The sequence below is a fragment of the Pogona vitticeps genome, chromosome 6, assembly GCF_051106095.1.
Source record: "Pogona vitticeps strain Pit_001003342236 chromosome 6, PviZW2.1, whole genome shotgun sequence".
In the NCBI taxonomy this organism is placed as follows: Eukaryota; Metazoa; Chordata; class Lepidosauria; order Squamata; family Agamidae; genus Pogona; species Pogona vitticeps.
In genome coordinates this window covers 103,883,055-103,955,143 of record NC_135788.1, presented here as the reverse complement: position 1 = coordinate 103,955,143, position 72,089 = coordinate 103,883,055, and the positions used below count along the sequence as shown (strand labels likewise).

The following is a 72,089-nucleotide window of genomic DNA, read 5'->3' as shown; positions in this document are numbered from 1 at the left end:
GTCACTATGTCTTATCCACAAACTTGGCTCCTCACTCCCCAGAGTTCCAGAGCCTATGGAGCTGGGCAGTGCCTCTTTCTCTGTGGGGTTCTGAAGTGCCAGGTTTGCCTTCATTCTCTGTATGGGACAGAACAAGCATACATCTTGTGGACATTCCATAAATATGAATGCTTTGGACATAGTGAGATGGCTCCTGTGGGAAGTCTACCACACCTACTGCTTCACATGAGAGGAAATGTGTTTATATTTTGTGGGGAGGTCAATTCAAGGGAGGGACGTGGTGGCGCTGTGGGCTAAACCGCAGAAGCCTGTGCTGCAGGGTCAGAAGACCAAGCAGTCGTAAGATCGAATCCATGCGACGGAGTGAGCTCCTGTTGCTTTGTCCCAGCTCCCGCCAACCTAGCGGTTCAAAAGCATGCAAATGCAAGTACATAAATAGGGACCACCTCAGTGGGAAGGTAACGGCGTTCCGTGTCTTAAGTCGCACTGGCCATGTGACTGCGGGAGATTGTCTTCGGACAAAACGCTGGCTCTATGGCTTGGAAATGGGGATGAGCACCGCCCCCTAGAGTCAAACACGACTGGACAAAAATTGTCAAGGGGAACCTTTACCTTTACCTTTACCAATTCAAGGGTGATCTGAGGCTTTCAGGGGCATCCATGTTGAGAATTTTGATTCTAGCGTGTATTCTCATAACATCAGCAGAGTAAGGAGATACTGGTTAGCAGAGATACTCATGCCATTATGACACTGAGAGAGTAAAACCAACAATGTAGTCTATTTACACATATATATAGAGAATAGACATTCCTCGAGCAGCATAACATGACATAAAGCAACACACAGCATAGGAAAAAGTGATCAGACTTACAGCATATAAAGATGTTTATTTTACACATGACTTATGTACAGTTCTGTAACCAAACAGAAAATACATTACTTCGTTTTCTGTTACATAAAGTTTCATCATGTACACAACTGTACAACATTAAGTCTTAATCTTTGATACCCACACCTGAATACAATCAGTACAGTGACTCAGGTAAAATCAGCCATTTTACATTTAACTATACAACATTAATATTTAATACATTTTCGTACCAATAACTCAACATCCCAGACTGATAGCTTTGTTTACATCCTGGAAAATCACAAGAATAATAATACATTCTGGGCTTCTTACAATATTTTGCGGGCAAAATCCCATTAGTTACATCTGCCAACTTAACATCTCAGCTGTACATCATCATAACAAATTACTACCACGTTACCCGAAAATAAGACAGGGTCTTATATTAATTTTTGCTCCAAAAATGCATTAGGGCTTATTTTAAGGGGATGTCTTATTTTTTTCCATGTACAACAATATACATTTATTCAAAAACAATCATGCCACCTTCTTCTGGTTGCTGCACAATGCTGCACAATGATGGAGGGCGGGGTTTCTAGTTGTTTAGTAGTTAAGTCATGTCCAACTCTTCATGACCCCATGGACCAGAGCATGCCAGGCCCTCCTGTCTTCCACTGCCTCCCAGAGTTTGGTCAAATTCATGTTGGTTGCTTCGATGACACCGTCCAACCATCTCATCCTCTGTCGTCCCCTTCTCCTCTTGCCCTCACACTTTCCCAACATCAGGTCTTTTCCAGGGAGTCTTCTCATGAGATGGCCAAAATATCAGAACCTCAGCTTCAGGATCTGTCCTTTCAGTGAGCACTGGAAGGACAAAAGTTACACTTAACTGGGGCTTATTTTTGGGGTAGGGCTTATATTAGGAGCATCCTGAAAAATCATACTAGGGCTTATTTTCAGGTTGGGTCTTATTTTTGGAGAAACAGGGTATAAGTTAAGAAGTCAGTGCAGGCATTTGTTGTTATATGCTAAGTTGTGCAACCTATACCAACATAAGCACTCAGTAGAAATGAGTATCCCCCAATACATGAAAGGGATAAATATAAAAATCTGAGTTTTTATTAATAAATTTTAAATAAACATTTATTGTCCTGTCTCTTTATACCATCTTACATTGACAACATATTGTTTTTAGACACCTAAGAAGTCCAACGTACATTTTATTTAAGAAAACTAGTTGAGAGGAAATCAAGAGAAACTATCCTCTACATCTTTATTTAACATTCAAAATACGAAGAATCTGAATTTATTGTATAAATTTTACAGTTTCAAACATTATCCTCAACAGAGGTGCAGGTAACTGACTTCAGTTCTTCTCCATGTATCTATCAATCTATGTATCCATCAATATATTAATGATTCTAGGGAGACAGTATGCATCATTCAAACATGAACTGTTGACCAATTAACCAGTCTTGATAGTATTGAACATATCCAATATAAATTTGACTGTGAAATCTAAGTGTTATAGTTTATGTTTGTCTGAATGTTGTAACTCAAAACATCATCAACATATATCTCACATATGCAAAAATGTACACTTTAGGACAAAATATGCTTACAAAATGAAATTGTGTGTGTGTGTGTGTGTGTTTAATATACATGCAGATATTGGTCTGAAAATTCTGATTAATGCAGTAAAAGCCAGCAAAAAACACTAATGTTTCAGACATGGAAGTTTGCTGTGCCATTTACTTGGGTACCAAATTGCTCCTGGTATTTTCAGTATAAGCCCACTTTACAAATATTTTGGACAAAGCTGTCTTGATTTCTTTGTTTTTCAAACTGTATATAATGGGGTTTAACATAGGTGTTAAGATGCCATACTGAATAGAGACCAGTTTATCCAAATCAGGGAGTGATTCTGAACTGGGTTTCATATACCGGAAGAAAGCTGAAACATAAAACAAGCCAACCACAATGAAGTGGGAACTACAGGTAGAGAAGGCTTTATGCCTGCCTTCTACAGAACGAATCTTCAGGATGGTGGCAGTTATGTGAATGTAAGAGATGAGGGTGAGGAGAAATGAACCAAAGCCAAATATCAATACAGAGATAAGAAGAACAATATAATTATTGAAGGTCTGGGTACAGGACAAGACCAAGAGTGAAGGCAGCTCACAGCTGTAGTGGTTAAGTGTATTGTTCCTGCAGTATTGCAGATTTAATAATGGCAGTACATTCATGACAGCATACAAAGAACCCATTGTCCAAGCTCCACCTACCATTTGTCTGCAAAGCTCTGCATTCATAATTGTGATATAATGTAATGGATCACAGATAGCAACATAGCGGTCATAAGCCATTGCTGACAGGATGAACACCTCAGTACATGCAATCTGGAAAAAGAAGAAGATCTGCACAATACATCCTCCACGGGAAATAGTGTTCTGCTGCATTATGAGGTTTTCCAGCATCTTGGGAACAGTAACAGAGGAATAGCAGATGTCAACAAAAGCCAGGTGACCAAGAAAAAAGAACATGGGGGAGTGAAGGCTAGCGTCCATCTTGGTCACAAGCATGATAGCTGTGTTTCCTAAGATGGTGACTAAAAAAATTACTAGAAAGATAGGGAATAAAAACAATTGCAAATGTGGATCTCTGGAGAGTCCCAAGAGTAGAAACTCTGTTAGTTCAGTTTGGTTTTCCATCTCCCATTGGTCAACATCTCATTTTTCTAGAAATAGAAAACATAGAATTAGTTAAAGAATAATAAGCATTGACTTCAAAGTTTCAATGCTTACATATAAAGCCCTAGACAGTTTAGGGCCTCGATACTTGGCAGAACTCCTGCTCCCATCAAAATTTACCCATATCACCCAATCTAGTCAGGAGGTAAGGCTGAGGAGCCTGACGCCAAAGGAGGTCCGGAAGGAAAAAACAAGAAACCAGGCCTTCTCGGCGGTTGCTCCTCGCCTCTGGAAAAATCTTCATCCTGGGATCTCTGCTGCCCCCTCGCTGGGCATTTAAAAAGCCAATTGAAAAACTGGTTGTTTAGGCAGGCCTTCCCTCCAGTTACTATTTGATTTATTTCTTCTTATTCTTTCCATCTTGAATAATTTGATTATTGATGTTTTAACATCGTTATTTTTATTATACATGTTGGAAGCTGCCCAGAGTAATCAATCAACTAAATGGGTGGGGTATAAATGCAATAAGCAAACAAATAAACAAATACGAGGGATGTTTAACGTGCATTACAGTGGGGTCTTGACTTGAGAACTTAATCCGTATTGGAAGGCGGTTCTCAAGTCAAAAAGTCTGTAAGTCAAGTCTCCATTGACCTACAGTGCATTGAAAACCGATTAATCCCGTAACAGGCCATTTTTGTTCCATTTTGTTTTTTTTCTGGTCTGTAAGTCAAATCTCAGTCTGCAAGTCAAACCTAAATTTTGTGGCCAGAGAAGTCTGTAACTCAAAAAGTCTGTAAGTCAAGCCGTCTGTAAGTCAAGGGTCCACTGTATTTAAGGATGCTTACTTATTTATTTCCTGCCTTTCTTCCTATACTGGAACTGAAGGCAACTCACAAAACCTACAGTGGACAGCAAGTACAACACTTAAATATTAGACAATATCTATTTATCATGCTCAATTCTAAAACACCAATTGAATTTATGGCACTTGTAGCATCAATATTAATGCAAATCCCATTGATTAAAAAGATCATCTTTAGTTGTGCCTTACAATTACATTTAGCCTACAATGTTCAACACTATTAGAATTATATTAAAATAAAACTGATTCTAAAAGCATTGAAAAGAACATTGATTAAAAATTTTGTCTGCCAAAAGAAGGATGACAAGGAAGAGAGACCAGGCTCCTCTCATGTACGAGGCTGGCCTCATCTATAGCTTTGGAACAGTCATCCAAAAGGCCCTGACATAAGTCCCCAATAATAATGCCTTGAGGGTGGACAAAATCTTAAACAGTAGCTTCCCCAAGTTTTCAGTACAGGAAGGCTCATAGCCTAGACTACAGTTCCTCTGATCGCTGGGCCCCATAGGGCCGCATAGTCTTCTCTATTATGCATACATCTTTTATCTTTTGAAATGCTTTCCTAAGACACAGAAAATGGTTTGTGAGTGAGGGATATTTGAACTTACTTATTATTATTATTATTATTATTATTATTATTATTATTATTATTATTATTATTATTATTATTATTATTATTATTATTATTATTATTATTATTGTATTTATACCCCACCTATCTAGTCATTTCGACCACTCTAGGCAGCTTACAACATAAAACATAACAAGTTCAAGAAAAAATTATAACAATTATTTAATTAAATGATTTTGCAATGGGAAAAATACAAAATAAATCAAATAAAGAGAAAAAAAGGAAAGAGGACAGGAATTAACTGGAAGGGAAGGCCTGCCTATACATCCACGTTTTTAGTTGGTTCTTAAAAGTACCCAGTGATGGTGCAGCGCGAATCTCCGGAGGTAAGTTATTCCATACTCAGAAAAAACATTTTTGTCAGAGTGTGATGGTTATCACCAAATGAGCCTTAATGTGATGGGAGTCAGCTAACACAGAGAACATATCACTTCTGCCACAGTATGAGTGCACTGGCAAAATACTTTGGAGAATAATCTTGATGCAGTTCTATGTAGTCTTTTAAAAATAGCTGTTTTTATGCATTTTGTCGGTAGGCAGAATTAAAGCACACTCTATATGCACACAATTATGTATGAATGTGATAAAGAAAGAATCTTACAGCTGCAGAGCTGGAAATAACCCTATGGATCATTGAGTCAAGTCAAGGAGGCACAAATGGAAATAGAACTCTCAATTACATACCTAAATAACTAAACTATCCAGCAGTTCAACTGAAAATGTGTGACATTTGAGTTCCACATCAGATTTAAGCCCAGAACTCAACATTTTAGAGAGAAGGATGGAGGGGGAAAAACTATGATATTTAATGGTCTAGCCTCTGTGCATGAAAGGAAGAGATACAATAACCACGACCTTTTGTTAGCATATGCATACAATAGCAGGGAAAGATCATCCTACAGTATTTTATTTTTTCCTGCCAAACAATTATAATAGGCACATCAACCCATCCCATAAAAAGGAAGCATTTCTGACATCTTTTCAACTTCCATGTAGATTCACATGAATCAAGCTCTATAAATCTGTCTCATCCATGTTCAGAAGAAGGAGCAGAAATTTTTGAGATATACTGTTGATCATATTTCCCGTCCTTTTCAGCCAAAAAAAAAAGGATATCAAGGGCAACTGAAATGTGCTCCGTTACTTTAACATCCTGCCTCTATGTACATGGCATTGAATGCAAGAAGAAAATACAGCTTATCAGTCACTAGGAAAGGAAAGCTCTATGTTCTCTGTTGTTTAATGACAATTTGAGACAACCTGGAAATGAAAACACTATCCCTGAAGTTATCATGAAAGACAGAAGGAAGAAGGGGAGGATCAATACTTACTTGCACCATACACTTGCACCTAATCCATTTGAGTGTGCTTGAAATGGCTGTCAATTATGAAGTAATTCTGGAAATTAAATCTGTGGAACAAAATTAATGCTAATATGGAAAAAGGAGCAGGGGGTGGCATGAAACCCTTGTGTAATCATCTGGCCCAGTTACACCTGGTGAAAAAAAAATACAGTAGCTATCAGTTATTTTGCTTTATTCTGTTTCCTTAATAAATACTGGAGAGTTGTTACTTGTTAAGAGGGAGATATGTGGTGATGTCATCTTTTCTTCTCCAGTTCTTCCAGCAAAAGTTTATCTTCTGCTTAACTTGCTTCCTTCAGGGACCTATTTGTAATTATTTCTATCACACAAGACAACTCATGGGTAAAATAACATATACAGTACATGATTATGACTTGGCCTTGAATCTTTCTAGATTCTAAGTTGTCTGAAGATGTTTCTGTTTACAACGGAAAACACTATGTGGAACTCCCTGCAGGCCCTAAGGGAAAATGAATATCCCAGGCTTGGCCTCTACATTTTGGACTTCAACTAGCAGAAGATTCAGCTATCATGAAGTTTATTATGGAATGGGGTTGTCCAAAGCCAGGGAGCTCCAAATTTCCCATGCTGCAATTCACAGGAAAAAATATTGATCTTTCTCCTTCACTTCCACTCTTAATTTCTCCCTATTCCACTACTTCTTCAACCTTTTCTTCATCTTCTTCTCCTCCCCATTTTTCTGTCAGGGTCTGAAGAAAGAAGTACAAAATTGGGAGGGGGGGGAGAGAGAGTGCCTTTGAGAAAAATGAATTATAAGAACCTTCCGCCAGAGTTCTCTCTTCCAGTTAGGAAAGGTCTGACATTCCATGGCTCAGCTTCTCCAAAGCATTGCTAACTGAAAAACACATCCACACACAAAGAAGAGAGACTTGCCATTTATGTCTGTATCTTAATTAAAGAAACCATATTCATAAACCTGTACTCTATTTACTGTTGGTGTGCTGTTCAAAGTGTTTCACCAGGAACCATACTCCAGCATTGGAAATGCTCAATCAAAGCTTCTCCTAACAGAGGGAAGAGTAGAAAATCCAATTTTGTTCCATATTCATAAACGTTGTTGACAAAATCACATGGTAGTTAAGCATCCATTTTATAACCCACAAAAAGTTTAAAAATAGGGATGTTCAGTGATTTCAGACAAATAGGTGACTGTCCTGATATATATATTTCTTATGTATGTATGTATGTATGTATGTATGTATGTATGTATGTATGTATGTATGTATGTATGTATGTATGTATGTATGTATGTATGTATGTATGTATGTATATGTATACTGTATGTATGCTGTGTGTGTGTGTATATATACACACACAGTATACATACAGTATACATATATATATATAGATATACATATGCATATACATATACATACTGTATATATATATATAAATGAATATTATACCTTATGCATGTGTATCACCATATTGTTGAATGTACATGGGGTTTTAAGTTTCAACTTGTAAACTGCAAAGAGTAGTGCTTGCACTAATGGGGTGGTATGTTAAAACCAACCAACCAACCAACCAACCAACCAACCAACCAACCAATCAACCAACCAACCAACCAACCAACCAACCAACCAACCAACCAACCAACCAACCAACCAACCAACCAACCAACCAACCAACCAACCAACCAACCAACCAACCACCCACCCAACCACCCAACCACCCAACCAAGCAACCAACCAACCAACCAACCAACCAACCAACCAACCAACCAACCAACCAACCAACCAACCAACCATCTGTAGACTTCTGCAATGAGGACACATATGTACAAAATTCTATCTAAGTAGGCTCCCATAGGAACTGAAAATCTTCAGTGTTGGGTTTAAAACTTGGGCTACAACTTTACTGACTATGTAAGGGGACCTTCCGTAGTGTGATATTCTTCCATGTGTGGATAATCCTAGATCTCCGGACATTTCCTATAGCAGGGCGAGCTCCTATTTCTGAATCGTGCTGTCTGCTGTACAGATAACCTTCAGGTGCTCTATGAACCCAACCCACTCCACCCACCAAGCCTCGTGACTCTAAGCGGGCAGTTGGCTGGGAGATCATACCATGTAAAACCACCTCTCATCTGATAGCCTATTGTCACAACCTGACAGAGAGATGGCCAATTTTTTTGGTACCATGTGTCAATCCAGAACTCACCCAAGCTTTTTTATCACATTACCCAAAGCTGTGACCGAAAGGAATTTTAACCAACCATTACATCCATGGCATTTATAGCCACACCCTGTAGATGAGAATGGGATGGGTTAAAACACACCCACAACCAACTGCCAATTAGGATGCAAGCCAAAAATTCCCATCCGGCTCCAAAGGCAATCAGATAATCTCACTCTTAATCCTAGGGTGGGTCCAAGGGATTGCAAAATAGTCAGCAAAAAGGCTGCTGTAGAGGGACCTAGCCTTCTTAAAGATGCCTCCTCCCATCAGAAGACTGGACAGGCAGGCAAAGCCTCCCTGCAATGGCGACCCAGTGTCATTTCAGAGAAATCATTCTAGGGTTACAGACTCAATGGCAATCTCGAAGTACAGAAATCTATGTACATCCAAGCTTCATTCAATAGGAATGGTGAAATATATGCTGCTTTAGACTTATAAACAAAGATATTGAAACTAGAGATGGGAACAAAGCCAAAAGCGAACCATGAAATTCATCAAAAACCACCAATTCATTGATTTGGATCAGCTTAGATTCATCAAAACTGAAGAACTCAAGCTTTCCTGAACCATTTCCTGCCACTGCCTCCTCTTCCTCCACTGTGGCTGCCATTGTGAGAGCACATGCACAGATGGCTCCTGCCTGGCTGACAGACCAGATGATTGTTGTTGTTGTTGTTGTTGTTGTTGTTGTTGTTGTTGTTGTTGTTGTTGTTGTTGTTGTTACTTCTTTTTAGTTAGCCGGCTTGTAAGCTAAGAGGCGGCGATATGTGCAGATGGCCCCTAGCCAGCTGACAGGCCAGCTAACTGAAAAACAAGTTGTTTGTTTTTTTATTTGCTTGCTTGCTTGCTTGCCTGTCAGCCAGCCAGGGACCATCAGCATATGTCCCTGCCTACCAGCCATTTTGGTGGTTATGCCTATCTCTAACTGGAACCAATAACTGGCATAATTCAAGGAATTCTGGTCATTGATTTTTAAATTTCTTCCCACAAAATATGCAACAGTATCAGCAAAGCTCTGTTGTTGTGTTTTTTTTTGGGGGGGGGTTCTTCTTGATCTTTCGTAATCCCTGGATACATTTGTTGTGTTGTTCTTGTATGTGTAGGCATGGATCTACACCTTTAGTTTTAAATATTTTCCCAACAACTGGCATATGTTTTCTGATGGAGGTTTTTTTCTCTACTTTTATTTTGATTGTTTTTGAAGTTATAGCTGTGTTAGTCTGTGCAAATATTTTAACAAGAAATACAGAATAAAACCAAAGAAGAAGGAGAAGAAGGAGAAGGAGAAGGAGAAGGAGAAGGAGAAGGAGAAGAAGAAGAAGGAGAAGAAGAAGAAGAAGAAGAAGAAGAAGAAGAAGAAGAAGAAGAAGAAGAAGAAGAAGAAGAAGAAGAAGAAGAAGAAGAAGAAGAAGAAGAAGAAGAAGAAGAAGAAGAAGAAGAAGAAGAAGAAGACGACATTGTGGGTCCTTAAAGACAGCTTGTTATATTTTAATGTGAGCTTTCATGGAAAATGTAGACTCTATTAGTCAGAACACAGAGACTACATGGTAAAACTTTCATGCGAAGACTTTAAGATAAAGTGACAGTGGTGTTTGGTTGCATTCCACACTTAGTAATGATTTAAGACTCTTTTTTGGTTTTCAGTTTCTTTTGAAACTTGCTTCTGTAAACAACAACAGTGATCAAAGGAACAACAGCAAAAATGACATGTGGAGAATGACTGTACCTTTGAGCTTTTTTTCTGTACAAGTGGGTCTGTTTAGTTGGAAAGGGAAATAACAATAGATAAAATAATTACCACATTTCGCAATGACTTAGGAAACCTTGGGTAATTGTCAGTATATATTACAGTATGTATATATACATATATAAATACATGCAAGCCAACACCCATCTCGACCTGTATAGTTGGGAAGGAAAATAACAATACATATACATATACAACAGACACACATACAAAAACAACAATGTGTGGTCCCAAAGATTACACAAATGCAAGAGTAAGTGATACCTTTTATTGGATCATTAACAAATGAAACAACTAGCAAGATCAAAACCACTTCTTCATGCTCTCTGTGCAGCCTTTTTGTTGAAGGTGCAGAAAAAGTGTCCAGCAATTGATGCTATATATCTGGGAGAGATGATCAGTTCTTCCTGTGAGGCTGGGCCTCTTCCAAGGTTTGGAATTTTTCTATGCTGGTTTGAGACCAAAATACTGCAAATTGTCATCACCTCTCTCACACCCTCTCTCACATTCCTTGTTTGAATGTGAGAGTGAGAAAAACAGATTCTTTAAGCTGTGGGGATGGGGGAAAGCAACACAAAGACCCAGAGTTTTTAGCACAATTTCGGTTTTATATTTGGTCCATTCACCAGGACGCTGCCAGCTATGCCAAATTAGAAGTCAGATTGTTTTTTTTTAAATCTGGTGTGCATAATTTCATACAGTATTCTGGTCATTTTTGCTTGATGTGAAGGATTCTCATGGCTGCTGTTGAGATTCCACAATGCCTTGTAAGTGGTACTGTGTCTAGCCATCAATGGTACAATTCAGAAAAAACAGAAAACCAGTGGTGGTCCAGAAGATGACACAAATGCAAGAGTAGGTGATACCTTATATTAGACTACAACCCCCCCCCAAATAACAAATACCGTATTTTTCGCTCCATAAGACGCACCTTTCCATAAGACGCACCAATTTTTTTAGAAGAAAACAGGAAAATATAATCTGTTTTCTTCACTCCATAAGACGCACAGACTTTCCACCCCTCTGTTTTGTGGGGGGAAAGTGCATCTTATGGTGCAAAAAATCTGGTAACCTTTTGTGCATCAGATCCACTTCCTCGGGCTCTAAGTACAACTCCTTCATGGATGGTGCAGAAAAACTGTCCAGAAATTGACATTATGCAACAAACCTTGCTAAAGAGACAGTAGACACTGAACTTCAAAGAAAAACTGATCATGAAGGAAGTGAGCTTATACCCTGAGGAAATGGATTTAAACCATGAAAGCTTGCTATTTGTTTAAATTTTTGTGGTCCAATTAAAGTTATCAGCTAATCTTATATTAGCTGATACAATTACAATTTCAGAACTGTGAGAATTCAAATCCCATGAAAAGTGGGTTGAAACTAAACCTAATTAAATTAAGAATATACGTGCTGACATTAACAGGACTGTTTTTATCTCAGTCCCATTGGTTCATACATTTTGAGTCAACTGCCCATATTTTACCACACCCGTTGCATGGTTACTTATCAAAGTGCACCACAATGCATTTCTCTGCCAGCTCTCAAACATTTTCATTTGCATGATTGCTTGCATGATTTATATGGATAAGCCAAGCAGATTTGCAATTTAACATTGTTTCCCAAACTTTTTCAAAAGAAGACTTTTCAAATCTTGGTTTTTTAAACTATATATGATAGGGTTTAGCAAAGGACTTAAAACTAAATATTGGATAGAGCTCACTTTGTTGAGGTCTGTGAACGACTTAGAATACGGCTGCAAGTATGTGGAGAAAACTGATAGATAAAAGAGGCAAACCACAATGAGATGAGAGCTACAGGTAGAGAAGGCTTTACTCCTGCCTTTTGTGGACTGAATCTTGAGGATGGAGGAAATGATATAAAAGTAAGAGATGAAAGTGGGGATGAAGGAGGTGAAACCGAAGAGAAAACAAGAGGCAATTATCAGCCTATAATTGATGGAGGTTTCGGTACAAGACAATCTCAAAAGTGCAGAGAGCTCACAAGTGTAATGACTCAGTAAATTGTGTCTACAAAACTTCAGATCTATTAAAGGCAACCCGTTGAGCATCACATCAATAAAGCCAGTGACCCAGGCTCCACCCACCAGTTTCCAGCACATTGGCTTTGTCATTAATATTGAATAACGGAGTGGGTCACAGATAGCAACATATCTGTCATATGCCATGGCTGAAAGCAGAAAAATATCAGCACAACCAAAATACATAAAGGATAAAATCTGTGTAATGCATCCCGCCAGGGAAATGGATTTCCTCTTGGCTACAAGGGTTTCCAGCATCTTTGGGACAGTGACGGAGGAATAGCAAATGTCAACGAAGGCGAGATGACTGAGAAAGAAGAACATGGGGGTGTGAAGTCTCATCTCAGTCTTGACTACGAAAATGATGACAGAGTTTCCAATGAATGTTGTGACATATATTATTAAGAACAGAAAGAAGAGAAGAACCTGCACTTGTGGATCACTTGAAAGTCCCAAAAGCATAAATTCTGTGATCGTGGTTTGATTTTCTATGGGCAGGTAACGAACATCTGTAAGAGCTGTATGAATGGACAGAGAACTAGATTAAAATACATTAATAGTAAAACGCAGTCACGCTACTTATATTAGTGAAATAGCAATATTAGCTAATAGTAAGTAAAGAGTTATGTAATCTAGAAATATTATTAGCTCTTATTTATTTGGAAACAACTAGAAATATACCCTAGCATATGCACATTTTGTTATATGTCAATATAGCTTCTTCTAACATTTCACTGGATGAAAATGCTAAATTGAAGAACTATTGATATTCATGGTCGGATATGTGTGCTGTCCTTAGACATATATGCAAAAATAAACTGAACCAGGGACATTTATACATTTCTGAGGTTACTAGAGGGAAGAACAAAGAGCCTAGAGTCATGGACTCACAGATATATTGAGTTGAAGCAAGCATTCACATATCAGGATTAGAAGAAGGGAAAGAGAAAAATGCTAAGGAAGATGTAGAACAGTATCCTTTTAGCCTTAGAAGCAGCCCTTCTTTTCCTTTCCATCTACAAATCATCAAATTTTTGTGGTCTGGGAACATGAGGTGGCAGAAGGTTTCAGGAAGTAGTAAAAACCTTGAGATGTTGACTGGATTCATGCAAGGATTACATGTATTTAAATTACTGTGCATATGATACACAGTGCGTTTTGCATAGAAATAGATCTTTTGGTGATGCTATGTCCATTGTTCTCCATACTGCATTGAGTCACTTAGAACAACAGGGAACTTATGTGAGGCTGTTGTTTGTGGATTATAGCTCTGCTTTTAATACCATTCTACCCAATAGGTTTTTTTTTTTTTAAATGATGAACCTGGGATTACCTCAGAAGATTGCCTTTCTGACAGATAGGCTACAATCAGTAAGGATAGGATCTCACCATTCTTCTACCTTGGTACTAGGTGCTCCCCAGGGCTGTGTGTTAAGTCCCTTCCTCTATTCCCTCTACACACATGATTGCACCCCACTGTATAACACCAACACAATTATTAAATTTGTGGACCATACGACAGTGGTGGAGTTCATAAATAAGAGCAATGAGTCTGCTTATAGAAAGGAAGTACAAGGGTTGATACTGTGGTGTAAAGAAAATAATATTTCACTTAACATCAAAAAACTAAAGAAGTTATAATTGATTTTAGAAGGAAGAGAAATGTACATTTATCACTGTGCATGAATGGCGAGGAAGTGGAGAGGGTTGGTGGTTTTAAATTTCTGGACTATAAATGCCAACATGCTAGTGAAGAAGGCACAGAAGAGGCTGTATTTCCCGAGAATGCTCGGCAAGTTAAATTTATCTCAGCATTTACTTCTGTCCTAATGCCGTAGCAACATTGAGAGTGTCCTAACCTATAGCATTCTTGTATGGTTTGAGAGCAGCTCTGTAGTGGACAAAAAAGCTCTACAAAGAACCATTAAAATTGCCCAGAATATAATCGGGCTCCAGCTATCAGCCCTGGATGATATCTCCATATCCCACTATCTGAGGAAGTCACACAACATCCTTAGAGACTTTTCCCATCCTGCTCACAACTTTTTTGAACTGTTGCCATCTGGCAGAAGATACAGAACAATTAAGACTCAGACCACACATTTTCTGAACAGTTTCTATCCCAGAGCTATAATTGCACTTAATAATGAACTTAAGGACCACCAGCAGTGAACAGTTAGACAGTGTTACTTAGCCTGTGGTGCAAATTTTTGTGTTCTTAGTGGGGGATTTTTAGTGGGTGGGGAGTGTTTGGGGATTTTTTATGTGTGTGCATGTGGGTCTGGCCTCTGGGTGTCTGTGTGAATTTCATTGTATGTGTTTACTTGGTATATACAATGACAATAAATTTATTTGAATAAATACAATTGATGCACCTTCCATACAACAGTTGTAGTTTATATTTCCACCCTCCTGGGGAAATATAAAACATTGATATAAATCCCACACTGTCACAGAAGTACCAGGGTTCCCTTTGTTTCGTATTTGTGAGAGCTAGTAGTACTGTGGGGGGGCTGAGTTCTGTCTTTTACATGCAGTGCCTAGTAAGAATATATACATAGAAACAGAATATATTCAAACTGCATGATAAACTGGAATTATTATGGATGAGTCTGCATGCTGGAGCACAATGGCAAACCACACCCAGATAAGAAGCATGTTTATAATCCTCCTGCTCCTCTTCACCATCTTCTTAGAACTGCAGAAGTTCTAAGGGATGGTACCCTATGGATCATCGAATCCAGCTCTTCTCACATATGCAGACCAATTGTGGCATTCCAGATATTCTTGTACTGCAACCTCCAGTATATGTATCCACCATAGCCAAGAGTGAGGAATGCTGGAAGTTGCAATCCCACATCATTTGAAAGCTCACCTTTTGCCTACTCCTAGCATATTGTAAAATCTTAATCCCACACTCAGATTTGTCCTCTCCAATAGAGCAAGAACAAAAGAAATGACCCATGATTGATTTTTAGCAGTTGGCCCAACATCTAGACAATTTTTTTAATGTTTGTAAAGCAATATCTGAAGTGGAGAGCCTCTAAAGAGGAATGTTGTCTGTCCACATGTGTTTGGATATTGCTTTTCAACTGTTTGAAGAATGCCCAAGGATCATGGAGGCGCTCCTCTTCTGATTCATTTCTTTTCACACATAGCAGAGCAACAGAACTGGAAAGTGGGGGAGCATGTAAAACTCCCCATGACCTTTGGTATATTTTCTCCCCTTGACTGTGATTGCATAAGGCTAGAGAGGTGCTCTTTATCTGATTTTATGTTCTTAGGTGTCATAACAATGCCATCTTATGCATTTCTACTGTGTGTTAAGTCTCATTACTTTTTGTGAAGTTTGTGCCTATTTTCTGTGAACATGTAGCCTAAACAGCTCTCTCACACACTGGGTATAATAGGCATGCCTCTAGAGTTCAAATCCAGCTGTTTGGTGGTAAAAAAAAAGTGGGGCTGATGATACCCAAACCTATTTCACACCCAAATATCTAGGAAATAATAAAAAATTAGGAAAACTGCTCAGATGTGTAAAGCCATTTTTACATGGATGGAACTGGTGCATGGGTAACTGAAAAGTCATGTAATCCTGGTGCAAAAATGTAAACAAATAGATGGGTGCAAAACAAATTCCTGGTCGTACATTAATTTCTATAAATCAGGGGTGTAAAAAAATTCAGACAATGTTAACCCTCCTGCTCTGTGACTAGCAAGAAAACTACTAGCCGCCTAGAGTAGTCCACCACGACTAGATAGGCGGGATATAAATTAAATAAATAATAATAATAATAATAAAACTAATCCAGGTTAAATTTATTGATCATCCACATACACAATATTTGCATAATTCTATTTTCTCAACATGCACACATGTATCATGAAGAAGGAGAAGAGAAGGAGAAAAAAATAGATTTTTAAATGAATGTTCTAGTTTGCTGAAAAATTAACTTCTTGAAACAATCCTTGCTACATCATCAAAAATGCTGTACTCACCTGTCTTCTCCATCTTGACTTCAGCAGACTTACTCTAAAGAAATATTGTCATTCGCTTTCTCCAGTGTTGACCCTCTTCCAGCAGAGTGGAATAACTGCCTTGAACTCTATTACATAGTCATCTTTCAATAGCTCAGCTATAAGACAGAAGAAACTGTTCAACATCTATATGAGGCCGCTGGGTGGGGTCATCAGGGGGTGTGGAGCTTTGTGTCATCAGTATGCGGATGACACTCAGCTCTACATCTCCTTTTTGCCAACCACAGGAGATGCTGTTCTGTCCCTTCAGCGCTGCCTGGGGACTGTACTGCAATGGATACAGGAGAACGGGCTGAGGCTGAACCCGGACAAGACGGAGGTTCTGAGGGTGGGTGCCCCCACAGTTGGGGATTTGGGAAACTCCCTCTCTTTTGGGGGGGGTGACTTTGCCCGCCAAGGATGGGGTCCGCAGCTTGGGGATCCATCTGGAGCCGGCGCTCACTTTGGAATCTCAGGTGGCGTTGGTGGTCCGCACCGCCTTTTTTCATCTCAGGCAGATAGCCCAGCTGCGGCCCTACCTTGATGTGGGGGCACTCACTACCTTGGTGCATGCGCTCGTAATCTCAAGATTAGACCACTGTAATGCGCTCTACGTGGGGCTACCTTTGAAGCTGCTGTGGAAACTACAGGTGGTGCAGAATGTGGCGGCCAGTCTCCTCACCGTAGTGAGAAAATACCAACATATCTCACCCACTCTGGCCGCATTGCATTGGCTGCCCATCCGATTCCGCATCAACTTCAAAGTGTTGATGCTTACGTACAAAGCCCTAAATGGTTTAGGGCCTTGACACTTGGTGGAACGCCTACTCCCACCAAGATCTACCCGTGTCACTCACGCGAGCCAGGAGGTGAGGCGGAGGAGCCTAACGCCGAGGGAGGCCCGGAAGGAAAAGACAAGAAATCGGGCCTTCTCGGCGGTGGCTCCTCGCCTCTGGAACAATCTACCTCCTGAGATTCGCGGGGCTCCCTCGCTGGGTATCTTTAAGAATCGTTTTGACAGGATGTTTCGGCAGGCCTTCCCATCAGAGAATTCCTGACACCCTTTTTCTTTCCTTTTTTATTGTTTCTTTTACCTTGTCTAAGGCTTTTACTATTTAAATTGTCTATATGTATTTTTACTGTATCATTTTTATGATTGTTAGCCACCTAGAGTGGTCCTGACCCGACCAGATAGGCGGGATATAAATTAAATAAATAAATAAATAAACACTCTTCAAGCAAACCCATTATATTGCAAATAAAAATTCATTATCTGTTATAGCCCCTCTCATGAAAACTATCTCAGTTCCCAAGAGATTTCATCTGTCATTTTAAAAAAATAACATTCTCTATTTATGTCAACACAAAGAAAGTGAGAAATGAGGTCCATTTTCAGTGCATTAGGATCTCTGAGGTAGAAATGCTAAGACCTGTAGCAAGAAGGTTCCATGGGTCCCAAGCATACAAGGATTCAGAGTTGCAATACCAGGGAATGATATATGCACAGATAGGTTTCCTGCTAATGAGGTTCATACAAAGGACAGATAGCAGGGCCTTTGGGAGTCATAGCCATTAGGCCCACATCCAGATGAATCATTATACATTCATTTTGGACTCTCATCATGTACAGATTAGACTGGGAAGAAATTAGAATGAGAGTGATACAAGAAACAAGAAATATCAGTAATTAAATGAGCATCTCCATATCTGGAACAACCCATTCATATGTGTCCTAGTACGAACAGGTACACAAGAGAATTGACTCAAAAACACTGGTAACCTTCCCTATTAGCTTTCATCAACGATTTGTGCTAGGAAAAATGTAAGAGCCTTCATACAGTTCCATGGCCTCAATCCCCATTATTTTCCTAAACTAAATGTAAGGACAATCTTTGTTGTGTCTGGTTCTGCCCTTAAGTTGAAAAAATACCAGAGTCCTCCAGACCACAGACCAAATGTCCATCTTGTACACTAACCTGGTGGTAAGAAATGCCACTCATAAGATTTCTTTAAAATCAAAACACACACACACACACAGAAGTTATTGAGATGTTTCAGATGAGCCTGAACCATACAGAAACTGCTTCACAGAAAAAGATGCAGAGTATACATTAGGACTCCCTTATCCATGAGTGATCATTTCCAAGCTGCCTCTGCCATAGATGCTGAAAATCACGCATTATAGCAAACATTATACTTAGCATAGACTCTAGCTCCCTCTACAGGCCAGTTCTGAGGTAATGACATTGTAGAAATATATTTCTCTAGGGCAGTGGTCCTCAACCTTGGGCCTCCAGATGTTCTTGGACTATAACTCCCAGAAGCCTTCACCACCACCTCTGCTGGCCAGGATTTCTGGGAGTTGAAGTCCAAGAACATCTGGAGGCCCAAGGTTGGGGACCACTGCTCTAGGGCACTGGTTATTAACCTTGGGTTACTCAGGAGTTTTGGACTGCAACTCCCAGAAGCCTTCACCACCAGCTGTCCTGAGTGGGGTTTCTGGGAGTTGCAGTTCAAAAGCATCCGAGTAACAAAGGTTAAGAACCACTGCTCTAGGGAATGCTATACATAGCATGGTTTCTGGCACCATCTAGTGATGAGTTCTGGTAACTTCATCTTAAAATATATATTTCAAGGATTTATCTTTTATGATTTTAAATATTTTCAGACTTTGCATAAGAGAATCAGAAGATACTGATCTTTCAGATATGGAGATCTTATTCTTATACTCACATGCTACTAGCAATCATGTCCTGTCCATTATTAAAGTTAGCTGGTGTTCAAAGACTTGTACAACCTCACTTGGGAGCAGCACGGCTCCTCTGCTTCTTCCACTGTGTGACTTCCCTTAATGGGTGCAAATTTCAAGCAGAAGCTAGTATCCTATTGTCTAAGTATGGAGCATAAGAGAAATTCTGTAGCTGTCTGTCCTATTCAGGTGGCTTCCCCATTGTGTGATCAGGTGTACCCCCCATCTAGCCAACTTGTACTGCAGCTAAAACTGTGCTCACGACCTGGGGTTCAAATCCCAGGTAGCCGGCTCAAGGTTGACTCAGCCTTCCATCCTTCCGAGGTCGGTAAAATGAGTACCCAGCTTGCTGGGGGCGCAATGTGTAGCCTGTATAATTAAAAATTGTAAACCGCCCGGAGAGTGCTTGTAGCACTATGGGGCGGTATATAAGTCCAATCAATCAATCAATCAATCAATCAATCAATCAATCAATCAATCAATCAATCAATCAATCAATCAATCAATCAATAGCAGGGACCCAGGTGAAACTGAAGGGGGCAATGTTTATGCAATGCTCTTTTTGCTTCTCATTGAGTCAACAAGAAACTTGCCAACATCTCATCTTGTAAAAATTGTTTCTTACATGAAGCTGGCATTACATGAAGTTGAAGATGCTGTTGCATTCATGATCTGTGAACTCCTTGTTAGAAGTCCCTGTGAGGCTGTCTGCTTTGTTATAACAAGACTATAATCATCAACTGGGTAGGTCTTTGGCCTGATGTAGCATATTTGTTCTCATCCATATAGAAAGTCAATTTAACTTTGGCTCGGAAGGTGGTGAGGCCTCTAATACAGAAGAGAAGATGTATAGCCTGCTTGAGGAATGTGGGAAGTTTTTAGTGGGAAGTTTTGGTCTAGGGTTCCATCTTGTGGCTATTAAGGGATACACGAGTGGTGCTTAGCATAATCAAGCATTGTTCTATGATTTTCTCTCTGCACATGTGTGGAATGTGTAGACAAGATAAGCTTCTCGACGCCTCTTTGGCTAAAATCTTATCTTTATGCTAAAAAATGCTAATGATGGTACTTAATAAAAAGACATGTCTGGGGGAAGAAGAGGGCAGACATCTTCTTCACCGGTGATATGCTTCATAACTAAAGACTATAGTCTGTCTTTCTTTATCAGAGATCTGTCCCTGGTTTTAATGCAACTGCTGCTGGACTGGCCCCACTGGCGGTTCCCTGGGGATTTCCCCACAGAGGAAGGAGCTTATTTCTGGTCTATAAATTAATCCATAATCATACATTTACACAACCCTTAATCACCAGGGGTCTTTTGTCACATCAACATCTATCACAAAAGACATTGTACAGTTGTATTTTAAATAATATGAAGAATGGCATCAGGGGACCATCTCCCCATTTGAATGAAATCATGGAAGCTATAGCGTAACCATCATCCAGAATTAAGACAATGACTCTTTCATTGCTCAAATGTAAGAGTGGGTGATACCTTTTATTGGACCACTAAACAGTCTAACAAATTGCAAGCTTTAATGGAGAAAATTCCACTTCTTCAGGCTTAGCTTAACTCCTCCATGGAAGATGCAGAAAAATTGTAGAATCTAAAAATTGATGGTACACCACTGTGAGAGTTGGTGAGACTGCAGTCTAGAGCAACATGGTTTGGACTTTTTACACCCCTCTCTTAAGACCAAAAGTCTGCCATTTATTCTGTGATTGCCCCTCTCACACACCCTCACATTGCCTGCCTCAAAGCTAGTATCCTCTTGGCTTTGGGGTTGGAGAAAAACAACACAAAGATGAAAATACCTGTATCACAATTTAGAGGTTTTAAAAGGTTATAAAAAACATGTTTAATTTTGTGTGATTTTGGGAAACCATACAGCCTTTGCCTTGTTCTTTTCTTCCTGTTCCTGTTATGAAATCCTGAGCTTCCCAAGATATGTCAACCTTGGCATAAATGTTGTATCTCAGAACAAAATTAAAACACAATATTTTTTGTGCACAAGACCAAGCACACATGCACGCACGCACGCACGCACGCACGCACGCACACACACACACACACACACACACACAGAGAGAGAGAGAGAGAGAGAGAGAGAGCTATGAAGACCTCAGGCCAAGAGTGACACAACTTCTGCAGGCAATGAGAATGTTTTGCATTAAGGTCTTCATACAACATTATAGTGAGGTAGCCTGTAGAGAAACACAGAGGCAGTCCATGTTGAAAACACTCCTTCTTGGTTATCAAACTTGAATAATAATCAAATAAGATTCATGGCCACCTCTGAGGAAAAAAAATCTCCTTTTTCTCATTCACAAGAGGGACACTTTAAATGGACTGTGTGAGTATGTGTGGATACATGTGTTCATTTGTAACCATGGCAAGGGTTAATGTATTTCACCTCATACTAGCTTCTCAAGCCAGCTTCTCAACATCATGGGAGTCCAAGACCATTTGTGATGATGCTTCTGTATCTGGACCTATGACTATATCTCCCAAAGGCTCTGTTGTCCATGCTTTTGTATAAACATCAGATGTAGGGAAGCCTACCTACACAGACTTCTCTACTGATATGATATGATTCTTTTATACAGTGGTGCCCCGCAAGGCAATGTTAATTCATTCCACTGAAATCGCTGTCTTGTGAAAACATCATCTTGTGAAATGTGGTTCCCCATTGGAATACATTGAAATCCGTTTAATGCATTCCAATAGGGAAAAATTGTTGTTTTGTGAAAATCGGCCATTGGAAAACCATTTTGCAAAGGGCCAATCAGCTGTAAAAATCGGTGTCTTGTGAAAAACGGTCCCGGAAACACCCGTTCTGCGAAGCGCCGATCAGCTGTCAAAATTGTCGTCTTGTGAAAAATGTTCCCCCCCCAAAAAGCCCATCTTGCGAAGCACGATCCGAAACATCATCCAGTGAAAATCAGCCATAGGAAACACCGTTTTGTGAAGTGCTATAGCAATCGCAAAAACTCATCGTCTAGCAAATAAACTGTTTTGTGGGGTAATCATCTAGTGGGGCACCACTGTACTAAATCTCTCTCTCTCTCAATTTTTCCAGATTCATGGAATCTTCTTGCTATATGTCTTGGCTGCCTTGCCTCAGAGATCCCAATGCACTGACATTGAGTCAAGAAGGAAGGCACATCAATGGCAAAGGGCCAGAGACAATGCCCAGACTCCTCTTTAGACTTATATATCCATTCACATGAAGAAACATATAATAGAACATATAACATATAACAGTCATCAACAGAAGGCAATAAAACTGTCTCTCAAACCTCTTTGTTTTCTTTCCACATTTCCCTATGTGCCAAAGAAGAAGGAGAATGCTAATTGTTTTGATCACAGTTGAAATCTCTTGAGAACTGAGGTTCCGGAGACAGTTTTCATGGGAGAGTTTTATTTATTTATTTTGAGAAGTATTTATTCAGTTAACTTACCAGGCAGCTAAAGGATGACTCTGTATTAGAGATCAAGGCACATATACTATTCTACAGAAAGCTGATTAACTACGAGGAAAGGAGACAACAATTTTAAAGACAGTTCAAGTATTGTAGGCAATCTGAAGGATATCGGTGAGTGTGGATCCTATTATGGCTATCACGAAGTTTATATCATAAACTTCACCAAGCTTATTTTTAAACCCAGTTGCTTTGGTGAAAGGAAGTGAAAAAGGTCAAAATCAACAGATTTTGGTTGGTAATCACTCTTGTGTGTGTCTGTGTCTGTGTGTGTCTGTGTGTCTGTGCATATGAACATGTTTCAAAAAAGAAGGTCATGAAAATCATTGTCTGTGTGAATGATGAATATTTCCAATCAATATTAATCTTCTTGCATGTTACAGAGGAACAGAGTCACTGTCAAGCCAGCTGTCTGAATTTTTGGCACTCCTGGCTTTGAGACTTCATCTGGAACCAGGAACTGGTTTTTTATGTTTGAACCAAGATTTTTACCTGCTTTCTTCTAGCCGATTGCAGAATAGTTTGCAAAATCATTCAGTTTCACCAATATGAAAAAAATGATATCCATCTGAATACTCTTAGTATTTATCATTTGTTTGGGTTTCATCATCTCCATTCTTTCTTCCTCACCAAACAGCTGGGTTAGAACTCTAGATACATGTCTAATGCACACAGTGTGTAGAGTTGCTCAGGCTACATATTCATGTAGCACAAACATCACACAAAGTAATGGGACTTATCACACAGTAGGCATGCATAGATTGAATTGGTTGTTGTGGGTTTTTCGGGCTCTTTGGCTGTGTTCTGAAGGTTGTTCTTCCTAACATTTCACCAGTCTCTGTGGCCATCATTTTCAAAAGGACAGCACTCTGTGCTCTGGTGTAGTTGGCTAGGGAGTGCAGTATTTATGGCTGTGAGATAGGCTTTTGTCCTTTTTTGTCTTTTTCTGTAGATGGGTGATTAGTGTGTCTTGTTGTGGGTTTATTGTTGTGCTAAGGAGAAGAGATTATCTGTCACTGTAGTTGGACACCCATCAACCACAGTGACAAATAATCTCTTCTCTTTAGCACAACAATACACCCACAACAAGACACACTAATCACCCATCTACAGAAAAAGACAAAAAAGAGAGACAAAAGCCTATCTCACAGCCATAAATACTGTACTCCCAAACAAACTACACCAGAGCACAGAGTGCTGTCCTCTGAAGATGCCGGCTGTCAGCACGCCCATGTTCCCTCTAGGAGAGGTGAGAACCCCTGAACTTGATTGCGGGACTATGGGTTTGACACCGGCCACAGAAACTGGCGAAACGTTAGGAAGAACAACCTTCAGAACACAGCCAAAGAGCCCGAAAAACCCACAACAACCATTAGATCCCGGCTGTGAAAGCCTTCATGAATACATAGATTGAATTGTTAGAAAATGCAAATGAGATAAGTAGCATCTGTCTAGCCTTATCTAAACACAGCCAAGTCAAGTATATTTACCACAGGTTGCAGGAAGTTCTACCTGTTATTCCTACCTTCTCAGTTCTGTGGCTCTCATATGTGTGAAAAAAAATGAGTCTGAAGAGGAGAGCCTCTACTCTCCTTGGGCATTCTTCATATGAGTTGGAAATCAATGTCCAAACTCATGTGAAGCTCCTATTCAAACATCGTTTTCCATACATTAGAAAACTTGTGTAACTGTTGGACAAACTCCTGTAAACCAGCTGTGGGTTATTTCGTTTGCTCTTTTCATTGGAGAGGGCAATCTCTGGATCATGAGTTAGCAGCTGGCAAAATGTGACCTCACAAAAGTTGTGAGATTGCAACTCCAAGCATTTATTATTATTATGTTGTTTATGGCTGTTGGGAGGTGCAATACAAGAATATCTGGAAGCCCACAGCTGACCCACATCTGTGAGAGGGGCTGGACTCAATGATCCATAGGATCTCTTCCAGTCCTGCAGTCTTAAAATGATGGTGATAAATGACCTTTCTATCTGAGTGTGATTTGGCAGTGTGCCCAGCATGCAGATTCATTCATGATAATCTTATCATGAAGTCAGAATATAGTACTCAGTTTCTAAGTACATATTACTGTTAGGAAGTGTGTGACCAATGGAACAATAATGAAACACACTCAATTATACCAACTCTGACTTATTTTTTCAGTTGAAATAGAAGGGAGACACAGTGGACTTGTGATGGTTTATAATTTATATCAATGATTTTTTCAACTGATATCTCACTTTAAAAATAAATGGATTTTGAAATAAAAGGACAAGACCAATAAACCTTCAGGAAGAGAAAAGGAAATGGGAGCTACATTTTCAATATGGAAATTGCATCCATTGAAGTGTAATGATAAAACCACACTGAGAATGCATCACCTGGACATTGTTTTAAATGCAGATGAATAAAATTGACATAGGTTGTAGTGAGTATGCCCATAGTAGGGTGTATTTCTAACTAAACATTTCTAAATAAATAGGAACTGATAATAATTTTTATAGATTATTAGCCAAAATCCTGTTGCATATGAATGTATATGTAACTCAATGTTGTGCCCAAATCTAGTTCTAGTTGTGCTAGCATCAAGGTGGAAGGGCAAATACAAAAAACACTTGTGTTGGCATGTTCCACAATTCATCATGCTGGAGAATCATGCTAAATAGTTCAATTGCATAGAGTAACTCTTGCTAACAAACACAATGCCTGTAACATTTACACTGGTGTAAGCTTGCATTAAAATAGCATGAACAGGATATTGCCCACTATTGCCTCATATCACCATTTACTTAATGTTCGTAGTACGACAACATAACATTTTTGTATATTTTAACCTATCTCTCTTTCCATTCATACAGATTGTAGAGACTTTTGTTACCTCCCCATGGAAAATCACACGAGGCTCACAGAATTTATGCTTTTGGGACTTTCAAGTGATCCACAAGCACAGGTCTTACTCTTCTTTGTCTTCTTAATAATATATGCCACAACATTCACTGGAAACTCTGCCATCATTTTCATAGTCAAGACTGAAACAAGCCTTCACACCCCCATGTTCTTTTTTCTCAGTCATCTGGCCCTCGTTGATATTTGCTACTCCTCCGTCACTGTCCCAAAGATGCTGGAAACTCTTCTAGCCACAAAGAAATCCATTTCCCTGGTCGGATGCATCACACAGATTTTCTTCTTTAATCATTTTGTTTGTGCTGATGTTTTTCTGCTTTCAGCCATGGCCTATGACAGATATGTTGCAATATGTGACCCGCTCCATTATTCAACAGTAATGACAAAGACCATGTGCTGGCAAATGGTGGGAGGAGCCTGGTTCATGGGCTTATTTGATGCAATGCTCAATGGATTGCCATTTATGCATTTGAACTTCTGTAGACACAATCTACTCAACCACTATACCTGTGAAATTTCTGCAGTTCTGAGCTTGTCTTGTAGTGGGACTTCCCTCAATTATAAGCTCTTATTTGCCTCTTGTTTTCTCTTTGGTTTCAGTTCCTTCCTCCTCATCCTCGTCTCTTACATTTATATTATTTCTACCATCCTCAAGATTCAGGCTGGAAAACGCAGGAGTAAAGCCTTTTCTACCTGCAGCTCTCACCTCATTGTGGTTTGTCTCTTTTATCTATCAGTTTTCTCCAGATATTTGCAGCCACATTCAGAGTCCTTCACAGATTTTGACAAAGTGAGCTCTATCCAGTACTTAGTTTTAAGTCCTCTGCTAAACCCCATCATATATAGTCTGAAAAACAAAGAACTGAAAACTATAATGTGGAAAATGTGTGAGAAACATGGGTAAAATTGGAAAGAAGCTTTGCTGTATCAGCTATAGTCCTATATCCAACATATCTTTCATGAGATTTGGAAGTGCTCATCATTCCTAAATGTTGTCTCTCTGTGTGTGTACAACCTGTTTGAAGAGATAGGACCAAGTTTTTTGTCTAAGTCATCACACATTTGGGCAGAACAGGTTTTTTTTCAGCAAACTGGGGAAATGGGACCTACTACGTGTATTTGTATCTGTTTAGACAGTAATATTTTTAAACCTAATCCCAGGAGTAGAGATGGGTAGAAATTGAACCACAAAGCAAAATGATGCTGTGAATTGGACCATTTTGTGGTTTGTTTCAGGGTGCTTTGGGGAAAGACTCCTTAGAATAAAATGAAACACTGAACTATTATTGTCTTTGACAATTTATTTGTGGGTTATAACTTGGACAATCCAAACCCAGTCTTTACCAAACATGGAAGGGGTGGGGAGGAGAGCAATCTGAAGACTTGCTGCAGGTTTGGCATCTTTAACTCACATGGGGGGCTGTTCTACTGCTCCTCGAAATATTGAATCATATATACCACAAAATAATTTGTTCCACTGGGAAGACTGTGAAGGTTTTTGGTTCGTAGTTTGCGAACAGCAATGAGCCATGTATCATCACAAACTTCTATACTCCAGCTTTGTGCCCATCTCTACAGATTAGATTAATACACCTCTTGTCTTACCCAGAGGGAGCGTCGGTCAATGATGCCATACCTCAGGAACTTTGTACCATGCATTACACCTCCTTTGACGAGGCAGTTCACATGGTGAGAAAGTGTAGTGTAAGGGCGGAGATGGCGAAATGTGATATAAAATCAGCTTTCTGGGTTTTACTAGTTCACCCTCAGGATTTTGACCTGTTAGGATTTCATTTTCATGGATTCTTTTACTTTGACAGAGCTTTGCTGATGGGCTGCTTGGTTTCATATGCTGCATTTGAATGATTCAGCTCATTTATCGAGTGGAAGCTCAGGAGCAGGATGGGCTGTAAATCCACAGCCCATTATTTAGATTTAATTGAAATAATATTAGCTATGGATCTGATGGCAATTTTAATTGTATTTTAATTGTATTGTAATTATTTTATCTTTTACTATATTGAATTTTAATTATTGTAAGCCGCCCAGAGACCTCTGGGTAGTGTGGGCGGCATATAAATAAATAAATAAATAAATAAATAAATAAATAAATAAATAAATAAATAAATAAATAAATACCTTTTTTGTGGGGAAAGGAATTCAGAAAAGTGTAGATTTATTTTAAACACTTTTCAATGAATGGCAGAGGAGCTAGGTTTACCCTTGGAGGAGGAAAAAATGGAGGGACCAGCTATGTCTCTTACTTTTTGAGGCATTGAGCTAGATACGGGTCAACAGACATTGAAGCTGCCTGAAAACAAATTGGCTGACCTTAAGACAAGGATGCCACACCGTTGCAAAAAAGAAAGGTGTCTCTGCAAGAGCTTCAGGAGATTGTGGGACACTTGAACTTTGCTTGCAGAGTTGTGGCACCTGGGCACGCATTTTTGTGCCGGCTTTGCAATGCCATGAAGGGTATTCGATGCCCACAGCATAGGACTAGGGTTACAGGCGGTATGAAGGAAGACCGACAGGGCTGGAGTCAGTTTTTAGCAGGGTTCAATGGGTTATCTTTCTGGAGAGGTGTAATAGGGCTGAAGGCGGACTTTCAGATCCACTCAGAAGTGGCAGGATCTTTGGGGTTTGGCATCTATTTTAGAGGTAGATGGTGTGCTAGCACATGGCCCAAAGAGTAGCATTGGACTGGCATTACCAGGGATTTAACATTCTTAGAATTTTTCCCAGTAGCTGGTGTGCTGTGGCTGTGGGCTGAGCAGTGGACTCAGTGGTGCGATTTTGGTGCAACAATCAGGTGGTTGTTTATATCATAAACAACTCTATGTCACATTCAGAATGGGTCATGTCTTTAGTCAGAGCATTCACCTTACGGGCCCTGCAGTTTAACATACAGTCATGCCCCGCTTAACGATTGCCCTGCATTACGACGAATCCGCTTTACGATGATTTTTTGCAATCGCAATTGCGATGGTCTAAATGGGGGAATTTCGCTTAGCGATGATCGGTTCCCTGATTCCGGAACCAATTTTCACTTTACAGCGATCAAAAACAGCTGATCATCGGGTTTTCAAAATCACTGGATGCTTAAAATGGCTCCCGGCTGTGTTTAGGGATGGATTCCTCACTATACAGGCAATGAAAATGGCCGCCGTATGGAGGATCTTTGCTGGATGGTGAATGCGTTTCAATGGGGTTTTTAATTTCGGTTTACGATGTTTTCGGTTAATGGCGATTTTCCTGGAATGGATTATTGTCGTTAAGCAAGGCACCACTGTATTAGTGCAGACCCAACATGTACCAGGTATAGAAAATAGATTAGCTATTGTTTGCACTAACAGATTGAGCTGTTCAGGGAGCTAGACCAAAGAGTTCCTGGAAATTCTTCCCCCAGAAGTCTGGCAAATTGGCGCGAAGATGCGGAAAGAGCAATAGGCTTGTCTCTGACACTGAGGACATGGAAGGGGTACTTGGCTGTGAGTATAGAATTCCAGGAATTTAGGAAGCTGGTCAACCTGGAGTTGGTTTGGCTGGTGCCGGTGTATCTGAATAGAAAGGGATTAGCACTTGGTACCATACAGGGTAGTTTATCAGCACTTGCATTCTCTGCTAGGCTTAATGGCTATCAGGATTATTCATCAGATTACCACATCAGGAAAATGATTGAAGGTTGGTCCAAGGAAAGGGGTAGAGTTCAGGACACTAGGTCTCCCATATCACCTGCGCTGTTAGAAGGATTTTGTAAGCAGTGAGAATTTTTGTGTAGGGACCAATACGAAATTGTTTTATTTAAGTCGGCATCCTTGTTGATGTTTTCTGGGGCCCTCAGGATTAGCGAGCTAGTTGCTGCCAGGAAGAATGACAAGGCCAGGGTAGCTCCGCAATGGCAGGATGTTTGAGTTGTGGACGGGAAGGTTCAAATGCATATTTGACAATCCAAAGCCGATCAACTAGGCAGGGATGCCCAACTCACTTTAGTGCATTGCCATATGGAAAGTATTTGTCCCATGAGAGCCACAATTACGTACCTAATGGTTAGGGGGCAAGACCAAGGCTATTTCTTTAAACACAAAGATAATTCAACGCCAACAAATTATCAGTTTTGGAAGTTGACGGGTGTAGTTTTGGATAGGGTTGGTGTGCAGGGATTGAAAGTTGGCACACATTTATTTAGAATTGATGCAGCATCCACCATGGCAGCCTTGGGATATAACACAGATGAAATTAACCGTTTAGGTCAGTAGTCTTCATCCAGCTATCGTAGATACATCAGAACACTTCCTAATGTCTAGGCAGGTGCCTTGTTTTGTTATATCTTTACAGGTCTTGTGGTGATGGTGAAGCGGAGGCATGTTGTGATTTTGGGCCACAGCTATGTTTATTGAGCAACACATTATGCGGCTGCATCCCCATGGGGGAGCAACTTGGGCCCTGGAGCCAGAGCTCACATCATTTGGAGAGGCCTGCGTGGAATGCTGTGAAGTCAGCTATGCAGGGCAGTGGCCTTTGGCCAAGTTCCACCAGATTTGTTGGTAATATTTCTGGATGGCAATGATCTGGCCAGGCATCAAGGTAAGGGATTGATACTGGACATTTTGCATGACCTGAAATGACTGAAGGCCATGTATCCAGCAATGCATTTTGTGTGGTCAACAATTGTCCCTCGGTTGGCATGGAGAGATGCCAGGAATTTATTCTCCATTAACACAGCACGCAGGAGTATTAACCAGGAGGTCTGCAGAGCAGTCTGCGGCGGCCTTGGATCGGTGATTAGTCACCAGAAGATCCACTTGGATAGGTATTTTTTGGAATGATGGCTTATATCTGTCCGATTTGGGTTTGGATGTCTTCACCGAAGACATCAAGGGGGGCCTGCTTGTTGAGCTTGATCGGTTTGATGGTGGGTATGGGACTTAGCTTGGCTAGTCCCTATGCTGTGGCAGGTAGTGCGGATATAACAGGTTTTCTGGTGAGTCCCATTGCAATCTCCATTGTAAGCTATAGCCCATCTGACTTCCCAGTGCTGCGGATCATGCTATTACAGTGCTTGGGAGGAAAGATGTGCTGGGGCCACAACCGGACCAACAGCCATCAAGGAAAAGGTGGCCTGTAGAAAGACCAAGAGAGACAAAGAGAGATACAATTCAAAATAACAATAATGGTTATAAAGCCTGCATTACAAAAAAAATGTCCCCTCAGCCTGTCTGTATCTGGTCCTAATGACTATGTCTCTCAAAAGCTCTGCTATCCACGCTTTTGTATGAACCTCAAAGGGGGGAGAACTACCTGTGAAGACCTCTCCACTGATATGATTCACTTACTGTATATGGTAACTCTGACTCCTTAGACTTGATGAAACTGTGCATCTTTCTTGCTATAGGTCTTGATTTCCTTACCTCAGAGATCTTACTGCAAAAACATTAGGCCTGGAGGGTTTGCACACTGGTGAAGCACAGCAAGAGACAAAGCTGAGCATCCTCTTCATAATCACATAATGAGGCAAACCACCTTGGCCCTATCGACCGATCGATAGAGCAATAGATACCTCTGCATATATGTGAAAGTATCATAAAGGGGTTCACTGGAAGAAACCAATAAAATAATTTCTCTATATAGAAAGCCTTTTTCTTTTCTTTCTTCCTCTTTTTCTGCCAAAGAAAACGTTAAATGTTAATTGTTTTGATCACAGTTGAAATCTCTTGAGATCTGAAATTGCAGAGACAATTTTCATGGGAAAGCCTACAAGAGAGAATTGAGTTCTATTGGAAATATAATGTGTTTGTTTGATAAGTGTTTCTTTAGTCATCTCACCAAGCAATTAAAAGATGACTCTGTAGCAGAGCTGGAGGTATGTATATCATTCTACCGAAAGCAGGTTATCTATAAAGAATTGAGATAACTAATTTTATAAAGAATAACTGTACTTTGGGCAGCCAGAAGAATATTGGTGAGTGTGGTTCATGTTGCAATGTAACAGGAGGAATTATTTAACCAAACCCAGTTGCTCAGGTAAAAGCAACCAAAGAAGTCAGAAGCTGCAAAAGTTTTTGTTTAAATGATTATGTTTGTTATGCCTCTCTTCTAAGTTTGTGTGAATGTGCATGTGAATTTTCAATAAGTGAAACCAGTATTTATTGTCCTCCAAGTTACAGAGAGACAGAGTTACTGCTGAGCCAGCTGTCTAAATTATTTGTACCTCTCGGGCTTGAAGAGCATAATCCAGAACCAGGAACAAGTAAGTGGAAGCTATTACCATATGTGGTGGTCATGTAGAGTAGTGAAGCAGTATTGGAAAAGAGTACATGCTGTGCTGCAACAAATATTGCTTTATAAGGTTCCACTAACCCCAGAACTGTTTTTATTGAGTATGATACCTGATAACATAGATAAGGCAAAGAAGTATATAGTTATATACATAGTCACTGCAGCTAGAATTCTTTATGCTAAAAACTGGAAAAGTCTGATGGTACCGAAACAAGAAGATCTTATAGAGAAGATATGGGAAACAGCGGAAATGGACATTTTATCAGAAATGATGAAGGACTGTCCTCTACAAGAGGCAACTGAAAGATGGGACTTAGTCTACAAATGGTTTGAGTCATTAGACAACATTTGAAAAACATGCATTAGAATGAGAACTTAAATCTGGAAGGCAGAAAATAGTTAAAGAGCAACTTGGAATTTTGATATGGCAATGTGTATAAAATGGATATTAGTATGTTATTGTTTCTCCTCTTCCCCTTAACCTCAATCCCTTTTTCCTTCCTGTTACCCTTTGTTAAAAATAAAATATTAAAACAATTTTTTTTCAATAAGTGAAACCAGTATTTATTGTCCTCCAAGTTACAGAGAGGCAGAGTTACTGCTGAGCCAGTTGTCTAAATTCTTTGTACCTCTCTGGCTTGAAGAGCATAATCCAGAATCAGGAACAAGTTTTATACATTTATATCAAGATTTCTACCTGTTTGCTTCTATCTGGTTGCTGAAAAGGGTGCATAAATCATATGACTTAACAGTTACCCATGAGCCAGCATTAATCATTTTTAAAAAGGGCTATGTGCATCTGAATAATCTTCATAGGTTTTCTCAGTTAATTTGCTGGGAGATAGCTTTTTGTTTTCATTATCTTTACCCTTTCTTTCCTGTCAAACAGCTAGTTAGAACTCTAGCTTCACTTCCTAGGCTACCTGTCTAGGTCTAGGTGCTAAGAATACACTGCTTTCATCACCAGCCATGTGTTCTAGAGACACGACTAAATGCATCCATACAACTGTTATAGCTACCTACTCATGTGGCACATATTTCATAGAAAGTAATGGGACCTATCACCCAGTAGACATGTATATGATCACATTGTTACTGTACCTAAGAAATGGAAATCAGATAAAAGGCATTCCTCTAGCCCTCTCCAATTATGGCCAAGTGAAGGATAATTTCCATAGTTTGTGGGGAGTTTTAATTGCAGCCTCCTCCCTTTACAGTTCTGTTGCTCAACCATGTGTGAAGAGAGACAAGTCTGAATAGTAGAATATCTACTATCCCTGAGCATGTTCCAAATGAGTTGAGACTTAATTGTCCTAACTCATGTTAAGAGAGTCCTTTCTCTTCAGAGGCTTTCTTCTTCAGATATTGCTTTCCACATTTTAGAAAACCTCCTCGAGATTTTAGATAAACCCCCAAGAACAGATCAGGTTGCTTCTCCTGCTCTTACCATCAGAGAAGAGAAACGAGAGTGCAAAGTTCCAATCTTACAATAAGCTGAGAATAGGCAAAATGTGACAGTTTTCTTCCATTCCCCACTATTCCCTGTGGTGGATACAGCTGTTTGGAGTTGTAGTACAAGAATATATGGAAGACCACAGTCTGCCTGTGAGAAACAAACTGCTTAACTGAATGTGATATGGCAGTAAGCATGCAGATTTATTAAGTCAACTAGTCATTTAATTACACCAATTGTACATGATATAAAGAATATCTTAAATACTGATATAAACAATAGGTATTGTTGCTTCTCACTCAGTATTTTTAAATAAATAGGAGGGAAAATAATTCCAGATATAGGAACTTTTATCTACTGGCCAGAACCATCTTGGACAACTATGCATGTACATCTCTAAGTGGTCATTGTGATAGTCATGCAAGCATCAAGATGGAAGTGTAATTGCAAAAGCCCTTCTACTTACTTAATAGAATATTAATATTAGTAGTGTGACAATGTTGTATTTACATTTACATTGTAATCTCTATCTCTTTGCATTCATAGGGCTCATACAGATATTCATTACCTCCCCATGGAAAATCGGACCATGATCACAGAATTTATGCTTTTGGGACTTTCAAGTGATCCACAAGCACAGGTTCTTCTCTTCTTTGTGTTCTTAATAATATATGCCACAACGTTCATTGGAAACTCTGTCATCATTTCTGTAGTCAAGAATGAACCAAGCCTACAAGCACCCATGTTCTTCTTTCTCAGTCATCTGGCCCTTGTTGACATCTGCTACTCCTCCGTCACTGTCCCAAAGATGCTGGAAACACTTGTAAGTAAGAAGAAATCCATTTCCCTGGTGGGTTGCATTACACAGATTTTTTTCTTTATCCATTTCGCTTGTACTGATATTTTTCTGCTCTCAGCCATGGCCTATGACAGATATGTTGCTATCTGTGACCCACTCCATTATTCAATAGTCATGACCAAACCAGTGTGCTGGAAACTGGTGGGCGGTGCCTGGGTTACTGGCTTCGTTGATGCAACGCTCAATGCAATGCCTTTCGTAGGTCTGAACTTCTGTGGGAATGATCTAATCAGTCACTACACCTGTGAAATTTCTGCAGTTCTGAGTTTATCTTGCAGGGAAACTTCCATCAATTATAGGCTGGCATTTGCTACTTGTTTTCTCTTTGGTTTCAGTTCCTTCCTCCTCATCCTGATCTCTTACATTTATATTATTCCAACCATCATCAAGATTCAGTCCACAAAAGGCAGGAGCAAAGCCTTCTCCACCTGCACTTCCCATCTTATCGTGGTCTGCATGTTTTATCTTTCAGCTTTTTCCAGATACTTGCAGCCACATTCTGAGTCCTTCACAGACCTTGACAAAGTCATCTCTATCCAATACTTAATTTTAACTCCTATGTTCAATCCAATCATATACAGTCTGAAAAACAAAGAATTGAAAAATCTTCTATGGAAAATGTTTGGGAAACATGAGTAAAATTGCAAAGCTACTTAGTATTTGGAAATGTTTGCAATCATAATTTGGGTGCTTTAAACAGTGGGCAGTTTACTGAAAGTGTACAAAGCAGATAGAGCTTATGAGCAAAACAGTCCTATTAATGTCCACTAATCTGTTCTCAACATAAACAGGACTAGATCCATTCCACTTTTATGAAATTTGAAAAAGCCTCCTGTTCTGAAATTGTGTGTGTTTGTGTGTGTGTGTTTGTACATCTGTTTGAAATTGGAAGGCCACTTTACAATTCTGGGCCAGTTGGAGTTCTTGTCAGCAAACTACCCCAAAGAAGCGAGACTTGCTAGGTAAATATCTTTGTGTCCATTTTGACCGTAACTTTCTGAAACTGTCCTTCGGGAAGATTGCAAAGCTGGCCCACCATATCAATTTTGAATTTGAGGAAAATATGCATCTATCTAGGACCTATTAGCCTCTCTTGAGTGAGATACACAGCTGGACTATATGAATAAACATATATCTCCACATAAGCTTTACTCTCTAGGGAGCCAAGGTCTCCAGAACAGGCTTTCATCTCTGTCGCCCAAGTCTCACAACTACGTTTGGTGAAGACAAGAGAGCCTTATCAGTGGCTATTCCCAGATAATGTAATTCCCTTCCAAGGGAAGCTAGCCTGGATCTCACCCTCACTGTCCTTTTGCTGGAAGATGGAACCTTTTCAGACAAATCATCTGCTGCTTAAGACCTTTCAAAGGCAGCTGCCTCTCTTTTGTTATTTCATTTTTGTTTATACATGCTTGAAATCAATTTTCTATGGCTTTAGGCTTTATAAATCATGTATTTGTTTTTGCCCGATAACTTACTTAGTGATGTTTTACTAATGAAATTTATTGTGGTGTTTTCGCCTGGTTGTTTTTAAATATAGATATGTTAAGCTGCCTTGAGCCTTGCAAGTGGGTAAGGCAGAACAGATATGTCTAATTAATTATTTCTCTGACAAACATTTGCATTAGATTAATATATTTATACACACCTGCATGGAGTATGGAAAAATGTTTTGGCATGTCCATTGATAAAATTCTTTTTTTCCTACCTCAAGGTCTGCCAAACAATGTGTGTTAACCTTGCAGTCTTCTCAGGTTTTCTCCTGAGAAGAGCTTATATAGAGAAATTGCAATCATGTTATTATCTTGCTTTAGAACTACACTGTTTTCCCCTTTCTGAACAAAAGACATTGGGAAAATACATGATCAACCTATCACATAAGGAAAGCTGTAGACTAATGAGGAAGAAATGAGTGTGAAAGATACAATCACCTATAGCTAGTGAACACACAACAAAAGTATTTCTGAGAAACTCTAAAAATAAGCCTAAATCACCTATGAAAAGCACTTGCCTGGGACTTGGTGAAGTGAAGTTGCAAGTTCATTTCCCCTAAAATCTTCCAGCTATGATGTATATTATCTTTTCAATCAGCTCAGATTGCAAACACAGCCAGAGCTTATATAGAGACATGACCTTGCTTTGGAAATATATTCTGCTCACCTCTTGCACACAAAAATTATTGGGAGACTAGAGGGATAAATTTGTGATATAAAAAGAGGAGATGTGAACTGACAACAAAGATGTGAAAGTAAATGGTATAATAACCTATCAACATATGACATGCACAGTCCAGATTCTAGAGTATGTGAATGGGCATACAGGAGCCTATCTCTCTAGAGAGCCAAGATCTTCAGAAGAGTCCTTCATTTCTGTCCTCCTGTTCTCACGGCCATGTTTGTTGAGGACAGGAGAGATGGCCTTCTCTGTGAGTGTTTGTAGGTAGTGGAATCCCCTTCCAAGGGAGGCTAGCCTGGAATGCCCCACCATCTTTCCACTAGTGGACACAACCCATTTAATCAAATAAGCCTTTGCATACTGCTGTAATGTTATGTAACTGTTTTGCTTTTGTTGCTGGGTTGTGTTTCTTACATGGTTTAAACTGATTTTGAATGGCTTTAAGTTTTCTTCAGTGTGCATTTGTTTTAGCCTGATGACCTATTCAATGCTGTTTTATTTTTTGTCATTTATCGTGTTTTAGCTCTATTGTTTTTAAGCAGCCACAAGCAAGCAAGCAAACAAATAAATAGGCAAATAGTTTCCCTGACACACATTTTTGTGTAAGATTAATATCTTTATACACAGTAGTATCAAGTATGTGAAAAATGTTTTGGCCATGTCCATAGATAAAATGCAATCCCCCCCCCAAAGGGCTGCCAAACCTGATGTGTGTCAACTATACATGGGAGCTTTATATTCATATCTTGGGGAATACAAATACAAAGTTCAGCACCACAGATCCAGGCTCCTTGCAGTGCGCTTGTCTGTCGGCAGCAAGATTGCACCAATCATGCATGTGGTCCTGCCAGTGATTCCCCACCTCCCTGCACAGCCAACCACTCTGGTGAGGAGGCAAGAAGATGAGTCTCCATGCTGAGCTGCAGAGCAGTTGGCTGGGAGGGGAAGGTGGGGAGCACACAACAGAACTACGTGCGCGATTAGCACAATGTTACTGCCAACAGACACACTTGCTGTGAGGAGCCCGGTGAATGGGCTAGGCTGGATGAAACTCCCATATCTAGTGTCAACCTTGCAGACAGCTCAAACCTACCATTCTAAACACAAGAGGGTTTAGAGATCCAAATCACTTTTTATGGGGTTTGAATATGGTCACTGTTCTGAAATTGCTTCTTCATTTGTGTGTGTGTGTGTGTGTGTGTTTTTTTTTTTTTGTACATCTGATTGAAACAGTACGGGCAAATCTTTACAATTTTAGGGTAGATGTGGTTCTTTTCAGCATACTACACTGAGAATGTGAGACTTACTAGGAAGATACCTTTGTATCTGTTCAGACGGTATCTTTCTTTGAATGAATTTAATCCAAGGAGTAAAGCATTGAGACACAGATGTCACCACCTCCTTCTGGATGCTCTGCACACTCTTGGTAGTTCTGCTAGCTATTGATTCTGATTTATAAAATTATCCTTTGGGAAGAGTGCAAAGCTGGTCCACCCTGTCACCACCCTTTCTGATTCTCAGAAAAGTAAACCTCTGTCTTGGCCTTTCTGTCCTCTCCTCAATGAAATATATGCCTGGATGATATGAATGAGCGTATCTCTCTGTGTGAGCCATTTCTCTACAGAGCCAAGATCTACAGAAGAAGTTTTCATCTCTGTTCTACTATGAGAACCATCTCGTATCACCTTGACCCAATGTTAATTGTGAAAGAGGACCTGGCACTGCTTCAAATATTGTTGCTCAATGTTACATTGATATGGTCTCATTGGCTAGAGATCAGTGAATTGTTTGTGTGGGGCAGTGAACCCTGGGAGAGGAAACTAGGCATGGCAGAAGGTGTCCCAAATGGCAGGTTGCATTATCAAGCAGTGTGGTGGCTTGTGGATTCATTGTCCATATATTTGTGGATCTGCAGGGATGATAGTGGTGCCACTTTCAGACTCTAGTCTCTCTTGAGGTTGGGATATTAGACCAGGCCTCTTAGAGTGGTTGCAGCAGGAATAGTTTGGTGGAAGGCAAGTGGGGTAACATATACATAGCAGCTATTTGATTCATAGGAGCAGATCATTGGTGAGGGAAATGAATGGTTGGCACTATCCCAAATATGGGAACTGGGTGAACAACTGGTGTGGACATGCCCAGCTCACAGTTCCCCACAGTTCTAGACAAAGGTCACTTCCCACTTCAGTGGATTTGTTCATGAGGGGATTCATACCCATTTTGGTTACTAATTCCTATGGGTACCCAGCAATTGGATGGCAGATGTGTCATCCAAGGCATGGATCTGCTCTCAATGCTGGGCCAATAAAATTTTGCTGCAGCCAGTCCAGACAGTGGCCCTTTTATATCGAATATCAATTTCCCCCTTCATACTATTTTGAATGTTAATAATGTATATATTTTATTCTAGGGATGGGAAGGTACCTAGGTATATCTCACTAGGGGCCACAAATGAATCCTATTCAATGTCTAGATATGGAAGAAAAAGATGCCGATAAGGTATTTGTCGCGCACCCCCAGTGTCCCCTGTTTGTTTTCCCACTCACACAGGTTCACCTTCGGACGTGACTTATTCTTTTCACCCTTTTTCGCTGCCACCAGAGGATATTACCCTCACTGTACCAATTATGAATCTCAGACTATTCCTGCCAAATATAACAAGGCTTATTTATGGTTTGGTAGGTAAATCACAGTAGTAAAATCATGGATGTTATTTTATTATTCATTCAATAAATGTGGATTTGATTACATGTAAGCTTGCTTGTATTCATTCACTTTAATCAAGGTCTCCATATATTCTAACAGTCTATGTATTTCCTTTTCCTTTTTACTCTTTTATATTCTCTAACACACCAACTTCCCAATCTCTTGTCTAAACACTTCCCAATCCTAACTCACTCTCTGTCTCTCCCAGTTCTGTTGACTCCGCCCCTCCCGCCCTGTCATAGGCTCCGGTGCTAGAGCTCTAAAATGACTGACAAGAGTGACGTGTGGGCTGTCCACCACAGTTGCATACCCACCCCATTATTATAGGCAGTATGCCTCCTCAGTATGCATGGAGATACAAGTGGGAGTATCATGGAGTCCACATGTTCTCTCTGGGACCATCTGTAGGTGTCTAGTTAGTCACAGAAGAAAAAGGATCAAGGCTCTTTCTATGGAACCCAAATTTAATCAGCATTACTAATTAAGTTACTCCAAACGTACCATACACTGTGAATATGCCCCCTGCTTTCAGAAGCTCCTTGTTTTCAAAGCCTGGCCTTGTATGATTAGTTTTTGAAAGAAAGCTGCAGGGGGTTGTTGAAAGAAAGCAAAAAAAAAAATCTTTCCTTTAAATAAAACAGGTACTTAAGCCATTTTCTTTTCTTTCTTCCTGAAAAGAGAATATCCATTGTTTTGATCACACTTGAAATCTCTTGAGAACTGAGATGGTTGAGACAATTTTCATGAGAGGGATCACAAGAGAGAATTGATTTCTACTGTGAATATAATTTGTTTGTTTGAGAAGCATTTCTTTAGTCACCTCACCAGGTGATTAAAGAATGACTTTGCAATAGAGTGCAAGGCACATATTCCATTCAACAGAAAGCTGGTCAGCTGTGAGGGCATTTCAGGCAACCTGAAGAATATTGGTGAGTGCAGCCCCTATTATGATGTTACAGGAAGGGGTATTTGAGTTAATTTTAAAACCCAGTTGCTCGGGGAAAAACAACCTAAGAACGTGGAAGCTCCAACATTTTGTTTAAATCGGTAAGCTGGTTCAATCATTCTTCTAAATGCATATTTATATGTGTGTGTATATATGTGAATGTTGAGTAAAAGAAATGAAACCTATATTTATCGTCTTCCATGTTACAGAGGGGCAGAGTTATTGCCAAGCCAGTTGTCTGAATTTTTGTACCCCTACCTTGTACAGGATCATTCAGAACTAGGAACAGGTTTTATACATTTGGAGAAAGATTTCTACTTGTTAACTTCTACCTTGTTGCTGAACAGGGTGCATAGATCATATGACTCGACACCAGTTACTTATGAGCCAGTATAACCCAAGTAAAAAGAGCTTTTTTCATCTTAATGCAGCTCCTGTTTTGTATCAGTTACTTGGGTGGGAGAAACTCTCTTTCCTTTATCTCTGCTCTTTCTTCTAAATAAATTCTACAAAAGAAGATTCATTTTTAGAACTTTTAAATCCAAATTTCAACAGGATTTCCAGGGGAAAGAATTGGATCAATGCAAGAAAGGGTGCAAAGTCTTCAGAGACTACAAATAAATTCATTGCCAGTTGTGTGTAAAACACAAGTCTATAAGTCTCCCATAGGATATATGGTATAAGGCAGAAGCCCTGTGAAGGCATTCAGATATTACTCCGTGGAATCTGAAAAATATACTTCCCAATTTTTATTATTTATTTGAGTGGTAGATATGGTCTCTTTTCATTACCCTTATACTTTCTTCCTACAACTAGATTAGAACTCTAGCTTTTCTTCCTAGGGTACCTGTGTCCATGTCTAGATGCTTCCCATGCATTCATTTTATCACTCATTATGTATCCTAGAGACATGACTAAATTCACCCACACTTTGGCTACGTATTCGCATGGCACCCACTTTACAGAATATGATCAAGTGTATTGCAGGTAAACATGTATAAGATTGCATTTTTAGGAAAACTAAGAAAATAAAACAAAACATAAAACATCCCTCTCACTCTAAGGAATCACTACCAGGTGAAGTATACTTACCACAGGCCATGGGATTTCTACCTGCTGTCCCTCCTTTCTAGTTATGTACTCTCCCATGTGTAGAGAGAAACTAGTCAGAAGATCAGAATATCCACTATCCCTGAGCATTTTCCATGTGAATTACAGAAACGTTACTTGTCCCATTGCACAACCCGTTCCACCAGAGAGTCATGATGGATTGTGCAACTGCATCGAACAATTCCTTGTTAGCAGTCATAAAGCTGGGGACATTTATGCTCGTGTAACTTTATGTTACATAGATTTGAACAGGGCTTTTACCTAATATCACTATTTATTTAATATTAATAATATGACAATCTTACATTTATATTTATGCCTATTTCATTTTCCACTCATAGAGATCTTAGAGACGTTCATTGTCTCCCCATGGAAAATCAGACCATTGGCATGGAATTTATTCTTCTGGTACTTTCAAGTGATCCACAAGTACAGGTTCTTCTCTTCTCGGTATTCTTAATAATATATGCCACAACACTCATTGGAAACTCTGTCATCATTTTTGTTGTCAAGACTGAACTGAGCCTTCAAACTCCCATGTTCTTCTTTCTCGGCCATCTTGCACTCGTTGACATTTGCTACTCTTCTGTCACTGTCCCAAAGATGCTGGAAACTCTCGTAGCCAAGAAGAAATCAATTTCTCTGATGGGATGCATGGCACAGATATTCTTCTTTAATCATTTTGGTTGTGCTGATGTTTTTCTGCTTTCAGCCATGGCATATGACAGATATGTTGCGATATGTGACCCACTCCATTATTCAATTGTAATGAAAAAGACCACATGCTTGCAAATGGTGGGTGGAGCCTGGGTCTTTGGCTTCTTTGATGCAACAATCAACGGACTGCCTTTAATAGGTTTGAACTTCTGTGGACAGCATCTAATCAACCACTACACCTGTGATCTTCCTGCTGTTCTGAGCTTGTCTTGTAGTGATACTTCCATCAATTACAAGCTTTTACTTCTCTGTTGTTTTCTCTTTGGTTTCACCTCCTTCTTCCTCATCCTGGTTTCTTACATCTATATTATTTCAACAATTCTAAAGATCCAGTCAACAAAAGGCAGGAGCAAAGCCTTCTCTACCTGTAGTTCTCACCTCATTGTGGTCTGCATCTTTTATCTTTCTGCCTTTTCCAGATATTTGCAGCCACATTCTGAGTCCTTCACAGATCTCGATAAAGTGAGCTCTATCCAGTACTTAATTTTAAGTCCTCTGCTAAACCCAATCATATACAGTTTAAAAAACAATGAATTGAATACTATTCTTTGGAAAACATTTAGAAAGCAGGGGTAAAATTTCAAAATTGCTTAGCTATATCCAGAGATAGCATGCAAGATAGGTAGGCAGATCATGAAGCCCATGGAAATCTTTGAGAACTCTAAGGGAAATGCATTATACGGTAAGTAACCATATAATGTATATAGTAAAAGGTGGCCAGTTTACTGAAAGTGTATGAATGAAATTGAACTGATGAGAACTACAGTCCTGTTACTGTCTGTAAGTCTGTTTTCAATGCAAATTGTTCTAGATCAAATCCGCCTTTCATGGGCTTTGAAAATGTTCACTGTTCAGAAACTGTGTATATGTGCCTCTGTGCTTTACTTAAAATAGAGTAGAGCAGGGATTTTTTAATTAATTGATTTATTGATTACATACATACATACATACATACATACATACATACATACATACATACATACATACATACATACATACATACATACATACATACATACATACATACATACATACATACATATGTGTAGACACACATATCCCTCTTCTATTCCATTTCATTCTGTTCCATTCCAGCTTTTACCTAGCCCCATTTTTATTTGGTTCACCATTTTTTACAATTGGTTTTAATGTTTTGAACACTACTAGATCAGGAACGTGCTCCTGAGAACCATCAGAAATCTGGAGACTTCGAGAAGAGTCATGCATGCTTTGAGTACGTGCTTTAAAGGATACATGTGGCAAAGGAGTCTTCTATATGAGAACTGGTATCTCTTCAAGAGTCTCCTGAAGCACTGAGCCTTTGGTCTCCTCCACTTTGCTTGTTTCCATTTCAAATTCTTTCCATTGATATTTAGAAGAATAAAAGGAATTTTTGACAGTTTTGGGAAGTTCTTAACAAATGAAGAGAATCAAATTGTCCTTTTTTCTTCGAAAAGCATATAAGTTCAAGCTACTTTAAAGAAGATCTGATGCTAACAGCTGAGAAAATACTTTAGCAAAAATTATTGGAACAATCTGCATCACAATTTTAAGACCAATGTGTTAATTACTATAATGCAAAAAATATACAGTATGTACTACTACAACAAAGCTGAGTGAGAATTTCCCTGCCTTCACAAACAGATTTCTATGCCACTTCTATTGAACAATTATTTCTATTTTCTGCTCTCTGTCCCCAAAGTCTGGAATTTCACTGAAGCTAACATGTCTAAACTCTTGATAGATGCCTAAACATCAGTTTCTCAGTTGAAACAGCTCATATTTGCTGGAAATAAAAAACATGAAGAAGTGTTGGCATTCTCCTTACTTCTTTATTCATTTATTTATTTAATTCTGTGAAAAGAGACAAAGCTTGACTTCTCAAATATCCTTTTTCTGTGTGTGTGTGTGTGTGTGTGTGTGTGTGTTTGTTTGTTTGTTTGTTTATATGTGCATGTGTATATGTGTATGTATATATGTATATTTTATGGGTGATGTATGTGTGTGTGTGTATATATATATGTATATATATATGTATATGTGTATATATGTATATATATATATATATCTATATGTATGTATATGTATATATTTTTATCGCCCATCTGGCAGCCAAGGCCACTCTGGATGGTTTACAATAACTAAAGAGAAACAATACAATAACATAATAAGACAACATTGATAAATTTAAAAGTGCAAATCAAAATACCATAAAATACAGTGGAAGACATAGTGAAATACAGTACAATACATTACATTACATCATTTTTAAATTTAAAATGATGTAAAAAAGTGGGATGGGATGGACAAACATCCAAACAATACTGAAGACCTCAGGCCCAATTAATACTGCTCTTTTATTAACCTTTTAATACCTAAACCTCCCACTGGAATTTTTACAGAATTAATTTTCTGCTCAGAATTGGGTACTGGAATGTGGATGCCAAGGATGTTTTGCAGTTGGTGCGTTGGCCTCCTTAGAAATCACCATTCTGGGCTTTCTCACAATATTGATTTTCTACCCAGAATGGGTAGTGGAATGTGGCTGGTTTCATAAGTCCTTTCTCATTGAATGGGCCTGGTGAATTTGGGTAGCCTGTCCTACTTCGAAGTCTCTGTTCCAGGCTGTTCTTTGCTTTTTCTGGCTATTGTGTTCTGTTTAACAGATTTTGGGGTAATAAAGGGTTAATGAAAGAGCAATAGGTTTGAGGTATAAAATATTGTTTGAATGTTTGTCCATCCCACCCCACTTTTTTGCATCAATTGTTGTTAAGAAGTCCCTATTCCATGCTGTTCCATTCTGGCTTTTGCCTAATCTCAATAAAAATAAAAACAAAAAATAACACACACATCAGTTATTTGAGAATATTTGGAGAATATCAATAAAGGTCTACATCTATGTCTATGCATACAAACACGGACACAACATATGTATCCAGGGATTACTAAGATCAAGCAGGATTTATTTTTAAAACAACTTTATCTAATATTGAGACACATTTTGTGGAAAGACCACAAAGAAATGGACAACCAGAATACTTTTATTATGTCAGTTACTGTATTTTTCGCTCTATAAGATGCATTTTCCTCCCCCCAAAAAGTGGGGGGGAAAGTCTGTGCATCTTATGAGAAAAGGTGGCGAATTCACCCCCACTGGCCCCATGGGGGGAGCCTCCAAAGGATTCGAGTGAGCCTTCCAGGACCCTTGTGATGCTCCCCCACCCCCCACGGGGCCAGCATGGGTGAAATCGCCACCTTCTGGAACTTTTTGAGGCTTGGGAAGCTTCAGAAGAGTCCCAGAAGGTGGCGATTTCGCCCCCTCTGACCTCCAGGGGGGCAGGGTGAGTCTCTGGAATACACCCTAGGACCCTTTGGAGGCTCACCCTGTCCCCCCCCGCCGGGCCAGAGGGGGCGAAATCACCACCTTCTGGGACGCCTTTGAGGCTTGGGAAGCTTGAGAAGAGTGCCTGAAGTTGGATATTTCCCCCCCTCTGGCCCCCGGGGGGGCTGGGTGAGCCTCCAAAGGGTCCTGGAACACACCCTAGGACCCTTTGGAGGCTCACCCTGCCCCCCACAGGGCCAGAGGGGGCAAAATCGCCACCTTCTGGGACTCTTTTGAGGCTTGGGAAGCTTCAGAAGAGTTCGTGAAGGTGGCGATTTTGCCCCCTCTGGCCTCGGGGGGGGGAGTCTGGGTGAGCCTCCAAAGGGCCCTAGGGTGTATTCCATAAGATGGACCTCTCCATAAAAATAAAGATTATTTTTTTCCTGTTTTCTTCTCCTAAAAATTTGGTGCGTCTTATGGAGAGGTGCGTCTTATGGAGCAAAAAATACAATAATTAACATAGCCATGGAGATTCATATGGGGTCTATGACAATACAATTTTTTTTTTCATTTTCTTTAGAAGCCTCTACCCATAGAGTTTTGTATATATATATGCTTCATCAACACAGATGTCCTGTGGTTAATCACAGAACATAGGAAGGCTAATGATGTGGGTGATCATGGAACAAAAGAAGGTTAATTGCCTTAGAGAAAGTACAAAGGAGAGTCGACAACAGATGTCTGGTTACGATTAGGTAACTAGTATCCTATCTGAATTCACACAACATACTATGTAACTCATGCTAAGTCAATAAAGGGAGCTCTCATGGTATTGCCTTTAGGCTCTGCTGGCTCAGACATCTGTTGTCGACTCTCAGCCACACACTTGGTGAGCAGCTGCTTGAGCAAGGAGGACACTAATATGATTTCTTTCCTGCTCCATAGTTAGGCAACAGGATAAAAACCTCAGTCTGAAATTTACTCATATTAATGGGGTTCACTTATTGGAAGAGACGGAGGAGTCATGCTGCCGTTGTCTCTCCCAATTTACACAGCTCCCCCTAACATGACACAGCTGGGAGCTGTATAGCATTGGGGGACATGTCAACAGCATGGCTTCTCTACTTCGTCCATTGTGTGAACCTCCTAAAAACTACAATATTATCAGCATCCAACATTAAGATGATGGCTTTTCTGTTACTTTAGCAGTCATGAAGCCCTGACCGTCCCAGGAAAGGGCAGACTTGGCATGAATGTTGATTCTGAGAAGAAATATAAAGCACAAAATCGCACACAAATACACTCATGCATCCTTAAATACCTCAAATAAAATCTGACAAAATATATGTAGTCAGTGCAAATATTTTACATTGAGGGTTTATACACACATAAAGCTTAGACAATGAACCTGGAAAGAGGCAAAGAGATATACAGTCCAAGCTGACAACACTACTTCCTGGTAATGAAGCCTGTAAAGTTATAAGACACATGGTACCCTCTGGGTACAATTTCCTCTTTACATTGCACATGAGGTGGACACCGTAAATGTATTGTGTGAGTGGGGGTGGTTGCATATGCTCTTTTGTAACAAGGGCAAATATTAATGCATTATTGCTACAATCTACTTTCAAGCCTATTTCTCTACAACATGTGTATGAGTGATAGTGCATCTCATTTATTTTTGTCATGTAGTGCATAGCAATTTGTGGGGGATATACATAGAAAAACAGTGATACAATTTTATTTAATTACTAAATCCCCTTTATGAAACCTTCTCTAACTTGCAGGGATATGAGAGCATAAAGAGGTTGTTGAGTCTTATCTCTTGCCTTGCTCCACCAGTATGTACTCTCTCAGGGCACAATGTCTTTACATTGGGGTATCTGAGGTAAGGAAGCTGAATCTGGTGCTAATAGCTGTATTTCCCAAGGGCTCTAGCATTCATGCTTTTGTATGAACCTCAAAGGCAGGCAAGTCTACCTGTGCAAAGCTCTCCATGAATATAGCTCTGACTGTTTAGACTTTACATGGATCCTTCTTGCTATAGGTCTGTTTCCCTCTCTCAGAGAACCCAGTTAGAAGACTTTGGAACTGGAAAGAGCACACACTGGTGGAGCCAGGCAAGAGACAAGGATCAGCAACCTCTGCATGCTCACCCACCCCAGCACACTAGTGAATGCATCATCAAGGGGATGTTTATGTTGAAAAAAATAGGTACTCAAGCCCTTTTCTTTCTTCACCTGTTTGTGAGGAGAGAGAGAGAGAATGTTAATTGGTGTGATCATAACTATTAACTCAAATCTCTTGAGAAGTGAGGTAGTTTAGACAATTTTCAAGGGGGGGTTTGCAACAGTGAACTATTTCTATTGGAAATATAATTTGTTTGTTTGAGAAGTACTTCAGTTATTTCAGCAGGTGAATAAAGGATGACTGTGTAATAGAGCTTAAGGCAGGTATATCATTGTATGGAGAGCTGGTTTACTATGAGGAAGAGACAACTTATTTTATAGAGAATTTGTGTATTACAGACAAGCTGAAGAATATTGGTGAGTGTGGCTTCTATTATGATGTAACAAGAAAGGTTTCACCAAGCTAATTTTCAAACTCAGTAGCTCAGGTAAAAGCAACCAAAGAAGTGGAAGTGACATTTTGTTGAAGTAACTCTGTTCTTTAAGTCTCTCTCTCTCCCTCCCTCTCTCTCTCTCTCTGGGTGTGGGTATGAATGTACAAATGTGAATAAAACCTGCATTTATTGTTTTACAAATTACAGAGGGGCAGAGTTACTACTGAGCCAGCTTTCTGAATTTTTTGCACCCTTGGCTTGTAGAGTATCATCAGGAGCTGGTTTTATACATTTGCATCCAGACTTTTACCTGCTTTCTTATATCTGGTTACTGAGAAAACTGCATAAATCATATGACTTATTGGTTGCCCATGAACCAGTCTTGTTCATGTGTAAAAAGGGTTTTGTACATCCAAATACTCTTCATCATTTTTATCTGTGATAAAAATTGAGATAGCTTTTTTTTTTGTTCTCTTTCTTCCCTGCCAAACATATAGCTTAGAACTCAAGAATCTCTTCATAGGAAATGTCTCTTCAGGTCTAGGTGTTACCCACACACTCATTTTATCATCAGCCATGTGTCCTAGACTAGAGACAGGGCTAAATACAGCCATACAGCTGCTTAGCATGCATATCCATGTGGCACACACTTCACAGAAAATAATGGAGCATCACACAGTAGGCATATATAAGATTACATTGTTAGGAAATCTACTAAGTAAAAAATAAAAAAGAGAGAGGCACTCCTCATGCTTTATTCATTCATTACCAAGTCAAGCATATATGCCACTTACTGAGGGAAATTCTACTTGCCATCCATTTTTCTAGTTCTGTTGCTCTTTCCTGTGTGAAGAGAAACACGTCTGAAGAAGAGAACATCCACTATCCCTGACATTTTCTGAAAGAGTTGGGACTCAATGAACTGATGCATGTGGAGAGCATCCTCTCCTCTTCAGAGGTTCTCCTTTTCATATACTGCTTTCCAAACATTAGAAAAGCAAAGAAAGCAAAGTGTGCTGCATATATGGCATCTTGCCCACCCAGCCTGGAATAATGAGACGAGACAAAATATATGGGTTAAACTAGGACAACTTTATTAACTTAATAAAATGAACTTCCCCCTTCACAATGGGCCTTGTGCACATCAGCGTCAATCCTGATTGACCAGTCCAGAATGCTCCTCAGCAAGTTCCTGCACTCAAAGTGCGCTGTTGTACGGCACAGCAACCTCTCGGCCATCTACTCCAGAGTACCCAAAGGCTGCCCTCCACCCAAGACTCAAGACTCTAAGAGCACAGCATCTCCTGTGGTCCCCCCATTTTTCCCTCCCCTCTGCTGAACCTCTTTTAATGCAATTCTGAAAGGAGGGGTGCAACCTATCCTGGTTTGCACTACCTGCAGTTGTGACCTTATTAACAGTGGGCATCTAACTTTTGTAACAAACCCCAAACACCCTTGCAAGTAAAAATGGAATGGGTGAAAAATGGCTGCCCCTCAAGGCCAATGCGGGTGCAGGTCAAAAATTTCCATCTGGCCTTGTAACAGCCAGCTACTCTCATTCTTACCACACTGGGTGGGCAGGTGGACCGCTCAATGGGCAGGGAAGAGGATGGTGTAGGCACAGGCAGCCTTCTTAAAGGCTTGCTTGTAATTCTGCCTGCCTATCCTCTTGCATGGCTCCCTACGCTCATCTAATCCGGGAGGGCAAAGAAGCCCCACCTTGGCAGCTCCACATCATTGTGGAGAACGTTTAAAGCTGATTCTTAAAGCTCTCTTTTGGTAGTTTACAATTTTAATTGTTCAAGCCACATATTTTCCCCACCTCAGCTAGGTGTGTACTCAATTTCCCAGCCTTAGAATAATGGAAGACGGAGTCAAAGTTGAGCTGGCTGCAATGAAGCCAGGATCAAATTCAGACCATGAACAGCATCTTGCCTGCAGTAATTCAAGATTAACCACTGCACCACAAGGCTTCTCAAAGCTCATTTGTATGTTGGATAAACTCTCGAAATAAATCCTGTTTCCTCTTCTTTTGTCATCAGAGAGGAGAAACTAGAGTGCAAAGTTTAAATCTTACAATAACCTAGAAGAAGGCATAATACAAGTTTTCAAATGTTCTTGGATTACAACTTCCAGGATTTCTCACTGTGCTTATTGTGGCTACAACCGTTTGGAGCAGTGGTAGAAAAATATCTGAAAGTCAACTTGTGAGGGTTCGGGTCTACGTTCCAGTTTTTCTCCAAACAAATCACCGGACTTTCGAGGTTTTGAAACAGGAGTAACATTTATTGCCGTATTCAACACGAAACCAGTATCTGCAAAAACATTCCAACTTTTATCTCCTTCCAACAACTGGTGAGAAAGGGGTTTCCATGCTTCTTCTTTAAAGGGGTTCCCCCTAACTGAGTTCCAAGGCCAGTCCATTGAAAGGTCATTGTTTAATATCTGTTTGGGTTCTCCTTCCAATAGAGGTATGGTGTCCTCATCTCGGTGGTTGACCCCAGTGGGTTCCCTGGAGATCAGGAAGGTCTGCCATGGTCCCGAGGATAATCCCTCATCTGGGTTTCCTACACCCTCCATTCAATCCTCTCCCAACTTTCTCTTTCAACTCTTTCCTTTTCTTCCCTCAACTTCCTCCTCCACTTACTTGCTTCAGTTTTGCCCCAATAGGGGTTACTTCCCTCCAATAATCTGCTTCCTCCTTCGGTATGTGGAGTCTCTCCCACTTCCCAGTTCATGGATCCTGCATCCTGATCCATTCCCAACCTGGCAGCAGCTCTCCATCTCCCCCCTTTATATTGGCCAATCCCGCCTCTACTTCCACCCTTGGCTTCCATTCTTTTCCCGCCAAGTCTTTCCCAGTCTCCTGGACCATTATTTCTTTCAAATCCTCCTCTACTCTCCCCAGGTTTTCTTTTGGTGGTCCTGTCATCCTGGGAGGGGAAACAGGGAGGGTTGGGATCTCTTTCTCGGACATGGGCGGAAGAACGGCACTCCTGTGAGACAAATCTTACCTCCGGTCTTACATCACTGTCTGCCCATATCTAGCAGAAACAAACTGCTTACTCAGGTATGATATGGCAATATGCCTAAACATGCAGATTCATTCAAGATAACCCTGGTTAATCATGAAGTCAGAATATGTTCTATTTCTAAGCACATATTCTTACACAGTGCATGTGTTACCTCACACTACCGAAACCTTTCAAAAAATGGTAATACTACCTCTGACTGATATCTCTGTTGAAGCAGAAGGGAAGCACAGTGGAACTGTGACAATATAGATTTTATACAGATGATTTTTTCAACTATTTTCAGAGAGTGGAAAATGGGAACTGCTACTGCAGGATGAAAAATTGCATCAGATTAAGTGTAGTTATAGAATTACAGCAAATGGGAAAACACATGGTAAATATCTGAAATACTGATATGCAAAATTGACATCACTCTTAGGATCTTGACAACTATTACCTAATATCACTCTTTTTTTAGTATACACAGTGTGACAACATGCCATTTGCATTTATATTTTAACCTATCTCTCTTTCCTTTCATACAGAGCTTAGAGATTTTCATTACAATCCCATGGAAAATCAAACCATGATCACAGAATTCATGCTTTTGGGACTCTCAAGTGATCCACAAGTACAGATTCTTCTCTTCTTGGTACTCTTAATAATGTATGCCACAACATTCATTGGAAACTCTATGATCATTTTTGTAGTCAAGATTGAGGCGAGACTTCAGAACCCCATGTTCTTCTTTCTCAGCCATCTTGCCCTTGTTGACATTTGCTACTCCTCCGTCATTGTCCCAAAGATGCTGGAAACCCTTGTAGCCAAGAAGAAATCCATTTCCCTGGTGGGATGCATTACACAGATTTTCTTTTTTAATCATTTTGCTTGTGTTGATATTTTTCTGCTTTCAGCCATGGCCTACGACAGATATGTTGCGATATGTGACCCACTCCATTATTCTATAGTTATGACAAAGATGATGTGCTGGCAACTCGTGGGTGGAGCCTGGTTCATGGGCTTTGTGAACACGATGTTGAACGGCTTGCCCTTGATACACTTAAACTTCTGTGGATACAGTCTACTCAACCACTACACCTGTGAATGTTCTGCAGTTCTGAGCTTGTCTTGTAGCGATACTTCCCTCAATTACAAGCTTTTACTTGCCTCTTGTTTTCTCTTTGGTTTCAGCTCCTTCTTTTTCACTCTAGTCTCTTATGTTTATATTATTTCCTCCATCCTCAAGATTCAGTCAACAAAAGGCAGGAGCAAAGCCTTCTCTACCTGTAGTGCTCACCTTATTGTTGTCTGTATGTTTTATCTTTCAGCTTTTTCCAGATACTTGCGGCCACAGTCTAAGTCCTTCACAGACCTCGAGAAAGTGAGCTCTGTGCAGTACTTAGTTGTAAGTCCTCTGCTAAACCCAATCATATATAGTCTGAAGAACAAAGAATTGAAAACTCTTCTGTGGAAAATGTTTCGAAAACATAAGTAAAATTGAAAAGCTGCTTAGCTACAGTGGTACCCTGCATAACGAGTGATTCGTTCAACAACGAATCCACATAGCGATGTTTTATTACGATCACAAAAGCTATCGCATAATGATGTTTTAAATGGGGAAACATCGCTTTGCGATGATCGGTAAGCGTTTCGCTTACTGATTTTCGCATAACAATGTCTTTTTAAACAGCTGATCGGAGGTTCCAAAATGGCCACCGGGTTAAAAAAATGGCCACCTGCAGTGTTTTCGCGCCCTTTCCTCACTTACCGGGCAGCGAAAATGGCAGCCATATGGAGGATTTCCGCATAACAGTGAGGTTTTTTTACCCATAGGAACGCATTAAACCCATTTTAATGCGTTCCTATGGGCTTTTTTGCCCTGCATAGCGACCAATCTGTATAGTGATGATTTTTTGGGAACGGATAATCATCGCTATGCAGGGCACCACTGTGTATCCATAGAGAACATACAAGATAGAAAGGAAGGCAATGATACACATGGAAACATTTGAGAACTGAAAGGAATATGTACTGTACTTTGGTGCACTATTTCAGGCAATAATATGGATATGGTGTGTTGGCAAATAGTGGGTGGAGCTTGGGTCATTGGCTTCTTTAATGGAATAATCAATGGATTGTCTTTAATGGGTTTAAACCTCTGTGGACAGTATCTAATGAGCCACTACACCTGTGAACTTCTCACAGTTCAGAGCTTGTCTTGCAGTAATACTTCCCACAATTATAAGTTGTTACTCGCCTGTTGTTTTCTCTTTGGTTTCACCTCATTCTTCCTCATCCTGGTTTTTTATATTTATATCATTATAATAGTTCTAAAGATTCAGACAAGAAAAGGCAGGAGCAAATTCTTCTCAATCTGTAGCTGTCACATCATTGTGGTCTCCATCTTTTAGTTATCATTTGCAGTAATTTGCAGTTCACCTCCATTTTAAAGGTTTGGGCCCCCCGCATCATTCAAGGTACGTGGTGGCGCTGTGGGCTAAACCACAGAAGCCTGTGCTGCAGGGTCAGAAGACCAGCAGTCGTAAGTTCGAATCCACGCGACGGAGTGAGCGCCCGTCGCTTGTCCCAGCTCCCACCAACCTAGCGGTTCAAAAGCATGCAAATGCAAGTAGATAAATAGGGACCACCTCGGTGGGGAGGTAACAGCGTTGCGTGTCTAAGTCGCACAGGCCATGTGACCACGGAAGATTGTCTTCGAACAAAACGCTGGCTCTATGGCTTGGAAATGGGGATGAGCATCGCCCCCTAGAGTCGAACACGACTGGACAAAAATTGTCAAGGGGAACCTTTACCTTTACCTTTACTATCATTCAAGGTAGATTGTCAACATTGACATTCTATGCTAAGGCCCAAGGGTGCCCGGATTTGGCCGGCAATTTCCAAATCAAAAAGATGATAGAGGGGTGGAGCAACAAAAGTGGCAAGTAATTAGAGATGTGTACCTCTATATCCCCTAGATTTCTAGCCCAGTTGAATCAAGTTTGAGAAGATGTTTCTATTGCTCAGTATGAGGTCAAGTTATTTTGGGCAGCTACCCTATGTGTCTTTTTTCAGGGCTTTCCGTATCAGTGAGCTGGTGAAGGCATCCAAAAGCGATGATTCTCGGACAGCGTTGCACATGGACGACCTTTTTGTCTCTGAAGACAGAGTGTTGTTTCATCTCTGCAGTTCCAAAACTGCTCAGTTTGGGAAAGGCCAGCTTATAAGCCCAGCGCCTTGTTCTGTAACCAAACTCTGCCCAGTAAAAGCACTATCTGAATTTGTTCAATCGATAGGGGATGGCAAAGGAGACTTATTTTGCCACAAAGACGAGCTACCCCTTACACAATACCAGCTCTGGACTGTAACTTCCCGAGGGCTTAAAAAAGCAGGCATTGTAGGAAGGAAATTTGGAACGCATTCCTTCTGTATAGGTGCAGTTTCCATGGCAGTGGCTTTGGATTATGGTGAGGATCAAATAAAGAAATTGGGGAGGTGATCATCTTGTAGGTTTAAGAAATATGTTTGTTCCCTCCCTCAATAGAAGTGATGCTGTCTTTTACAGAACCCCAGGTTGCTTCTTCGTGGCTGTGAGTGGCCGTTTACAGTCAGTTATATCCACTGGACAGCAAAGTACCGTGAAGTTTGGATGGGGGCGTAATCTAGATCTGGGGGCTTCAGCTGCCCTCGAATGGAAGGGCAAAAGGAGCATGCAGTGGCACAAGCTCCTGGACCTTTCAATACCGAGTTTCCAGGTTGCAACTCCCGATATTTTTGTGGTTCATTTGGGCGGTAATGATCTGATGAAATGAATGGGCAAGTCTTTGGCTTTGCAGGTCATCCAGGACCTCCAGATATTGAAGGATACATTTCCTTCAATGAAGCTGATTTGGTCCACTATGATCCCACGGAGGGCTTGGCGAGCTGACTGCAAGCTGGGCAGGATATACAGGGCACGGTGTGGTGTGAACAGAGATGTTTGTCATGCAATGAGAGCAGGTTTGGGGTCTATGATCTCACATCCTGAGATTGTGAGTCGCCAGCCCAAATTATATCAGAGTGATGGTGTTCATCTATCGGAGTTGGGCATGGGCCTCTTTCTTAAGGATGTACAAGGGGACCTTAGAGCCAAAATTCTCAGCTTGGGTGGCAGGTTTGGGGCATATAAATAGCCCCTAGCCATGGTGGGTAGTGCAAGGAAAAAAGTAGAGATTAGTTCAGTTTGGCACGGGGTTGCTAAAAATTAGGACATCTCGCTGGCAGGTTGAGCCTATCGGCTACCAGGTGAGAGGTGTCTTATATGGAAGGACCTCCCTGCCAGCTGCCCATTTAGGGGTCTCAAGGCTCCACGGGAAGAGCTCGTTGGGGGGGTACCATTTCATAGAGCTACTGATTCAGTAATAGGAGCTTGCCCTGCTCTAGGAAGCATCCAGAGATTTGCGATCATCTGGACATAAAAGGAACTCGCACTATGGTAGGCCCCCTTGTATTTTGGGGGATACAAGTTAAATAAGTTAATAAAGTTGTGGCCCAAGCCTTTAATCTAACAACCTGTGTCTCGCCTCATTATTTCTGGGCTGGGAGGGCAATGAGAATGTTTTGGATTGAGGGTTTATACACAAATACAGTATAGACAGTTAACCTGGAAAGAGACAAGAAGAGATCCAAGCTGACCTGGGCCAGAGTCAGGTCTTAGAAGGCTCTTCATGCTCCCATACCCTTGCACAGGAGTGAATGTATCCTAAAGCATGTTCTACTGAAAGGAAACAATAAAACTATTCATTTAAATACAAACCTACTTGAGTCTTTTTCTTTTCTTTCTTCCCCTTCATGAAAAAAAAAAAAAAGAGAATGTTAATGGTTTTGATACAGTTGAAATCTCTTGAGAACTGTGCTCTTGAGACAATTTTCATGGGAGGGCTTAAAAGAGAAAATTGATTTCTATTAAGAATATAATTTGTTTGAGAAGTGCTTCTTCAGATGTTTCAGCAGGCAATTAAAGGACGACTGTGTGATAAAGCTTAAGGCAATCATTCTGTGGAGAGCTGTTCGGTGCTGAGGAAAGGAATCAACTCATCTTATAGGGAATATGTGTATTGCAGGCAACCTAAGAAATATTGGTGAGTGTGACTTATATTATGATGTATGATGTATTATGTATTATGATGTATCACCAAGTTAATTTTCAAACCCAATTGCTCAGTTGGAAGCAACCAAAAAAGGTGGACGTTCAGACATTTTGTTTAAGTGTGTATGTCCATGTAAATGTTGAGAAAATGAAATGTGTAATTATTTTCTTCCAAATTACAGATGGGCAGGGTTACAGCTGAGCCAGCTGTCTCAAATTTTGGACTCCTGCCTTGTATAGTGTCATCCAAAACAAAGAACTACTTTTATATTTATGGACCAAAATTTTTGGCTGTTTACTTCTATCGGGTTGCTGAACAGGGTGCATAAATCACATGACCAATTGCCCATGAGCCAGTATTACTCATGTGTAAAAAGGGCTTTGAGCATTTGAATACATTTCCCAATTTCTATCAATTGTGTGGGTCATCAATATTATTATTATTATTATTATTATTATTATTATTATTATTATTATTATTATTATTATTATTATTATTATTATTATTATTATTATTATTATCATCATCATCATCATCATCATCATCATCATCATCATCATCATCATCATCATCATCATCATCATCATCCCTACCTTTCTTCCTTGCCAAGCAGGTAGATTAGAAATGTAGTTTCTCCTCCTAGCTACCTATGCCTATGTCTGGGTGTTACCCATGAACTCATTTTATCAGCAGCCATGTGTCCTAGAGACATGACTAAATACAGCCATACCCAGAAGCAAAACAAATTTGAAGAGGAGAACGTCCACTATTCCTAAGCATTTTCCAAAAGACTTTGGACTCAGTGTCCTGACTCATCTGCCTCCTCTCCTCTTCAAAGGCTGGATGTTGAATAAATTCAAAAATAAATCATGGGATATTGCTTTTGCTCTTGTCATAGGAGAGATGAAATCAGGGTGCAAAGTTCCTATCTTGCAATAAGCTAGAAGTAGGTAAAAGGTGACATTTTAAAAGTTGTTCTATTGCAGCTTCCCACATTCTTCGTGCTTGCATATGGTGGATACAACTGCTGAGAGTTACAGTATAAGAATATGTGGAAGGTCACATCTATGAGAAAAAAAATGCTTACTCAGATGTGATGTGGCAGTATGCTTAAACACACAGATTTATTCATGATTACCCTGGTTTATCATGAAGTCAGAATATAGTCTCTTTCTAAACATCCATTATTGTTAGGCAATAATAATGAACCCCACACAAGTCAACCCCCCCCCCAAAAAAACAGTAATACCTACTCAGATGTATTTTCCTTTTGAAAATGAGGAGAAATTCAGTGGAGCTGTAACAGTGTGGAATTTATACAAAAGATTTTTAAAACTTTTCCCAGAGTGTAGGAAATGGGGCCTAAAATTGCAGAGTACAAATGCATCAGGTATAGTTATAGAACTCTACAAGTGTACATATTATGCAGAATATCTTAAATAATGATTAGCACAATTGGCATAGTAGTTCTTTATGAGCATGCACACAATAGGGTGTATTTCTATTCAACCATTTAAAAATAAATAACAGGTAATAATTATATTTCTGTTTTTTTATACCTATTTGTCTACCAGGCAAAATCCTGGTTCACAACTATGCATGTGCAACTTAAGATTCTATCTGTGGTAGTTTATCCTGCCGGGGAAGATTAATGGATTGCAAAACTGTACAGAACTCTTGCATGTTGACGAGAATGATGCCTGGTACATTTATTCAAGTTTTACACAGGCATGTATAGGATTTTGCTCATTAATACCTAATATCACCGTTTATTTCATATTAACAGTGTGACAATGTTGCATTTATATTTATCTTTTAACCTAGTTCTCTGTCCATTCATTCAGCACTTACGGAGGATCATTACATCCCCATGAAAAATCAAACCATGATCACAGAATTTATTCTTTTGGGACTCTCAAGTGATCCACAAGTACAGCTTCTTCTTTTCTTGGTATTCTTAGTAATATATGGAACAACAGTAATTGGAAACGCTGTCATCATTTTCATCGTCAAAACTGAATCTACTCTTCACACACCCATGTTCTTCTTTCTCAGTCATCTTGCCCTCGTTGACATTTGCTACTCATCTGTCACTGTCCCAAAGATGCTGGAAACCCTTGTAGCCAAGACGAAATCCATTTCCCTGGTCGGATGCATTACACAGATTGTATTCTTTATCTATTTTATTTGTACTGATATTTTTCTGCTTTCAGCCATGGCATATGACAGATATGTTGCTATCTGTGACCCACTCCATTATTCAATAGTAATGACAAAGCAAATGTGCTGGAAACTGGTGGGTGGAGCCTGGATCACTGGTTTCTTTGATGTGATGCTCAATGGGTTGCCTTTAATAGACCTGAAGTTCTTTAGACACAATCTAGTCAGCCATTACACCTGTGAACTTCCTGCACTTTTGAGATTGTCATGTAGTGAAACCTCCACCAATTATAAGATGATACTTGTCTCTTGTTTTCTCCTTGGTTTCACCTCCTTCTTCCTCACCTTGGTCTCTTACATTTATATTATTCGAACCATCCTCAAGATTCAGTCAACAAAAGGCAGGAGCAAAGCCTTCTCTACCTGCAGCTCTCACCTCATTGTGGTCTGTGTTTTTTATCTTTCTGTTTTCACTAGGTATTTTCAGCCACATTCGGAGTCCTTCACAAACCTCGATAAAGTGAGTTCTATTCAGTACTTAATTTTAAATCCTCTGCTAAACCCCATCATATATAGTCTAAAAAACAAAGAGTTGAAAATTATTCTGCAGAAAAGGTTTGGTAAACATAGGTAAAATTGCAAAGCTGTTTAGGTATGGTTGTTGTGGAGTTTTCGGGCTCTTTGGCCATGTTCTGAAAGTTGTTCTTCCTAATGTTTCACCAGTCTCTGTGGCCGGCATCTTCAGAGGGCAGCATTGTGCCGGCCACAGAGACTAGCGAAACATTAGGAAGACCAATCTTCAGAACACGGCCAAAGAGCCCGAAAAACCCACAACATCTATTAGATCCCGGCCGTGAAAGCCTTTGTGAATACATTGTTTAGGTATATCCAGAGAATACATGCAAGATAGGTAAGCAGCCAATGGTGCCCATTAAATGTTTGAGAGCTGACTGGGATATGTGTTGTGGTGCACTATAAGTAGCCATACATTCTGTGTCATAAAGGTAGACAGTTTGCTTAAAGTGAACTGATTATTAAAAACAGCCCTTTTAATGTCAGCAACTCTTCTCAGCTGACGTAAGTCTAGGTGCATCCTACCTTTCATGGGATTTGAAAAAGCTCACTGTTCTGAAACTGTGTCTATGTGTGTGTTTATACTTTTGTTTAAAGCAATAAGGCCATTTCTTTTTTTCATATGTTGTTACAAACTTGGGATTGGCAGTGTTCTTTTCACTGAACTACACTGAGGAAATGAGGTCTGCTAGGTGTTTAATGGGTTTTCACCTTGAATTTTCAAGATACACTGATATGGCAACTCTGACTCCTAAGATTTGATGAAACTGTGCAATTTTCTTCCTATAGGACTTGATTTCCTTCCCTCAGAGATCTCATTGCAAAGACATTAGGTCTGGATAGATTGCACACGGGTGAAGCACAGCAAGAGACAAAGCTGAACTTTTCTTCATAATTACATAATGAGGGTAAACCAACTTGGCCGTTGCTTGTAATATATGAGAGGGGAAAGGGGTGTAAAAATACCTTGGACACACACACACAGAGGGAGAGGTCAAACTGATCTGGGGTTTGCAAGGGTGAGGCAGGAGCAGCACACTTTGCTTAAATAAGTAAATAGTTTCTGTGACACATATTTTCAATATTAATTAATGTAATATAATAAATATATTTATGAATTATGATTGCAAAGAACAATAGTAACAACCAAATAAATACTCTGTTTTAAAAGTTGTCCTGCCCTGTTTTTTGCTAATGAATCAATTAATCAATGACTCAATCAATTAATTAAGAGAATTCCAGCACTTCTTTGTCTTTTTTAAACTCTAGCATATATGAGTATAGTCGTTTATTTTTGTTTCAGTTAAGCACCTGACTACCCTATTACAAATTTAAGCAAGTTGTTGTTGTTGTTTAGTCATTAAGTCGTGTCCGACTCTTTGTGGTCCCATGGACCAGAGCACGCCAGGCCCTCCTGTCTTCCACTGCCTCCCGGAGTTGGGTCAAATTCATGTTGGTTGCTTCAGTGACACTGTCAAACCATCTCTGTCATCCCCTTCTCCTGTTGCCTTCACACTTCCCCAGCATCAGGGTCTTTTCCAGGGAGTCTTCTCTTCTCATGAGACGGCCATCGCTTTCCTCCCAAGAAGCAAGCATTTTTTAAATTCTGCAGTGATCATGGAGCACAAGAAAGTAAAATCTGTCACTACCTCCATATCTATCCCTTTTATTTGCCAGGTGATGGGACCAGTGGCCATGATGTTTTTTTTATGTTGAGCTTCAGACCATTTTTGGCACTCTCCTCTTTCACCCGCATTAAGAGGTTCTTTAATTCCTCCTCACTTTCTGCCATCAGAATGGTATCATCTCCATATCTGAGGCTGTTGATATTTCTTCCAGCAGTCTTAATTTCAATTTGGAATTCCTCCAGTCCTGCCTTTCGCATGATGTATTCTGCATATAAGTTAAATAAGCAGGGAGACAATATACAGCCGTGCTGTGGTCCACACAGTCAAAGACTTTTGCATAGTCAATGAAGCAGAAGTAGATGTTCTTCTGGAACTCTCTGGCTTTCTCCATAGTCCAGCGCATGTTAGCAATTTGGTCTTGAGTTCCTCTGCCCCTTTGAAATCCGGCTTGTACTTCTGGGAGTTCTCGGTCCACATACTGCTGAAGCCTAACTTGTAGGATTTTGAGCATAACCTTGCTAACGTGTGAAATGAGTGCAATTGTACAGTAGTTGGAGCATTCTTTGGCACTGCCCTTATTTTTTGATTGGGATGTAGACTGATCTTTTCCAATCCTCTGGCCACTACTGAGTTTTCCAAACTTGCTGGCATATTGAGTGTAGCACCTTAACAGTGTTGTCTTTTAAGATTTTAAATAGTTTGACTGGAATGCCATCACCTCCACTGGCCTTGTTGTTAGCCATGCTTTCTAAGGCTCACTTGACTTTGCTGTCCAGGATGTCCGGCTCAAGGTCAGCAACCACACTATTTGGCTTGTCCAGGACATCCAGATCTTTCTGATATAATTCCTCTGTGTATTCTTGCCACCACGTCTTGATGTCTTCTGCTTCTATTAGGGCCCTATCATTTTTGTCCTTTAAGCAAGTTACCTTCAGCTAAATTCAAGCCTTGTGTGTGAGTGTGTGTGGTGGTGGAATAAAACGGAAGTAATTCTTGAATAGAAGAGACTCATAAGTCTATTCCCAACTTAGAGAGCCTCCTTAGGAGGATACCATGGTCAACGGTATCAAAGGTGGCTGAGATATCAAGAAGAACTAGCGGAGACATTTTGCCCCTGTCGGCCTCCCTCAATATGTCATCAAATAGAGCGACCAATGCCATTTCCGTGCCATGGCATGGCCTGAAGCCTGATTGGAATGGATCCAGGGCATGGTTTCATCCAGGAGAGCCTGCAACTGGTTGGCCACCACCCTCTCAACTACCTTGTAAACACTGGTGATAGGTCTATAATTGCCAATATCATCCGTCACCAAGCCTGGTTTCTTCCTAATGGGTCTAATGAGTGTCACCTCAGCGGGGCAGCAGAGAGATGTAAACTGTCCAGGAGGCCAACCTTATTGTCACAGCTCCTCTTGGAGTTGTTGAAGTTATTAATGTCATTGATATTATTATGAGCGTCAACAGGAGAAACAGAGCAATCCAAAACCGGACACTGGTGACTGCCCCCCCCCGATGATGGTGCCCATGAGAAGAAAAGGCTGCTGGGGGTGGTCACAGGGACCACAAGTCGAAAACTGCCTCCCACAATAATAGTAATGAAGGTTGATGGTAAATGACAGTGCGTGTCTGATAATAATAATAATAATAATAATAATAATAATAATAATAATAATAATAATAATAATAATAATAATAATAATAATAATAATAATAATAATAATAATAATAATAATAATAATAATAATAAGGAGCTGCGTCTTATGGAGCGAAAAATACGGTATTATTATTATTATTATTATTATTATTATTATTATTATTATTATTATTATTATTATTATTATTATTATTATTATTATTATTATTATTATTATTATTATTATTATTTTCTGTGGGCAATAAGATATAATAATAATAAGAGAGAGAGGTGAATATTCATTGTTTTGATCACAGTTGAAACCTCTTGGGAACTGAGACGGTTGAGTCAATTTTCATGGGAGGGCTTTCAAGAAAAAATTAATTTCTATTGGAAATATTATTTGTTTGTTTGAGAAGTGTTGCTTCAGTCATCTCTTCAGGTATTTAAAGGATGATTCCTTAACAGAGCTCAAGGCAGGTTTACTCTATTCTATGAAAAGCTGCTTAACTATGAGAAAGGAGAGAAGTCATTTTACAGGGAGCATTGCAATCAACCTGAAGAATATTGGTGAGTGTGACTCTTATCATGAATGATGCCTCAGGAAGGATTGTTCCACCAAGTTAATTTTCAGACCCAATTGCTCAGAGAAAAGGAAACAAAGAAGGTGGAAACAACATCATTTTGTTTAAATCATCGTATTTGTTAAGTCACTTTTCTATATTTATGTGTTCATGAGAATGCTGAATAAATGAAAACCAGATTATCTCACATATTACAGAGGGGAAGAGTAACTGCTGAGCCAGTTGTCTTTTTTCACACTCCAGAAATGTAAAGTATCATCCAGAGCCAGGAACAGGTTTACAAATTTGTACCCAGTTTTTTACCTGCTTATTTCTACTCTGTTACTGAACAGGATGCATAAATCATATGACTTACCAGTTATTTATGTGCCTGAATTACCCATTTGTAAAAAAGAGATCTGAATCCACTTCCTAGTTTTTCTGTTATTTGGGTGAGAAATAGCTTCTTGCTTTCATTATCCCTACTTTTCTTTCCCTGCTGAACACCTAGGTTGGAACCCCAGCTTCTCTTCCTAGACTATTTGTGTCCATGTGCTACCAATGCATTCATTTTAGCACCGGCCATGTGTCCTAGAAAGGGACATGGTGGCACTGCAGGTTAAATCGCAGAAGCCTCTGTGCTGCAGGGTCAGAAGACCAGTAGTCATAAAATCAAATCCACGCAACGGAGTGAGCTCCCATCGCTTGTCCCAGCTCCTGCCAACCTAGCAGTTCGAAAGCATGTAAATGCGAGTAGATAAATAGGTACCACCTTGGTGGGAAGGTAATGGCATTCTGTGTCTAGTTACACTGGCCACGTGACCATGGAAACTGTCTTCGGACAAATGCTGGCTGTACGGCTTGGAAAGGGGGATGAGCACCATGCCCTAGAGTTGGACACAACATGACTAAATGTCAAGGGGAACCTTTACCTTTACCTATGTGTCCTAGAGACTAAATACATCCATACAAGTGCTTAGGCTACATACTTATGTGGCATATTTTCATAGAAACCAATGTAGCATATCACACAGTAGACGTGTATAAATTTGCATTGTAAATATATAATATATATTTTTAGGTGTGTTCTGGAAGTTTTTCTTCCTAACGTTTTGCCAATCTTAGTGGCCGGCATCTTCAGAGAACAGGAGACTCTGTCTGTGTTCTGGTCTACACCAAAGACTGGAGAAATGTTAGGAAGAAAAACCTCCAGAATACAGCCAAATAGCCCCCAAAACCCTACAACAACCATAGAATTTTCCATCATTTCCCAGTGGGTGGGAAATGGGAACGACAATTCCTGTAAGGAAATTTCATCAAGTTAAGTGTATCTACAGAATTACATCAAGTGTAGATCACATGCAGAATGTCTCATAGACACAGTTGATATCGTTCTTAGTGGGTATGGATATAATATGATGCATTTATAACTAACAATTTCAAAATAAATCATAGTTAACAATGCTATTTCTAGATTTTGTAACTAGTTACAGACTGGGGAAAAAATCCTGTCCACAATTATTGATGAGCAACTCAAAATTGTGCCCATGGTAGTTTGTGCTACTGCCGAGGTGCAAGTGGAATTGCAATGCTGGCACGCTACACAACTTGTTGCACCAGGTAGTCATGATGAAATGCACAATTGCCTGGAGTAAATCCTTGTTGGTGAGCATAATGCCCAGCACTGGTGTAACTTTATGTTATGTAGGCCTGAATTGGACTTTGCCCACTATTGTCTAGTGTCCCTATTTATTTAATATTAATATTGTGACAATATTGCATTAACCTTTATCTCTTTCTATTCATAGTGATCTTAAATATTTCCATTAACTCTCCATGGAAAATCAAACCATTGCCATAGAATTTATTCTCTTGGGACTTTCAAGTGATCCACAAGTACAGATCTTTCTCTTTTTTTTATTCCTAATAATATATGCTACAACATTCATTGGAAACTCTGTCATCATTTTTGTAGTTAAGACTGAAACGAGCCTACACACCCCCATGTTCTTCTTTCTCAGTCATCTTGCCCTTGCTGACATTTCCTACTCCTCCGTCACTGTCCCAAAGATGCTGGAAAATTTGGTAGCCAACAAGAAATCCATTTCTCTGGTGGGTTGCATCACACAGATTTTCTTCTTTATTCTGTTGTTGTTGAAATGTTTCTGCTTTCAGCAATGGCGTATGACAGATACGTTGCTATATGTGACCCACTCCATTATTCAATCATTATGACAAAGCCAATGTGTTGGAAATTGGTGGGTGGAATCTGGGTCCTTGGTTTCCTTGACGTGATGCTCAATGGATTGCCTTTAATCGGTCTGAATTTCTGTGGACATAATCTAATTAGACACTACACCAGTGAACTCCCTGCAGTTCTGAGCTTGTCTTGTAGTGAAACTTCCCTCAATTACAAGCTGTTACTTGCTGCTTGTTTCCTCTTTGGTTTCATCTCCTTCTTCCTTATCCTTATATCTTATATTTATATTATTTCAGCTATCCTCAAGATTCAGTCAACAAAAAGCAGGAGCAAAACTTTCTCTACTTGTAGCTCTCACCTCATTGTGGTCTGCATCTTTTATCTTTCAGCTTTCTCCGTATATTTGCAGCCGCACTCTAAATCCTTCACAGACATTGACAAAGTGAGCTCTATTCAGTATTTGATTTTAGGTCCTCTGCTAAACCCCATCATATATAGTCTAAAAAGCAAAGAACTGAAAACTCTTTTGTTGAAAAAGTTTGAAACACGTAAGTAAAGTGGTAAAGCTGCTTAGCTATATCTAGATGAAAGACACAATCAATGGGGCACATAGGAATCTTTGAGAGATGACAGAGAAACGCATGGTGGTGCACTATGATAGGTGACCATATATTAAGTGGTGTGAAATGGGAACAGTTTACTCAGAGTCATGAGAAACAGGTACCCTTGTCAAAGGATCAAAGGACAATTTGTTGTTGTTTATTTCTTGGTAAGAACTTCCAGACGTTCTCCAAAATATCAATGGAAAGAACTTGAAAAGGAAACGAAAAGAGTGGAGGAAAGCAAATCTCTGTGTTCAGTGAGGAACTTGTAGAAATACGCATGTCAAAAAGTCCTTTGCTATTTGTGTCTTCCAGAGTGCCTCTGTACTCAAAACACGTACCAGGTTCCCACCCCCTTCCTCCGATTTTTAAAATCTTTGACAGTTCTGAAGAGTATGGTCATGCTCCAGTTAAGTATTTAAATATCCATGTTAAACAAATCATAAAAAATGTAAACAAAACAAAAAACAAAAATAGTTATTTACATAATATTTGGAAATTATAAATAAAGGTGTATACTATGCTTATGTATACCATGAATGATGTGACAAGTGTATTCATGGATTACTAAAGGCCAAGAAGGAGGTTTTTTTCTGAAATAAAACTTTGCTGATACTGATACACATTCTGTGAAATGACTCAAAAGAAATCTATGACCAGAATGGTTTTAATTATCCCAGCTAATTAAATAATGTATTTGTTACCAAGGGGAAAATCCTATTGTGTACCTAGGTGGGCACAACTTGACATTGTTCCCACAGTGCTAACGTAGCACTGAGGTGGAAGAACTACCCACTAAGCACTTGTGCCACACAATATGTGACCAATTGTGCAACTGAACTGTGTGACCAATTGTGCAATTATATTGCACAACTCCCTATTGTCAGGTGTAACTCTTGGCGCATTTACAGAGACATAACTTTCTGTTATACCTGCATTAAAAAGGGTTTTCCTCAATGTGCTGGGGTATAAAGATGTCTGTTTTTGTTTATAAGTATTGTTTTTCTTAAGCTTTGTTTATGGAGTTCATACATTTTGCTTATACATTTTGTTTATAAATGTTTGTTTGTGAGTTTAGAAAACTGAATCCCTTCACACGAGGATCTCATGGAAAGGGGAATGGAGATTGTCTATATTTCCAGTGTGGCACAGCTTTCTCCATTCCTATTGAGATGTTCAGATGCTGTAGGAGCCTACACACATAGAATTTTATATAACTAGGTTTCCCTATCTCATATGTCCACTCACACTTGATGGGTGAACGCTGAGGAGAATTGGTTCCAAGTCCAGTAACACACTCGGTCAGAGCAAGCAGAAAACTTACATGATCTCTCTTCTGCTGCATATTTAGGCAACAGGATACAAGTTGTGGCTTGAAATCCACTCACATTGATGGAGTTCACATAGAGATAGAGGAGGTGTGTTCCTGATGTCTCCCCTTGATGGGGCAATGTTGGGATCTCTGAAGCATTCGAAGAGATGGCAGCACCATGACCCCTCTGCATCTTCCAGTGTGCGTATCTCCTTAATGTAAGGTCAGACAAAAGCTAGTATCCAGTTGCCAAAATAAGGAGCAAAAGAGAAATCATATAACTGCCTAACCTGCTTGGGCAGCCTTCCATTGCAAAAGAAGGCATGCTGCACATCTGGCAAACCAGTGCAAAAAATTACACATGGCAAGGAACAAACTGGAGAACAGGTGGTGATCAATGCAACCGGAGGACAGGTGATAATCAGTGCTTACCAAGTATGCCTTCTATCCCACATTGAGAGAACAGGGAATTTATCATGCCATAATTGTTTGCCACATGAGATTGGTTTATATTTCATGAATTTGAAGGTGCTACTTCATTCATGTTTTGCTTATGAATCTCCTGCTTAGGCCCTCTGGTTGATTCTGGCAAGGTTATAATCCTGAACTAGAGAGAGATTTGTCCTGATCTGGCACATTTTTTCTCTCCATCTCCTGCAAAAAGTAGATTTCACTGTTGCTTATAAATTAGTGAGGCATCTGATATTGAAAGGATGATGTGTTGTCTACTGGAAGACAGACCAAGCTTTCACTATTATTTGCTTACGTAGTATGGGGTAGTCATATATTTAAAATGACAGAAAAGCACCAGGCTCTTCTGTTACATCAACATCAAAAATAAAAAATAACATGGTGAAGTCATATTTTAAAAAATGTAAAGAATAGTATCCTGGAGCATAACAACACAGAGTTCTGAGGATAAAGAAACAAGAGGACCACCATTGTGACATCTTGAAATAATTGGCACAAAAGTGGGATGTAAAGTGCACACACACACAAAGGAAATAAAGGAATAAACAAAGGAATAAATATGTATGTGTGGAAGTAAATATTCTGTCAAAATTAATTATTTTTTTCAGCAGACATATCTCAGAAATACATTTAAATTTTATATAGTTATTCCAAAATTTGCCAGTCAGTAATTTGAAGAAGTGATCTAACCACAACAGAGAAGTTAAAAAACATTCTCCCCATTTAGTTAACTATTTCTGCACTCAGATGAAAACATGGAAACTATAGCGTGACTAGCATTTCAAATTAAGGAGATGACTCAGAGACAATCTGTTCATTGCTAAGGCAGTTATGAAGTTTGGAACTTTCTCAGGCAAGGCAACGTTGGCATGAATTTTGTCTTTCACAACAAAAATAAAACACAAAATCACACACAGGCACAGCTTTGAAGACCTCAGACCAAATCTGACACAGTTCCTCGAGGCATTACGAATGTTTTCCATTGAAGGGTTTATATACCCTCTAAAGAGAATATTCAAGGCCCCCCCTATCAATTTCTCATTCTGTTAGTGTCAAGGGTGTATATTAGCTCCATTGATATTTAATTTTTATATCAACTCAATGGTAATGGTGCTCAGCAAGCCGGAATTCCATCCCCTCAAACTAGCAAATAGACATATAGCCCTTCTGTTATATGCAGATGACACAGTCCTAATTTCACAGATACCAATAGGATTAAAGAGAGCATTACACGCTTTTGCGCAATACTGTAAAGAGGAAATGCTACAAATAAATTACTCAAAGACCAAAGTTTTAGTGTTCGCTTAGAGGCCCAGGATCTATAAGTGATTAATTGATGAGCATGAGACAGAACAAATTAAGGCTTACAAATATTCGAGTGTCTTCTTTAAATATAAAGGAAATTACAAGGCTCATGTTAACAATGTGGTACAAGCAGCACAAAAATCTAGCTTTGCAATATTAAAATTCTTCTACACAAAATGTGGTCAGTATGTGCCAGCCGCAATAAGATTGGTTCAGGCCAAATCCCTTAGTCAGCTCTTGTATGGGGCACAATTGGGCCCCTATTCTTCATTTATCTAAAAGGGATGTGGTGGCGCTGTGGGCTAAACCGCAGAAGCCTGTGCTGCAGGGTCAGAAGACCAGCAGTCATAAGATTGAACCCATGCGACGGAGTGAGTGCCCGTCACTTGTCCCAGCTCCCGCCAACCTAGCGGTTTGAAAGCATGCAAATGCAAGTAGATAAATAGGGACCACCTCGGTGGGAAGGTAACAGCGTTCCTTGTCTAAGTCGCACTGGCCATGTGAACACAGATTATCTTCGGACAAAACGCTGGCTCCATGGCTTGGAAACGGGGATGAGCACCGCCCCCTAGAGTCGAACCCGACTGGACAAAAATTGTCAAGGGGAACCTTTACCTTTACCTTTACCTCTTCATTTATCTAGTTAGAAGTAGTTCAATCTAAATTCGTGAGGGCTATCTTACAAGTTCCAAGAGGGGTATCCAATGCAGCCCTTAGGCTTGAAGTGGGCTACCTGAAAGTTAAAGCCAGAGTTTGTCTGGTTATTTTTAACTTTTGGCTGAAACTAACCTTTCAACCAATTGGACTGACTTCACTGATATTACAGGATAACCATCAATCACCTTGGAAGAGAGCAATATATAATAAAATCAGCAGATATGGCTATTGAGTAGAATGTATCCAACAAATGGAATGTGGTAAGGCCAAGAGTAATCTTAGGCAGTGTATTATTGAGACAGAAAGGCAGCAGGACCTTGGTATCATCATAAATAGGCTTATACTTGACAACACACCACTTCCACCCAAACTGGCTAAACATCTCCACTTACCCTTAACACCTAAACAAGGCAAAGCCCTTACTCTAGCCCACTTCAATGCACTTCCATCAGCAGTCCAGGAAGGGAAGTATAACGACACCCCTTACACTCAGTGTATATGCCCCTGTAACTCTGGTGAGATTGAAACCATCTCCCATGTGTTACTTCATTGTGTCTTTTATTCTGGCATTTTAGAAGTCCTAGTTAACCCGTACATACTGTAAGGGTATTTCCTGGACAATCAAAGGTGCATTATACACTGCTCTTGCTGACAGGGCGATGCCCTGGCAGATATATTCGGCTAAACCAAAATTCAGATATGTTGACAAAAGTAGCTAAACACTGTGCTGCTGCAATCAAAATCCATGAAGGAAAGGTTCCCCCCCCCAAAAGTGCAGCTATAGTATCTGTAAATTGGTGTATACACATAGAGGCCTTAATGATCACATGGGCTCTATGAGCTTCTAAGTAAGAATTCTGTCATTCTATGCAAGCAACAATAGCCCATAGACAAGGCCTATGATAGGGATCAGGAGATATTTAATATAATATGTGAATATAGTTATATATATGTACATAGATGTTTTTAGTGCTTTTACATTGATTTCATGTTTCCTAATTTAAATAATGTTGCTTACTTTTGCTGGTCACTGATCTTAATAAAACATATATTTATTTGTTAGTATCAATGTAAACAGGGAGTGTTAATTATTTTGATCACAATTGAAATCTCTTGAGAACTGAGATTACAGACAATTTCCATGGGAGGGCTTACAAGACATCAGGAGTTTCTAGATGAAATATAACGGGTAGGTGTGAAAATGTTTCTTCAGTCGTCTAGCCAGGCTATTAAAAGATGATTCTGTATCAGGTCTCAAGAAAGTTACGCTGCTCTGCTGAAACTTGGTTAATTACAAGGAAATGAGACCACAAAAGTTCTTTAAAGTGAATGTAATGAGGTCAACATGAAGAATATAGGTGAGTGTAGCTCATTTTAAAATAATACAAAATATTGTCTATGTAAATAATGCATGCAAATGTTAAATAAACCCACCTTTATTTATTTTCATGCAAGTTACAGAGCATTACTGATGCACTAGCTGTCTGAATTTTCTGCACCCTTGCTTTACAGAACATCATCCAGAATCAGGAATTGGCTTTATATGTTTCCAAGATTTTTCCATGATTACTTCTAGTGATTCTGAATCATATGAGTTAACCGTTGTCCATGATGTAGTGTCACTCATGTGTAAAACCAGCTATAGACACCTGAACAATTTTTTCTAGTTAATATTCTAGTTTTTATTGGCTATTGTTTATTTGGGTGGGGAGATGGTTGGGCTTCATTATCCCCATTCTTCTCTTTCAAAACAGCTGTGGAATGTAGTTTCCTTTCCTAGGCTACCAGTTTCCAGATTTAGATGATACCCATGCACTCATTCTACTGCCAACCATGGGTCCTAGCACATAACTAAATACAGCCCATCTGTGATCTCCTTAGGTTACATGGCCATGTGGCACACAATTCACAGAAAGGAATAGAATCTATGAAACAGGAGGCATGTCTAAGACAGCACTGTTACAAAACATAATAAATGAAAATGGAATAAAGAAAATTCGATTCCACATCATTACCACACTAGAGAAGAGTTCTTCAGTTATGCCCTCCTTCTAACTCTATTAATCTCCCACTTGTGGAGGGAAATGGGTGTGAAGAGGAGAGCCCCCCGCCCCCCAGCATCCTTGGTCATTCTCCAAACATATTGTCTTTTTCAACTTTGAAGTATGGAGACCCAGACATCTGAGCATTCAGCCTGGAGACAGGCGTTGCATCACAGCCTCTCCCATTTTGAAGAGACCCTTGTCCAGCAGGCCGAGGCAAAGAGTAAGTCACAAAAGCAGCAAAATCAGGGAGCTGGACAGGGGACAGATTGGATTTGTCTTCAGTGTGGAAGGGGGTGTCACTCTCGAATTGGCCTCCTCAGCCACACTAGACTCTGTTCAAATACCTCTATTCAGAGCATGTTACCATAGTCTCTCGAGACTGAAGGATGCCTATGGTATATCACTTACAGCAGGTCAGTCAGAATCTAGAGCCTTTGTTTGTTTCAGCTGCTGGCATGCTCCATCCTTGATATTTACAATTTTATCAATGATCTTGCAGGATAGACAAATCAAGGTCTTTACTAAGACAAAAGCATATTCACTTTCACAGTCCTGAGTATTTGTTTCTCTTTTCCAACTTCAAATTGTACTGCATGTATGTGGGCTTTAATGGAAATTAGCTCAGATTCTGCCCCTGCCCCCTGCTGGAGACTGAGAGTGGTGTGTTTTACCATGTGATGTCCCCAGAAATACTAATGTACTCAATACAGTAGCTTTCACAGTGGCCGCTATGTTAGTCTGTGCAAGCATGCCAACATGAAACACACAACAAAACAAAAGTTAAAAAAAAAAGATGTTGTGGCACTTTAGAGACTAATTGCTATATTTGAACATAAGATTTCATGGAACATGGTCCACCTCTTCACACATATCAGTTAGAAACTGCTACATGGCAAAACATTCATGTAAGGCTTTAAAGTATAGTGGTATTAGGTTTCATTTTATGCCCAGTAATGATTTATGGCCCTTGTTTGAAATTCAGTTCGTTTGAAGAATGGTTCTGTAAAACAGCAACCTGCTTATATGAAACAATACAGTAACAACATGTGGTAATGTAGAGAATGGCAGGCCTTACCATTTTGCCTTGTTCTGAAAAGACGGCTCTTGTCATTGTGAAGGCAAATGAC

General features: G+C 39.8%; 8 protein-coding genes across 8 annotated transcripts; 6 read left to right on the top strand and 2 right to left on the bottom strand.

The window, feature by feature from the left end:
• Positions 1–2,602: 2,602 nt before the first annotated feature.
• LOC110091534 (olfactory receptor 8S1-like) lies at positions 2,603–3,684 on the bottom strand. The gene has a single exon (XM_078378229.1). The coding sequence runs from the start codon at positions 3,560–3,562 to the stop codon at positions 2,603–2,605; it is 960 nt and encodes a 319-aa protein (XP_078234355.1). The 5' UTR covers positions 3,563–3,684.
• Positions 3,685–9,914: 6,230 nt separating this feature from the next.
• Positions 9,915–16,403, bottom strand: LOC110091536 (olfactory receptor 1f45-like). Its single transcript, XM_078378227.1, has 2 exons — positions 16,391–16,403; positions 9,915–12,909 (listed from the first exon to the last, which is right to left on the bottom strand). The coding sequence occupies exons 1-2, from the start codon at positions 16,401–16,403 to the stop codon at positions 11,960–11,962; spliced, it is 963 nt and encodes a 320-aa protein (XP_078234353.1). The 3' UTR covers positions 9,915–11,959.
• Positions 16,404–20,824: 4,421 nt separating this feature from the next.
• On the top strand, positions 20,825–26,446 carry LOC110091537 (olfactory receptor 5G9-like). Its single transcript, XM_020815691.3, has one exon. The coding sequence runs from the start codon at positions 25,521–25,523 to the stop codon at positions 26,442–26,444; it is 924 nt and encodes a 307-aa protein (XP_020671350.3). The 5' UTR covers positions 20,825–25,520; the 3' UTR covers positions 26,445–26,446.
• Positions 26,447–30,835: 4,389 nt separating this feature from the next.
• On the top strand, positions 30,836–35,116 carry LOC110091538 (olfactory receptor 5V1-like). The gene has a single exon (XM_078378089.1). It carries the CDS (start codon positions 33,847–33,849, stop codon positions 34,768–34,770), a length of 924 nt encoding a protein of 307 aa, XP_078234215.1. The 5' UTR covers positions 30,836–33,846; the 3' UTR covers positions 34,771–35,116.
• Positions 35,117–41,383: 6,267 nt separating this feature from the next.
• Positions 41,384–44,619, top strand: LOC110091539 (olfactory receptor 5B21-like). The gene has a single exon (XM_078378065.1). It carries the CDS (start codon positions 41,384–41,386, stop codon positions 42,359–42,361), a length of 978 nt encoding a protein of 325 aa, XP_078234191.1. The 3' UTR covers positions 42,362–44,619.
• Positions 44,620–47,950: 3,331 nt separating this feature from the next.
• Positions 47,951–52,179, top strand: LOC110091540 (olfactory receptor 5G9-like). The gene has a single exon (XM_020815695.3). The coding sequence runs from the start codon at positions 51,256–51,258 to the stop codon at positions 52,177–52,179; it is 924 nt and encodes a 307-aa protein (XP_020671354.3). The 5' UTR covers positions 47,951–51,255.
• A 3,312-nt stretch (positions 52,180–55,491) lies between these two features.
• On the top strand, positions 55,492–60,036 carry LOC110091541 (olfactory receptor 1F1-like). The gene has a single exon (XM_078378085.1). It carries the CDS (start codon positions 57,684–57,686, stop codon positions 58,605–58,607), a length of 924 nt encoding a protein of 307 aa, XP_078234211.1. The 5' UTR covers positions 55,492–57,683; the 3' UTR covers positions 58,608–60,036.
• A 2,133-nt stretch (positions 60,037–62,169) lies between these two features.
• On the top strand, positions 62,170–70,884 carry LOC110091542 (olfactory receptor 5A2-like). The gene is given in 2 exon segments (XM_078378086.1): positions 62,170–64,510; positions 64,513–70,884. Coding segments are annotated over 2 exon segments (918 nt in total). The 5' UTR covers positions 62,170–64,206; the 3' UTR covers positions 65,127–70,884.
• The last annotated feature ends 1,205 nt before the right edge of the window (positions 70,885–72,089 follow it).

What these genes read in the sequence shown, in the direction of transcription:
- LOC110091534 (XM_078378229.1), bottom strand. Translation starts at nt 3,562, where the DNA reads ATGGAAAACCAAACTGAACTAACAGAGTTTCTACTCTTGGGACTCTCC.
- LOC110091537 (XM_020815691.3), top strand. Translation starts at nt 25,521, where the DNA reads ATGGAAAATCACACGAGGCTCACAGAATTTATGCTTTTGGGACTTTCA.
- LOC110091538 (XM_078378089.1), top strand. Translation starts at nt 33,847, where the DNA reads ATGGAAAATCGGACCATGATCACAGAATTTATGCTTTTGGGACTTTCA.
- LOC110091539 (XM_078378065.1), top strand. Translation starts at nt 41,384, where the DNA reads ATGCCTATTTCATTTTCCACTCATAGAGATCTTAGAGACGTTCATTGT.
- LOC110091540 (XM_020815695.3), top strand. Translation starts at nt 51,256, where the DNA reads ATGGAAAATCAAACCATGATCACAGAATTCATGCTTTTGGGACTCTCA.
- LOC110091541 (XM_078378085.1), top strand. Translation starts at nt 57,684, where the DNA reads ATGAAAAATCAAACCATGATCACAGAATTTATTCTTTTGGGACTCTCA.